Source organism: Triticum urartu, chromosome 4, assembly GCF_003073215.2.
Source record: "Triticum urartu cultivar G1812 chromosome 4, Tu2.1, whole genome shotgun sequence".
NCBI lineage: Eukaryota > Viridiplantae > Streptophyta > Magnoliopsida > Poales > Poaceae > Triticum > Triticum urartu.
This window is the reverse complement of record NC_053025.1, coordinates 15,215,546-15,286,766: the sequence shown is the minus strand read 5'-3', so window position 1 is coordinate 15,286,766 and position 71,221 is coordinate 15,215,546. Positions and strand designations below refer to the sequence as shown.

The window sequence follows — 71,221 nt, the reverse complement described above, 5'->3', positions numbered from 1 at the left end:
GTGTCTAGTTTAATGAGGTGTTTTTTTCTATTGGTGTTCTGGAGCTCATGCTACAATCTATCATCTTCTCTGTAAAGCTCAATATGTTGTCCGTTTTAGGAGATCTTTTGGGAGTCTGCAATTGCAGTTGGTGAGCGGACCATAAGTAAGACTCATTGTGAGGAGGCCGACACTCTTTATACATTAATTTTTTTTGCTTGTTTTCTGTCCTTCCTGAATCATGACATTTCCAGCAACTCTGATCAATGCGCAACAATGCACCACCTACTCTAGTCGATGACCTACCTCCCCCCCTCTCTGATCCCCATTATATAAACTTGAAAGCGTGAAAGAAAGAGGCAAGGGTAAGTGAAAGAGACTAGTAGAACCGGAGTGTCCATTGTTTCTTTGCATTTTCCCTTTCCCGGTTTCTATGTCCATGAGCATGGGAGGCATAAGGATAAAGGAATGCAAGACAACCTCTAGAAAACGTAAGCAACCATCCATGTTATCCTTTCTTCCAGAAACTTAGTATGTTGCATACTCTAGGGCAAAGAGAAAAAAATGCCAGAAAGACTTAGGACTATACGACCAATTCAGCATTCGACGCCACTTTATATATATGAGGCTCCTTAACTTACTCCTGCGCGCTTGCTTCTTTCAGGGATGTTAGACAGTCAATCACCCATATGAGAAACAACCGAACCAAACCTGCCCAACACAAACTTAACATCCGGTACAATTCCTCTTGATATGAGGCCATCCCTCCTTTGTGAGAAGCTATGGGTCTGTAGCTGCTCAAGCCACTCCTGTTGTGCTCTAAATTTGATATAGATCCTCGCAGTTACCAGGTGGCACAGGTTTTGCTTAGGCTGATGCAGCAAACTACACAGAGTTACAAAGTAGTAGGACAGCGGTACAAAGATAGCCTATGGACTTCCTACTGTTAGACTCTTGTACTGGTCAAGTTGTTGAGTTCTTCAGGCGTTCATTTCCTTTGGGATCTCCCACTGACTTCATCAAAAAAATTGCTGACCCTCTCACAAATCTAGCAGTCGGTCATCACTCATCATCGTTCTAGCTTCTCAGCTCCGCACTATTTTTATTTAATTTCCTCCTTAATATCAAAGCTTCGTGTTTCAATGATGTACCCACTATCTAGTTATCTACACTACCTAAAACACCCATACAATAATAGTTCAATTGGTGTCAATCTCAAGGATAAATTATGAAGGTGTGCTTCATCTTTGAATATTGGGAACTAATGTGCTACAAATTAGTCGAAGAAATTTCTGTCCTTACAAAGTTCACCCTAAATATACTTATTTTTTTCATTTTGCTTATTACAATTTGGTACATATACTGCAAAATGTCATGTCGGTTCACTGAATCAACATAACAGTGTTACTGTACTTGTTGTATAGAGCAGTATTCCTCCGGTTCCTTGTTGGAAAATGTCCTCTGGGTTCACTGAATCAATAAAGTACCGTTGTACTTGCAATAACTTGGATTCGATCATAAAAATATTTATGGTGACCAGATTTTGGCAAATGGGGGATGGAAGGTTTCTACTTCCAAGGACAATAGACCTAATACATGACACAATATCAGACATCATTGCAATATCTTAATACGATGTTAAACTGACATGATACAAAGATTACGTCATAATCTAAGCTGTCACACTATATAAGGAACCAGTTTCACCCAGAAGAAGACGTGGTTGGTCACAGTAGCCGATGGGTTGTCACTATCACACATTTTTACGAGTCGAATGGAACTAGCTTGCACGTGGGACGGCAATCTCTGAAGCCATTTCATAGACTGTAAAAAATGATAAGCCATCGAACAAGTTGACCCTATAATGGCCAGCAAGGTTCTTGATGGTCCCGTTTTGCACGATTCTCTCAAGCATGTCGTACTTGTAGTAGTTGGCATCAAGCACTATCTGCTGCTGAGTCGCCAGCTACTTCTCCTCCCCCACTATATTCTGAAGGAAGAAAAAAATCTCAATGAACTATGGCTCGGAATACAAGTTACAACCAAGGCTCAAAGCAACCATATTTTGTTTTAAAGAACAGTATCATCGTCAAAATCCACAAAATGTTGTGTACAATGTAGGTAGGTTCCATACAAATGGTGCAAGCGTGATAAATTGATAATGAATGCTAAAAAGATATGTTGACATATCTGGTTGCAATTGCATACGCCCTATTATGTTATATGTTCTGCATTCCAGAGCAATAGTTTGTTCCTAACTTCCTATAGTAGATAAGATCAGTCATAAATCAACTACTTCACCCTGCTTTGACAAAAAAAATTGATGAGAGCCATATTTTCTGCGAAACAAAAGAAAGTGGGTACAAAAGGCAAGGATAAGTGAATCAGACTACTAGCATTGAAGTTCCATTGTTTCTTTACATTTTCACATTCTCCATTTCATTATTCATGAGTATGGGAGTCATCAGGAGAAAGCAATGCAGTGCACTGATGACGACTTGTAGCAATCATCCATATTCCCCTTGTCTTCCAAAAACTTAGATGTTCGATATTCTTCATAGTGAGAGTGCCACACGGATACAGAGAGACAAAAATTCATCTCGGTTGATCTCATGTGGAGTGGTCTAGCAGCAAGGTCGGGCTGGCAAAATCTGGGGCCCTGTGCGAAACTAAAAATATGAGGCCCTATCTCACTAAAAAAGGGTAGAAGGATCAACAGACTGATTACCAGATAACACTTGCGGTGCTTTTTTTCTAATAAATTTGTCCATACCACCTTTATAAGATTTATTGATTAAATTATGTTCTCTTTCTTTTCTCCTGCACTTATAGGAACCAAACTGATGTTTCCCCATGATGACTCAAATATGTATTATTGAAACACAAGATAAGAAAAGAATAAAATAAAATTGAAGTTATACAATAGCATATATCAATTGAAGATCATGCGTCAATGTTTGGCAATTAGACGAACTATCTAAGTCACCTAGTTTTGGGTCCTATCCGGTTGAACTGCGACACTGTGATCTTTAACCGAGGAGGTAAGAACCGATCTCTAACTAAGTAACGATCCCTGCCAAAAGTTAATTAGGAAACTAGGAAAGAAGAACTCGATAAGCACCTGGAGGTCGGATTTGGTCACGGAGCAATCCGACGGGGCGACGAGTCTTAAATTTTTAAGAGGAAGCTAGGAAGGCAACAACGGCAGCGGCCTGAATCCGATTGATCTGATGAGGCGAATGCGGCGAGACGATCATGTTTCCTGTAGCGAAGCCGGCGCGACCAGTCTCCGGATCGGGAGACGCAATGATCCCGATGGACTTCTATAGCGATCCTTTTTTTTTTACTGACGGTAGCGTTTCCACTAGCGCTCCTGCGCTCTATGGCCTCGAGGCCCAGCTCCAGCGCCTAGGATTTTTCTCAGAAATACTGCTAGGCCTATATACATATTATAGCGGGCCACACATTTGGCACCACTATGGGCCCGACCCTGTGTAGCAGTGATGATCATGGAGGGAGGAACGAGATGCAGTCAATGCACTCAAATGCATGTGGTGGCATGTTCTGCTCTCATGCAATGATAAAGACTCATCGTTTCTATCTTCCTTGGCCACTAAGGATCTCCCAATAATTTTATCAAACTTTTTGCTGACCTTCTCACAAATCTAGTTTTCAGTTATCAGTTATCACACATCCTCCATCTAGCTTCTCTGCTCATCACTCTTTTCTTTAATTTCTAGCTTAATATGCAATGATGCAAAGCTTCATGTTTCACTGATGTACCCACTATATCTACACTATCTATGTTAGCAACCCACTACTCATATACACTCAATCACTTAGGCAGTACAGGTTTGTGGTGGTTTTGATGTACACCGAGAGAGGATTGAGAGGAGCCAGAGGTAGAAGAGAGCCAGAAGCCGCCGCCAAGCCTGATCCTACGCGGATGGTCTGCTCGTTGCTTCCTCCTAGGTATAAGTAGCTGCAGCGCTTGAGGATTCCCAGCCGGGCCAGGCCCAAGTGATGTCCAGAGGCAAGCCCACATACACGTATGGGCTAAGGAAGGGCCCTGACAATCTAAAATATCCCTACTATAATACTTTAATGGTGTCAATCTCAGGGATCTATTTGTGAAAACCAATGGTTGGAACGTCGTACCCTGTTCTGGGCAACGGCTTCGTGTTATATAGCAGGGTCGCGACTCCCTGATCGCGCACATGAGGTGGTTCATATTACAACTTGTAGTGCAAGGGATAGACTAGGAGGTTACAGAGAGATAAGATCAAATCCTAACAACCTAGCTAGCTGACGTACGCCAAGAGGTCAAGGCCTTCTTGTCACGTGCGTTTAACACCCTCCCTTAATCACAACTTTGCAAGTTGAGATTATGCCTGAATTCTTCAAAGTTCCTTGTAGGCGGCGCCTTTGTGAAGCCATCTACAACCTGGTCTCTGGAATGCACAAAACAAATCTCTAATTGTCTGTTAGCAACTCTTTCTCTAACGAAATGGAAATCTATCTCAATGTGTTTTGTTCGTGCATGAAAGACAGGGTTAGCAGACAAATATGTTCCACCCAGATTGTCACACCATAAGCATGGAGCCTGAGTGCATTTCACACCAAGTTCCTTTAACATGGACTGAACCCAAATGATCTCTGCTGTGGCATTGGCAAGTGCCTTGTATTCAGCTTCTGTACTTGATCTTGATACAGTAGCTTGTTTCTTAGCACATCAAGATATGAGATTGGGTCCAAAGAACACAGCAAACCCACCAGTAGAGCGTCTGTCATCCAAACAACCTGCCCAGTCAGAGTCAGAAAACGCACTGGCAAGAGTAGATGAAGATTTGCTAAAGGTGAGACCAACACTCATGGTGTTTTTGATATATCTCACTATACGCTTAGCAGTAGTCCAGTGAACTGTGGTGGGTGCATGAAGGAATTGGCACACTTTGTTGACAGCAAATGAGATATCAGACCTTGTTAGAGTAAGGTATTGAAGTGCTCCAACTAAACTTCTGTACCTGGTGCTGTCATCCTGACTCAATGGATCGCCTTCTACAAGGGACAATTTTTCTGTGCTAGACAAGGGAGTTGGTGAAGGTTTGCAATCTTTCAGACCAACTCTTCTTACCAAATCAGCAGCATATTTTTCCTGAGAGAGATGCAGACTGTCTCCAAGCTTCTTCACTTCAATGCCTAAGAAGAAGTGCAAATCTCCCAGATCCTTAAGAGCAAACTCAGCACTCAAATCCTTCAACAGTCCTGTCACTGCCTCATCAGATGAACTTGTGACAATAATATCATCAACATAAATGAGCACAAATATGGACGTATTGAACTTGTTGTAAATAAACAGTGACGTGTCAGACTTGGAAGAAACAAAACCAAGTGCTTGCAGTTTCTGACTGAGGCATGAATACCACGCTCTAGGAGCCTGCTTCAATCCATAAAGAGCTTTATCAAGCTTACATACGTGGAAGGGTGAGTTTTTGTTGACGAACCCAGGAGGTTGTTTCATGTACACTTCCTCCTCCAGAACATCATGAAGAAACGCGTTCTGAACATCTAGCTGTCTAAGGCTCCACCCCCTGGAAACAGCAATAGATAGGACAAGACGGATAGTAGCAGCTTTAACAACGGGACTAAAGGTGTCCTCATAGTCTATGCCATACCGTTGCTTAAAACCTTTTGCTACTAGTCTTGCTTTATAACGGTCTATGGTTCCATCAGATTTTCTCTTAATCATGTAGACCCACTTACAGTCAATTAGATTTTTACCTCGTGGTGTCGGAACCAGGTGCCAAGTTTTATTTTTCTGAAGTGCCATATATTCTTCTTCCATAGCCCTCTTCCAACGAGCATCTCCAAGTGCTTCATCTAGACAGTTTGGTTCTCCTGTAGAACACGCTAGACCAAATTTGGTTACACGTTTGTAATTAATAGGCTGGATTACCCCTTTCTAAAGGCGTGTACGTGGCGGAGGAGGAGCTGGCGCAGAAGATCCGACAGCTGACGATCCCAGCAATCCCGAGGCAGATTCCCCCGGTGCAGCAGGATTTTCTGCGGCTTCTGAAGCAGACGGAGTGGAGAGGGGCGGCACAGAAGATCCCGTGCCGCATCCCGAAGGGGCAACCGGCCCATCATGCTGCAATGATGGCGCGGGCCTGAGCAGATCGGCGTCGGATCACGCGCCTGCGTCCGTAGCAGCATCGGATCGACCGCCTGTCGGATCCGCACTGGACCATGGGCGCCTGGTGTAGTGGCACGACCCACCAACCGGCCAGCGAGCCGCAACGGGCCACGTGGGTGTGGATGATTGGTGCGGGCCAGGTGCCATGTCGGAGCCAACCGCACAAGGCCACGTGCCAGCCGCCGAGTCGACAGCACCGCGCCTGACAGAAGGCGACGCGGGCGACGCGGTTTCTGTGGCACTGGCATTCTGCAGCCGTGCCGATCCCGAGGAAGATTGGCTGCTGAGCTGCTGCAGCCCTGATCCCGAGGGAGATATGCTCCCAAACACAGGACACATGAAATCATGCCTGTTGAGGGCTGTTTCTTCACCGATTTCAGTAGTTTCTTGTCCATCTTTTTCCTGAGATGTATCTGTATCATCACAATACTCATGTACACGGTTTTGAGGATTAGTCAACAAAGGATCATCACAATTATTTTCCCCATGCTCAAGGCCGGTAAGATGGGATGGTAAGAGTAAGATTTCTTTGCGAAGTAGAGCACCGGCGTTTGGATGGAGGTCGGCAAAGGGGAATTTTGTTTCGTCGAACACGACATCACGGGAGATATAGACACGTCCGGTGGATATGTCAAGACACTTCACCCCTTTGTGTTGAGCACTATATCCGATAAACGCACACTGTTTTGAGCGAAACATGAGCTTGAGATTGTTGTATGGCCTGAGGTTAGGCCAACAGGCGCATTCAAACACACGAAGAGTTGTGTAGTCTGGTTTAACTTGAAGAAGCCATTCAGTGGGTGTTTCATTATTAATGACACGACTAGGCAGTATGTTGATAAGATGGACGGCGGTGAGGAATGCATCATCCCAAAATTTGAGGGGCATAGATGCGCCAGCTAGAAGAGCAAGACCAACCTCTACGATGTGTCTGTGTTTGCGTTCTGCGGACCCGTTTTGTTGGTGAGCATGAGGACAAGAGACATGGTGAGATATGCCAAGTTCTTGAAAGAAGCAGTTGAGTTTTTCATACTCCCCGCCCCAGTCGGACTGGACGGCTATGATTTTGCTATCGAATTTTCGTTCAACGAGAGCTTGAAAGTTTTTGAAGACTTGGAACACTTCGGATCTTTTCTTTAGAAGATAGATCCATGAGTATTTGCTATAGTCATCAATGAAGCTAACGTAGTATGTATGTCTACCAACAGAGGAGGGTGCAGGGCCCCAAACATCAGAAAAAATAAGTTACAAAGGTTTGGTAGAAATACTAGTAGACACAGGATAAGGTAGTTGATGACTCTTAGCTCGCTGACATGAATCACAAATTGTTTCGACATTGTGCTCTCGAACAAATGGGAGCTTATTTTTCCTAAGCAATTTCTCAACTAAAGAAAAAGATGCATGTCCTAAACGATCATGCCATCGTGTAGATGAAAGTTTGGTGGCACTAAAAACTTGTTTATTGAATCTTCGAATCTCCGGAATCAACGGGTAGAGTCCACGAACGCATCTACCTCGATACAACACCTTCCTCGTTGCCTGATCCTTGATCAAAAAGAAGAAGGGGTGAAACTCAAGGAATACATGGTTATCAATGGCAATGCGATGAACAGAGAGTAGGTTCTTTGAGGCACTAGGAACATGCAAAAAAATTCTAAGATGAATTTTCCTACGAGGGGTTTTAATAATTGAATGACAAATGTGACTGATCTTCATACCTTCTCCACTAGCAGTGTGGATGTGATCTTGCCCGCGGTATTTTTCCCGCATGGTCACCTTCTCGAGTTCACCGGTGATGTGGTTCGTAGCTCCACTATCCACATACCAGTTTGTGTCAACGCCATATGATCCATCTGCTGCACCCGCCATCTTCTCATCTTGATCTAAATCCTCATCTTCATCAAACCTGTACCAGCAGTCCTTGGCTGAATGGCCAGGCTTGCCGCAGATCTGACAACGGATGGCGTCAGGGCACTTGGTGGAGTTGTTGCAGCGGCCCATGTTGTTGTTGGAGGAGGGACGACCGCCGCCGTTGCTGCTGTTCCCGCGTGCATCGCTGCGAGAGTTGTTGTAGTTGGTGCCTCCTGCACTCTTGCCTTTCACGCGCGGCGGCCCGCGGTAGTGTGAGCCACCACCGCGGCCGCGCATGGCGGCGTTAGCAGATGACTTGAAGCCGCCATTGGCACCCTGGAACAAGGCCACCCTCTGATCGAAGTTACTCATCTGAGCAAATAGTTCGTCAAGGGTGACATGTGAGGTGCGGGCGTCGAGGGCGGAGACGAGGGGCTGGTACTCCATGTCCAGGCCAGCAAGGATGTAGGAGATGAGCTCGTCCTCGTCAAGGGGCTTGCCCGCCGCAGCCAGTTCGTCGGCGAGGGAGCGCATGTGCGCGAAGAATGCTGCGACGGACTGAGTGCCCTTCTGAGCGTTGGACAGCGCGACGCGGATGTTGTTGATGCGTGACAGCGACTGGGACGAAAACATGTTCGCCACCGCTGTCCACAGCTCGTGGGCATGGGCGATCGAAGTCACCTGCACGAGCACCTCCTTGGAAAGGTTTTTCAGAAGGTATCCTAGTACCTGTTGGTCTTCCCGGAACCAGATCAGGTGAAGGGGGTTGGGTTTGGTGACCTCCTTCCCGTCTTTGTCCTTGTCGACGACGACCTTGGGCGGCTCCGGTGTGCTGCCATCCACATAGCCGAAGACGCCGGCACCACGAAGCTGAGGCGTGATCTGGGTCCGCCAGAGGATGAAGTTGGTGCGGGTAAGCTTCTCGGTGATCTGGCCAGAGAGACCAGGGTTGGTGGTGGAGGACGAGGCCATGGCGGAAGCTTTCTGGTGGCTAGATGCGATGGAGGAGTTAGGCTCTGATACCATGTGAAAACCAATGGTTGGAACGTCGTACCCTGTTCTGGGCGACGGCTTCGTGTTATATAGCAGGGTCGCGACTCCCTGATCGCATACATGAGGTGGTTCAGATTACAACTTGTAGTGCAAGGGATAGACTAGGAGGTTACAGAGAGATAAGATCAAATCCTAACAACCTAGCTAGCTGTCGTACGCCAAGAGGTCAAGGCCTTCTTGTCACGTACGTTTAACACTATTATGAAAGTGTGCTTCGAATATTTGGGAACTAGCGTGTTACAAATTGCTCGGAGTAATTTTCATCCTTACAATGAGCACCCTAGTTCTTTTCCTTTTACTGATTATAATTTGATGCACATAGAGCAACACTGTCAGTTCCTTGTTGCAACATGTCATGTCAGTTCACTGAAACAACATAGTACTACTGTACTGGCAGTAATGCACATGACAGGATCATAGCAGCATTTAGTGGTGACCAGTTTTTGGCAAATGAAGGGCAGTAGGTTCCAACTTCCAAGTTCCAAGGAACGATAGACCACTTGCTTGCATTTGGCTTTCATAAAACTAATGAGGGACAGATATTGCAATCTGTAATTTCCTTGGCTTGATAGGCCAACAAATAATAGTAGTATTACTAATAATAAACGTGAGGAATAATAGTAGTATTACTAATGACAAACATGAAGAATGGAATAAGATATGCAAACATACGCTATATATGCTGCATTTAGACTTCAGCTCGACAAAGGAGCTTGGTGCCAAGGAATAGCATCTTTGAGTGTCCAGTATCACAAGGTGTTTCTTTAGAACCAAGGCAAAGTATTTGCTCCATCTATTAATGAAGGGGAAGAGAGTTGCGTGGTTAATTAGTGGAAAACCAGGTGAAAACCGTCACAAACTTGAACACGAAAGGCAACCAAGCAGCAATCCTAAAGGCGAGCATGCAAGCCACAAAGATTGTTGTTCTAGGGCTGAAGCTATAGTCCGTCATCTTCTCTGCAAAGCCTGACTTGTTGTCATTTTAGGAGATCTCTTTTGGGAAATTGCAACCGCAATCAGTGAGCACATCATAAGTAGACTTGTTTGTGAGGAGGTCGTAAGTATAAAATGGCATTCCTTATATGTAAACTTTTTGCTTGTTTCCGCCTTTCCTGAATCACGTCATCTTCAGTGACTCTGATTAATGTGCAACATTGTACCACCTACTCTTCTCAATCAACCACCTACCTCTCCTCCCTTCTTGATTATTTCCATCCATATATATAAACTAGAAGTGCGAAAGAGAAGAAGGGTAGAAAGGGCCAAATGCAGACAACTGAAAGAGACTAGTAGCATATTGGAGTTCACATTGTTTCTTTACATTTTCACTTTCTCAATTCCGTTGCCCATGAGTATGGGAGGCATCAGGAGAAAGCATTGCAGCATACCGATGTGGATATATAAGCAATCATCCATATTATCCTTTTCTTCCAGAAACTTGGATGCTTGATATTTTTCAGCTAAGACATGAACTTAGAACTATATGCGCAATTGAGCATTCGACGCCACTTTATATATATGCACAATTGAAAATTCAATAGGTGGCCGTGCCTCCCATGGAAGATTGAGAGATGGAGTAGGGCAGAACGAGGTGCCTACTCTGCAATTGACGACCTGAGACGGCCATTGGACCCCAGAGGTAGATGAACTTGGCCAGAGCAGGCTGGCCGAAGGAGATGGGCGGTGGAGATAGAGGTGCCGATGCTCAGTCAGCACATCGGCGACAAGGTGTGTCGTGTGCGTGTGAAATCCAAATGGACATGATGGTGGAAGATAAAGTACACAATTACGTATGTCTAGACCATACATTTAGGTTGTATATAACACTTCTGCTTTAATACCCCCCGCCCCCTAGTTAAATCAACGATGGGGATTAGAACATACCTATTCAACTTAGAGGGTATGATGGTCAAGTTAAAAGCTAAAGATTTTATTAATGTACACAATTTATACACGTAGACCGGCCTAAGGGTTTTTAGGTTGTCGGTACACGAAAACTTAGAACTATATGGGAAATTCAGTATTAAACGCCACTTCATATATATATGAACTATATATGAAGCTCCTTACTCCTACGCAATCACTTCTTTCAGGTATCTTAGACACACAATCACCCACATTAGAGCCATCAGAATTGAACCTGCCCAATCAGAACATAACATCCACTATAATTTCACTAGATCCGAGGACACCCTACCTTAGCGACAAGCCCCGTGTGCGTAGCTGCTCCAGTCGCTCCTGTTGTGCTGTGGATTTGATTTAGATCCTGACAGTTATCAGGTGGCGGAATGGAGAACAAACTGCACAAAGTTACTAGTATGCATGTACGAGGCAGCCTGTGAACTTTGGTCGATTGCTGACAAGCTCACATATCAGTTAACGTAATTTGCTAGTTGGCTGCAAGCTGCACATCAGCACCTGGAATAAAGCTAGCCAGCACTAGAGTTTCAGGCCTGGCCATGAATTTTGTTAGTCATTGTTGTTCTACAAGCCTGGTTATCCCATTCTATCACCATATAGTTGGTCTAGTAAAGCATATGTGAGAGTCGTGCATCAATAAAAAAATTGATGTCATGTAGAATACTAGAGAAGCTTCAGAGTTCAGATACAGATATATACTGTTCATTTGATCAGACAATTGAGTTGACAATTTGCTATACTCTATCATCAGCATGGTGTTTTGGATTAGAAGAACACTTTCGATCTTTGAGTGAGTATCAGGTGTTTTCTTTCTATTGTTGTTCTGGAGGTGATGCTATACTTTTATCATCTTCTCTGTAAAGCTTGATATGTTGTCCATTTTTGAAGATCTGTTGAGAATTTGTAATTGCAGTTAGTAAGGAGGCCATGAGTACAAAATGACACTCTTTGTAAAGCTCGATATATATATTATTATTTTTGTTTGTTTTCTGTCCTTCCTGAATCATGACATCTTCAGTGATTCTGATCAATGCACAACAATGCACCACCTACTCTACTGAATGGACCAACTACCTCTCCCCCCTTCTTGATTCTTTCGATCCCCATTATATAAACTTGAAAGTGTGAAACAAAAGAAAGGGCCAAATGCATGGGTAAGTGAAAGAGACCAGTAGCATTGGAGTGTCCATTGTTTCTTCGCATTTTCACTTTCCCGATTTCTATGTCCATGAGCATGGGAGGCATCCAGGAGAAAGCAGTGCAGGACAAGCCCTGGAAAACGTAAGAAATCAACCATGTTGTCCTTTCTTCCAGAAATTTAGTATGTTGCATATGAGGCCACTTTATATATATGAGGCTCCTTGACTTGCTCATCCGCACTCACTTCTTTCAGGGATGTTAGACAAACAATCACCCACATGAGAGACTGCAGAACCAAACCTGCCCAACAAAAACTTAATATCCGAGACAATTCCACTGGATCTGAGGCAATCCCACCTTTGGGACAAACCTTGGGTGCGTAGTTGTACAAAACCCTTTTGTTGTGCTGTGAATTTGATTTAGATCCTCATAGTTACCAGGTGGCTCAAGTTTTGTTTAGGCTGATGCAACACTTGGAGGACAAACTGCGCAGAGTTACCTAGTAGTAGTACAGTTGTGGACTTCCTACCGTTGTACTGGTCAAGTTCCTATCATGTTCTTCAGACCTACAAGTCCCTGTGATCTCCCACGTCCCACTGACTTCATCAAACTTTTTGCGGACCCTCTCACAAATCTAGCTGTCCGTTATCACACCCATCCTCATTCTAGCTTCTCTGCTCATCACTCTTTTCTTTAATTTCCTCAATATGCCAAGCTTCATGTTTCACTGATGTACCCGCTATATCTACACTACCTAAAATATCACACTGATTGCTTCCTAAAACAATGGAATGTACAAGACACACAGATAGTAATATATTGAAGTGCCATTCAGAGACGTGTCATGTAAACCGACGCAATGTGAAATCAGAATGATAATATATGAAAGATAATACTAGTATGATTGTTGCAGTTTTGTTTTTGAGTTATCATTCAAAAAAGTTGGGGGCCAGTGAGAGGAATTGATCAGTTGATCAGTATCTATTGGAGCAGAAAATGATGGTGTAGCCAGGTGAATAGGAGCAGGTGAAGAGTACCTGAGAAGAAGCAAACGAGAGCCAGAGCCAGAAGCAGAGCACCCGCTCCTCCCCATTGGGACCTTACCCATTTTCCCTTGCAAATTCGAATGCGACGACAACAATGGACAGTTGAAGTATTGTGCATGGAAATTAACCAACGCATTGGTTTATATAGGTAGGTTGATATATTGATAAGAACACAAGAAAAAATATGTGAGAAGGAGGTGAGCGCAGTCATGCTGGCCATGGAAAAAACTTGCTTCCTTCTTTGATTGCTTCTTCCAATCATTTCTTCCTCAGATTCTTCAGTCAGCAAGCCTGGCTCTTCTTCCTTGTCCTCTGCGCATCTTCTTAATTTAGATTTGACATTGTTGTAACACAATATTTCTCGGGTGGATAAGGCTATTAAGTCCACATTGGCCTCATGGAGAAGTTTAACTTCACCGAACCTTATACTTTTGTGCTGTGGATTTGATTTAGATCCGGGGAGTTATCAGGTGGCGGAATGGAGAACAAGCTGCACAGAGTTACTAGTACACATGTACGAGGCAGCCTGTGAACTTTGGTCGATTGCTGACAAGCTCACCTATCAGTTAACGTAATTTGCTAGTTGGCTGCAAGCTACACATCAGCACCTGGAATAAAGCTAGCCAGCACTAGAGTTTCAGGCCTGGCCATGAATTTTGTCAGTCATTGTTGTTCTACAAACTAGTGACAGAGATTGCAATCTATAATTGGCTTGGCTTGGTTAGGAAAATAAGTAGTGGTACTAATGACAAACATGAGGAATAGGATATGCAGACTGAGTTAGTTTAGACCGGCGGAAATGCTAGATTATGTGTGATGTTTGCACAGTAAGATTGGAACAGTCTACAGGAAAATGTTAGTATTAAAAGGTTTACTGAAAGATCCAGGCTTTTATGGACCATTTCATGCACTGGTGTTGTCTCCACTTACACCAGAACAGATGATTAAAAAGGCAGAAGGGGGAAAAAATCACTTCTGTTGTTTATATATCCAAATAAAAACAACCACATGGCCACATGGGAGTGACAGTGTAGAGATTTGATGAACGAATTACCTGTACTTCATGTTTCTCAGAAGAAGAAAACCCTACACAAATAACTATATCAGGATCAGGTTAATTTGGTCTTGGATTAACCCTTAATTACAGTTGGAGTGCAAATTGCAATGCCGGGAAGCTAGAGAGAAGCATCAGGGCAGAGGTGCTCGGCCAAGTCACTGGAGTCGAGCCAGTTGTTGTGGCACGAGCACACTGATTGCTTCCAAGAACAATAGAATGTACAAGACACACGGATAGAAATAGATTGACATGCCATTCAGAGAAGTGTCATGTAAATCAACACAATGTGAAATCAGAATGACTATATATGAAAGATAATGCTAGTATGATTGCTGCAGTTTTGTTTTTGTGTTATCATTCAAAGAAGTTGGAGGCCAGTGCAAAGAGTGTTGTTTGGAGCTGATGCTATAGTCGGTCATCTTCTCTGCAAAGCTCGATCTGTTGTCCATTTTAGGAGATCTCTTTTGGGAAATTGCAACGCAATCAGTGAACACATCATAAGTAGACTTGTTCGTGAGGAGGTCGTCAGTACAAAGTGACATTCTTTATACGTTAAACCAAGGTGAAATCAGGATGTCGTGATTGAGCTGACATTCAGAGAAATGATGGTATTAATAGATTGAGCTGACATTCAAAGAAATGTCGTGTGAACTGACACAATTTGAAATTGGGATGAGAGTGTATGGTGAGAGAATTGCTAGTATCCAAACATGTGTACAATAAGTGTATGGAAGAGAATTGCTAGTATTAATTGCTGCAGTTTTGCTGCTGTGTTGTCATTCTAAGAAGTTTGAGCCTGGTGAGGGGATGATCAGTACATGTTGGAGCAGAAAATGATGGCATAGTCAGGTGATCGGGTGAAGCTGAAGTCAGGTGATCGGGTGAAGCTGAAGTATAGTGCATGGAAATGAACCGATGAATGGTTTATATAGGTAGGTACATATACTGATAAGAACACGAAAAAAAATACTCCTACATGAGAGGGTATAGTTTCCATAGATTTGGTCAAACTTTAACAAATTTAACTTGGACAAGTCCAGAACTTTAATTATTTTGGAACGACAACAACAATGGAAAGTCAGGTGATCGGGTGAAGCTGAAGTATAGTGCATGGAAATGAACCGATGAATGGTTTATATAGGTAGGTACATATACTGATAAGAACACGAAAAAAAATACTCCTACATGAGAGGGTATAGTTTCCATAGATTTGGTCAAACTTTAACAAATTTAACTTGGACAAGTCCAGAACTTTAATTATTTTGGAACGACAACAACAATGGAAGCTGATGTACAGTGCATGGAAATGAACCAATGAATGGTTTATATAGGTAGGTAGATATACTGATAAGAACACGAGAAAATAATACGTGAGAGGGAGGTGAGCTCAGGCAGACAATGTACGATGTACCATCTACTTCTATGACTCTTGTCAATGCGCACCAATGTACCACCTACTCTACAAATCGACCACCTACCTCTCCCCCTTGTTGATTCTTTCCACAGCCCATTATATAAATTTGAAAGTGCAAAACAAAAGAAAGGGGATAGAAAGGGCCAAAGGCAAAGATAAGTGAAAGAGAGTGCTAGCATTGGAGTATCCATTGTTTCTTTCACATCTTCACATTCTTGATTTCTGTGTCCATGAGCATGTGAGGCATCAGGAGAAAGCAATGCAGGGCAACCCGAGGAAAACGTAAGCAACCATTCATGTTATCATTTTCTTCCAGAAATTTAGTATGTTGTATACTCTAGGGCAGGAGGGAAAGAAGCCAAAAAAGACTTGAAACTATACAAGCAATTCGGCATTCGGCGACACTTTATATGTATGAGGCTCCTTGACTTACTCCTGCACACTCACATCTTTCAGGGATGTTAGACAGATAATCACCCACATTAGAAACAACAGAACCAAACCTGCCCAGCAAAAACTCAACATCCGCGACAATTCCATTGGATCCGAGGCCATCCTACCTTTGAGATGTGGCACGCTTTGGTTTGGCTGATGCAACCCTTGGAGAACAAACTGAGCAGAGCTACCAAGTACGTAGTGGTACACCTGTACAAAGGCAGCATGTGGACTTCCTACTGCTATACACTTGTACTGGTCAAGTTGCTGTGTTCTTCAGGCGTGCATGTCCTTTGGGATCTACCACTGACTTCATCAAACTTTTTGCTGACCCTCTCACAAATCTAGCTGGTTATCACCCATCCTCGTTCTAGCTTCTCAGCTCATCACTCTTTTCTTTAATTTCCTCCTTAATATGCAAAGCTTCGTGTTTCACTGATGTACCGACTATATCTAGTTATCTACACTATCTAAAATATCCAGACTATAATAATAATTCAATTGGTATCAATCTCAGGGATCCATTACGAAGGTGTGCCACATCTTTGAATATTGGGAACTAATGTGCTACGAATTAATCGAAGAAATTTTCGTCCTTACAAAGATCACCCTTTTTTTTCAATTTGCCTATTACAATTTGGTACAGATAGTGCAAAATGTTATGTCGGTTCAGAGAATCAACATAGTAGTACTACTGTGCTTGCTATATAGAATAGTATTCAAACAGTTCCTTGTTGCAAAATGACCTCTGGGTTCACTGAATCAACATAGAAATGCTATACTTGCAATAACATGGATAGGATCATAACAACATTTAGTGGTGGCCAACTTTTCACAAATGGAGGATGGTAGTCTCCAACTTCCAAGGACAAAAGACCACTAAATGCATTTGGCCTCCATGAAATTAATGATACAGAGATTGCAATCTATAATTGGCTTGGCTTGGTTAGGCCAACAAATTGTAGTAGCAGTACTAGTGACAAACATGAGGAATAGGACATGCAGACTTACTCAGTTAGTTTAGACCGGCAGAAATGCTAGATTATGTGTTATGTTTGCAAAGCAACATTGGAGCCTACAGGTAAATGTTATTAAAAGGTGTACTGAAAGATCCAGGCTTTTAGGGATCATTTCATGCACTGATACTGTCCCCACTTAGATCATAATAGATGATTAGAAAGGCAGATGGGAAAAAATCACTTCTGTTGTTTATATATCCAAATAAAGACAACCACATGGGAGTGACAGTGTAGAGATTTGATGAACTAATTACCTGCACTTTCTGTTTGGATTGCTCTTGAATTAACTATACCAGGGTCAGGTTGGAAACATGGCACTTGTAATGCTGTCTTGCCGATATTCCATAAAATCGCCGTGATAATGAGTCCATTACTGGGATCAAAACCTCTCTCCTGCTTGAATATAATCAGGACCGACGTATATCTCAAGCTAGCCACAAAATTGCAGACAGGACTAAACCATGGCACGAACACGCCTGATATGCGAGTTTCACATAATACACAAGACAATATCAGACATCATTGCATTATCTTGATGCGATGTTAAACTGACATCATACGAAGATTACGTGATAATCTAAGCCGTCACACTACATAAGAACCCACTTTTACACAGAAGAAGACGCAGCTGACCACAAGTAGAGCGCGGCTGCATCACACTAGTCGATGGGTTGTCACTACCACGCATTTTTACGAGTGGAATGGAACTAGCTTGCACCAGGGACTGCAATCTCTGAAGCCATTTCATAGACTGTAAAAAATGATCAGCTGTCGAACAAGTTGACCCTATAATGGCCAGCGAGGTTCTTGATGGTCCCGTTTTGCACGATACTCTCGAGCAGGTCGTACTTGTAGTAGTTGGCGTCAAGCATTATCTGCTGCTGAGCCGCCAGTTCCTTCTCCTCCTCCAGTATACTCTGAAGGAAGAAAAAAAAGCTCAATGAACTACGGCTCCTCAAAATACAAGTTGCAACCAAGAAGGATCAAAGCAACTGCATTGTGTTTTAAAGAACAGCAAGATCATGGTCAAAATCCACAAAATGCTGTGTATAATGTAGGTAAGTTCCATCCAAAGGGTGCGAGCATGACAATGAAATGCTAAAAGTATATGTTGACATCTGTGGTCGCGATTGCATATGCCCTATTAATTAGGTCCTATATTCTACATTCCAGAGCAATGGTTTGTTCCTATAATAAGTACATAATAGAGACCAGTCATAAATCAACTAGTACTTCACCTTGATGAGCGCCATGTTCTCTGCTTCCTGCCTCTTAGCAAGGCTCTTCAGCTTGCTCATCCCATCATACTCCGGATCTCCTTGTTTCAGCCAAAGGAACTCCATCTTCGAGCCAGGCAGGCTAGGACGATCAGCAAACATTTCGGGCCTTGCCAAGCTAGCCCGGACAGGCCTGGGCATTCCACCGATTATGAAGGGGAAATCTCGCATCAAGTCCACAGCAGACTTGGCCTGCGACTCGTCGTCCAATTCCACCAGCGCGGCGGCAGGGATGTCGTACGGGATTGTGTAGTTCTCAATGAACTCCACGCTGACAACGTTCGCACACTGGGAAAGAGCTGCTCGGATAACTTGGCGACTAACCACAGGGGAGAGGTGGTCGATGTATATCGTCCTCTTGACCCTCGCCTTGAAATCGGCATGCTCCTTCTCAGCATGTTCTCCCATCAGACCCTCGGCATCGGCATGCTCGTCGGGTGTTGCCATGGGAGCGCCGGGTCCTGCAAGGCAGTGAATTGCAGCAATGGCTTAAAATGGCTGAGATTTCACTGTGGGAGCGCAGCGGACATTGTGCAGGAGCATCTGCAAGGTTTTCCATTTATAATGAACAGCGCTGAAACTGAAAAACATAACAGCTAACAACAGTGGAGGGTTGCTTATCGCCTGAATTGGGCCCTGGGGTAGGAAGATCGGGGTTCAGTTTAGGAACTAGGGTTTAAGGCACCTCATCGCAAGGTAAGCTGCGGCTGCGCCAGGGGCGGCAGGGGAGCGAAATCGGGGGCGGGTCTAGATCGGAGATGGTGAAGATCCGTCGGATTTAGCTGAGGGCATGGCCATGGCTGGACGAGAACAACATCGTACCTCGAAATCGAGAGACTGCGGGCGGACGGCCGGGCGGGCGGAGACGGCAGGGGCGCGGCGGGGAGGAACGGGGACGGCGACGGCGGCGACGGCGGCGACGCGGGTCGGGGGGAGAGTAGGAGACTGAAGCGTCGGCGGAACGGAACGGAGAGGCTCGCGGCTCAGGCGAGGAAGAGGAAATGGTGGTACGGGAACGGGACGGTTGGGCGTGCGAACGTTAGGTGGGAATTTGTATGATCATCAACAAGTATCAAAGAACTAAGTAACAGCATCTCATAAAAAACCTAGTATAACAGACCATTCATATTCTTCAAAATAGCAACAAGTTAGATGATTTGTACCGAGTAATTTTGAAACTATAATGTAGTACGGCGGCTTCGTGCGTCCATAATTTTTAAAAAAAATGCAGACTATGAATTTCTTTTATATATATAATCAATGATTTCATAATTTTTCGTAAAAGAATGAGAAATTTTCATAATTTGATTACGCCTCATCCTTCATCTTTCTCCTCTCACTTGCCGGTGCTTTGCGTCTCCTTCTATGGCCCATGCGACGTAGCACCTTATCTCCAACTCTGATGACATCTCTTGCGCGAGGTTGTCAATACGTATAACCACGACGAACTGCGTTTTCTCGGACGTTATACGGGACAGCCAAAAAATGGCCCACGTAGATCCTGCAATTGAGGAGCGGCCCTTAGACCGACCAGCTTTCCGATATATATGCTGGCGCGTGGTCATTTAGGGTTCCTATCCATCATTCCCCGCATCCATCTTCGCCGCAAAATTGACCCCTCCGGCAGCGATTTACGGCGCCTCCGGCCATCGGATCTTGGCGGTGATGGCGTCGCGGGTGCAAGGCGTGGCGGCGACGATGGGTTCGGCGGGCGCGGTGGGTTCTGGTGCTGCGGGGGGTTCGGCGGCCGCGGTGGGTTCGTCGGCCGCAAGCGGCGCAACGATGACAAGGCCTCCAGTCCCTCCCTCGGCCCTCCCATGTCGAAGAAGCGCAGGGAGCAGGCGCGCACCCGTGGTGCGAAGTCCCGTAGCGCCGGCTCACGAACGTGGGCGAGTTTTCGACGCCTCATGAAGCTGTTCGACCTAGCCATCGAGCGCCTCCGGCCGGCCGAGCGCGTGTGCTGGGAGGCGAAGGCCGCCGCTGCTGCCGGAGATGCGGTTGCGACCGCGCAGTTGCCGGCCCTCCGGGATGAGTATCAACTCCAATAAACCCTCTCCGGCACGCTGATCTACCACAGCTACACGGCAACAAGCCCCCGCCCCGTGAGGCCATCTCCGGCGACGAGGGAGATGACGACGAATCAGGCGAGTAGTAGATGTTGGTAGTTTTAGGTTTAGGTTTAAGTTTATCTACTATGTTTTTAAGTTTGTGTGTAGTGTGTGAGATGAACTCCGGTGAACTATGGTGGCGCAAAGTTTAAGTTTAAATTATGCAGTATCATATACCAGATCTGTTCTGCCGTGCGTTCCGCGGTACCGCAAATTCATTTTAGAGGATCTCTTAACTCTTTTTTGACAAATGGTGGATTTTATTAACTCAAAATGAAGCATCAAGCGGATACAAATACGACGAGCACACACCTGACCTCTGCATAACAAAGATACACAAAGCCAACACCAACTCACACACTAATGAACACGCTGGCAAAAGGCAAAGTCATATAAGAGCAAAGATATGCCCAAGCGACGAAAAAGAAAATAACTCGAAGCGATCAACAAACTACAACAACGACTGTATCTGCACCAACCATATTTTGACACCACAAGGACAACGGTGTTCTTCAACAGCAATGCCTTCAGGAAGGGAACAATGCCCAAGCGCCGCCATCACCGACTCAAACCACTATAGCCAGATTTTAGGTTTTCACCCTGAAGAAACAGATCCAAGCAATTCCGAGCAATACCTTCAACAAGGTAACGACACAAATACATCGTCATTGCCAGGTATAACCAATTTGTGTCATACCTAGGGTTTTCACCCCGGAGCTCGAGACCGGGTACTCAAGAAGCACCACCAAATCGAAGTCAAACCTATGTTGTAGCCATCACTTTTCCACTGCCCGACTGGCTACATGTCATGGGCAAATTCCCATCGTCTGTGCTGCACAATCATATCTTTTGCGTCAAGTCATCATCCATAGATTGGATCTCATCACTGTCCAAAGCAAACTGATTGAAGTAGGAACCGTCAAACCCAAACAGGCATTCCGACTCATCCCACAATCAAACCAGTATGAGTTGCTGGCAACGGCCATCATATCTGGAGAGAAACCCTCATGAAGACAGTTCGGTGGTCACCGCAAACTGCAGCTCAAGAGGCCATTGATGCCGCCACGATAAGGTCTGAAGGATCCGACGTTGAATCGAAGCACAGGAACCCCAGAACTGCCCCAGATCCCGTTGCACCCCTGAAATGCCATCGCAGGCACAAATCAGGGTCAAAGCTCCAGCTACCTTCCCAAATCCCATCGTGAGATGTTATCCCATGAGAAGGAGCTGCCAGATCTCTTAAGTGAAATTTATGGTACGGCGTTTTACAGGATCTGCTAGAGATACTCTAATGATGGTGATTGGCCAAAATAGGTAGAAAGAACATAGTAATATTTAGCAAACTACAATATTCGTGTTGTGGTAATAATGTGTTTTGCCTACAGTTGTGTCCTTAACATCAGCATAAAAAAAGTAACGAATGTGAGATACATGCCCCACCTTTAGAGTTATAATGTCCTCGCGGTTTGTGGTAAATCTGTTCATGGGAAGCCTGACCTGACAATCTGGCCAGAGCCCGGTCGTCTTGTCTCTCAGGGTGGGCTCGGGCTTCATTTTACAACTCAAAACAATGTTTGTGCCGGGCTTGGGCTTCCATTTCTCACCCTTTTAGGACAGACTTTTGGGCTTCGGGCCGGGCATACACGTGCGTAAACTGAAAAACTGCATTCAAGCCAAGCTTTCATGCTTCGGGCTTGCATTTGGGCCGGGCTTGGGCTTGAGAGAGCACATATTTTCGGGCTTCTGGGTCAGGCTCGAGCTTGGGATTTTCACTTCGGGCTTTGTCAAGCCCGTCCCGAAACACAGCCCGACCGGGGTATGATCAGGTTTAGTTTGCGCTAAGCATGGGCCTTTCCGCTCCGTCTTGGTTTAAACATTTTTGGTCAACTTCCAACGTTTCTGTGTGTGCTCCCTATGACATCCTCACTACTATCACTTTTATCCGCCTCCAGCAACATCCCACGCCAACCACTAAGGTGGATGAATATAACATACAACTGTTGAGTTCAAGTGATCACACAATATCATTCATAAATGATTCACTAATTAAGTCTTTGTTATTGCTCGTCATTGAAAATTACACCATACAATGGGGTTGACCCTAATGGCCTTATCCTCTTGTTTCGCTCTTTGCCACTAGCGACCTCCTTCTGCTGATGACTAGTGTTATATGATATAGTTAAGCTATATTGCCACTAACACAAATATGCATAGTCTAGCAGAGAACCATAAATAGGCAAAGTAAAAGAAAAATGCATTCACTAATAAATAGCATATCAGTAAGTGGTATATCAATGGCTTTAGTTGAGGCTAAATCAGATGATATCTTTGATTTAGGAGAGTTACAATTAGCATTGGTCAGTTAAAAAATCAATATGCTACTAAACTGCTACTTGGATTAATCATATTGATTAATCTTTAGAAGTGTGATATGTATAGTCTCAAGTCACCACCTTTGTCCTGACCATTTTCACCATTGTAGTCTGCCTATATCCATCAGTTCAATGTTGATTAGGCAAAAAACTATGCTTAATACTGGTCTCAAACAACACGAGTGTTACCTTTCCAATAAGAAGAAGAAATTATAATTTGTACAAAGTGGTCATAGTTTGATAGAGGACATGTCGAAAATACTTAGACGGGAAAGGGTGCAGATTACTCCTAAATTTGGATGCCATTATCTTTAGTTAATGATTATGCCCCTCTGGATGATGACCTCAAAGGCGGGGAGGGGCGGAGGGCTACCTCGATATATATAATTCTCGTGACATTGAAGATGCATCGGTTCCTTTAGTTCCACACATTGCGCATGATGTAGTTGATGTGACTGCTATGTCTTCATTCTTGGTTCGTGTCAAATATCTCAAGACTATATCCCATTTAGGCATCAATTAGTGAAAAATGATTGTAGATCCTGTTGGAAATTGATCATATTGCCAAGATTATCACCCTTAGCATTTTGTTCTTCCATTTATCTCATGTCGGTATGCTCGACTATATACGTAGTTCTCACATATGTATGTCTCCCAGTTATATGGGTAGAGACTACGGTGGCACACATCTAGTTGTGTGTTCACTATTTTTTAGCAATTGCAAGTTTTTGATGCACAATATGTGTTGGTTTTGCTTCATCTTTCTCATTTATCTTATCCTTGTCCACAATGATTGACCTTGGGAGTTCTAGGAGGGTTGTCTTACATGCTTCCTCACGCGGTGTTGGATGGCGTGTGGACATGATCGAAATAGGATTGTAGCAAGGGATAATGCATTGGGGCTAGGAGGTTGCGGCGTTGATGCTTGATATGAGAGAGGTGTTTGCTGAAGATTGGTAGGAAATACTGGCTAGACTGAGTGGGATTTGTTTTCATCAATTGATTAGAAAGGATTTCGGTTCTGGAAAGGTAGAAATGTGTAAAGCACAATGGGTGGGAGTTGAATCTTGAAATATTCAATGGTGCTTATGAGTGTCTGACACTATAGACTAGCAGGGGCCAACTTTAATACAACACCTACCACTTGTCCCCTTCTTGATTATGCCCATTACATATAGACTTCGAAATGTGAAACAAACAAAAGCACACACAGCCAAAAATCAAGGATGTGTTAAAGTGAAAGAGAACAATATAGCACTGGAGAGTATACTATCTCTTGCCATTTTCACTATCTTAATTCTACGCCTTTGGGAATGGGAGGTATTAGTAGAAAGAGATTTTGGGAAGATTGTCAGATCCGTAAGTAATCATCTATATTACCATCTTCTCTCATAAATTTAGTACACTAAGTATCCTTCTTGAGAAGAAAAAACCTTTTAATCATATTATAGCATACAACACACTCCACATCAAGTTCCTTGACATCCATGTGCCTGTTTCAGGAATATTAAGAAAATCGTAGGACAAATCACATATATGACTATCAAAGCTGGCGGGCGGAAACCAAAGAACTTATATCGCATGATCAACAAAACTGTCTGCCTCCTCAGCTGTAGAGTGGCAACTTTCATCATCAATAGAACAAAGGAGTAAAAATGCCAATCTCCATACAGCGAAGCTCAGACCTTGAGCAAGGCGGATGCTTAAAAAAGGTGCAACACTAGATTTATGTTGGGATTGCATTGGCTCCTCTTGGAGCCTTGTTTAGTTGTTTGTACCAATCTTCTTGCTAGAAGTGTGAGCGTTCCTATTGAATAATATGAAAGAGGAAGGTAGCTAGAGTGGCAACTCTTGACTTGATACATATTATGCCTAATTTAATCTACTAGCATTATCACCTCGTTATAATAGTTGTCTGAGAACACCGTGAAGAAACGCGTTCTGTACATCAAGTTGTCTAAGACTCCAGCCTCTGGAAACTGCAATAGACAACACAAGACGAATGGTAGCAGCTTTTACAACAGTACTAAAGGTGTCCTCGTAGTCTATGACATACCGTTGTTTAAAACCCTTTGCTACAAGTCTTGCTTTGTAGCGATCAATGGTTCCATCAGATTTTCTCTTGATCCTGAATACCCACTTACAATCAATAAGATTTTTACCTTTCTGTGGGGGAACCAAGTGCCAGGTTTTATTTCTTTTCAGAGCCATGTATTCTTCATTCATGGCTTTTCTCCAATGTTCATCACCAAGTGCTTCTTCAAGTGTGTAAGGTTCACCTGGTTCACCTGTTGAACAAATCATACCGTATTTTGTTACATGTTTGTAATCAACAGGTTGAATTACCCCTTTTTGCAGCCATGTACGCCGTGGTGACTTCATAGAGGATCTCGTGTTGCGTATAGGAGTTTCTGCATGCGCCGATCCCAAGGAGGATTCGAGGACAGCAGCGGTGTCCAGCGGCGGCAGATCTTCTGTGGCAGGGGACGAAGCAGCGGCGCGAATAGGCGAAGCAGCAGCACGCGGATGAGCCGCAGAAGATCCGGGCTCATCATTGCCCGTGGCCCCCCTGGCGCCAGCAGCGGAGTCCGCGCCATCAGTGGTTGGGCCCGCGCCGGTCGGGCGACGCAGGTCGCGCCGCTTGTAGCAGACCGGTTGGACAGGGAAGCGGGCGCGTCTCGAGCCAGTCGGAGACGGCCACGCAGTCGAGCGGGGTTGGTGCGGGGCGAGGGGCGCGGCGTCAGGTGCAGGAGCGGCCTGGTCGGGCGTAGCCGAGACGCGGGCGGGCGCTGACTCCAAGGCAGATCCGCGCAGCCTGTCGACGGATGCGGATCCCTGGGCGGATTCTTTCGGCCCTGCGCGCGCCGATCCCGAGGGGGGTTTGTTCCCCGAGCTGGGGCACATGAAATATGGTGCTGTAGCACCGTTTTCTTCAGGATTTTCACCGATTTCTTCAAGGTTTCTGTCGTGGTTTTGTCACGGCAGATGTCCTAGAGAAAGGACTTAGTCGTGGAGCCATCGCGACGGGTTAGCTTGAAGGGGTTAAAGCGGACACAAGGACGCAAGAGAGTTTATACTAGTTCGGCCCCTTCGATTAAGATAAAAGTCTATGTCTAGTTGTTATGGAATTGATGGGGTTTCGATGACTAGGGAGCAAACAAGCTTCGCCTATGTCTCGAGTTGTTGTCTGTTGTCCTTGAACCGCCGCTGGGTCGTCCCCTTATATACACGGGTGACTCCCGTCGGCTTACGGAGTCCCAATACCGACTCATAGATGTGTCCGGTTTAGTCTCTACTTATTCCTAACTTACAATATAGGTTAACTACTAACGCCGGTTTACGGCTACAGGCCTTGAACCGACCATGGGCCTTGAGCCCTCCTCTGTCTTCTTGGGCTTTAACATACTTAACTACTGACGAAGTTAACCCGGCCCAGATAGGCCGGTTTACGCCCAGTAGTAATATCCCCAACATTAGGCCCCAGATTGATTTGAACGGGTTCATGTCAATCCTTTAATAAAAGCTTCACCTTCAACATCTTCTTATAAATTGGTAAACCGCCATGATGTCATCTTCTCTGATTGCTGTAAGCCGGCATGACGTCACCTGTCATAATGAAGCTATCCATTATGTTTCTTTGTTTAATAGATCGGCGGAAATCAAGGTGACAGCTCCGTTTTGTGGCCCCTTGATTGTCGCGCCTGACTCATGTTCTTTCGCCTTATAAATAGGACCGAAGGGTCATTTCTTTTCTCCTTCCGTGCCTTCTTCGTCTTCCTCGCGTCGCCAGCCTCGGAGCTCCGCCGCCGCCGTCGACCTCTGCCTCATCCTTGGCCGCTGCATCAACCTGAGCGCACCAGAACACCGCGGCAACCTTCCGCATCTTCCTCAGCTCCGGTAAATCTTCTATCCTTTCCCCCGCAGATCTGGCCTAGGGTTTCGTAGTTCTTTAGTGTTCATCGTCTGCCTCTTGCTCATACGATAGATCTTTGGATGAATCCGCAAGTCTTTACTCTGTGCAATGATAGTTGTTTGGCCTTCGCCTTCACTTATGCATCTCAAACCATAGATCTATATGAACGTTTTGCTCATTGGTTCGGTACTGCTCCTTTGAACCTCTAAGTATTTATCCTTTTTTCTGAACTTGCTTCAGATCCAATGCTGTACAGAAATCTTGTGAAACCTGTTTCTGCGTACCTGTCCATCCGCAATCTCAGCTTTTTAATGCTTAGATCAGGCGGTTTAACCTTATAGAAAATTTTCCAAACCGGTATATGCCATTAGTCCCCTTGTTGAACCGCCAGATGTTGGTTGCTTCATGAAACTCCGGTTCAGATAGTTCTGTCTCCGGTTTACCAGTGCATATACCAACGTACCTTGATCAAATGCATTTTTGAACCGGGATCTTCTACCTTGTAGATTCCATCATGGCCAAGCAAGTATATGAGTGCAATTGGGTTCCTTCTCGCGTCACAGAGGATCAACTGGACGATTTAGTCCTGATTGGCGCTTTAGGCAGCAAAGATACCATCCATTGGAGGGCTCCTGGCAAAGAATGCCCTCCCACACCTCGAGAAGGAGAGGTTGTTGTTTTCGTAGATCACTTAGCCCGGGGCTTTAAACCGCCCGGTTCTAAATTTTACCGGGATGTCTTAGGCGATTTCCAACTCCATCCGTAAGACACTGGCCCCAACTCTGTTACAAATATGTGTCACTTCCAAGTGCTCTGTGAGGTGTTCTTTCAAGAGGAGCCCATAGTGGAATTGTTCAGAGACCTTTTCCATCTAAACCGCCGTACCGAGTTTACTGATGGCTCTAATACGGAGTTGGGTGGCGTGGCGATTCAGAAAAGGAAAGAGGTCACATACCCTCACGCCAAGCTGCACAGTCACCCCAAGGAGTGGAATCAGACATGGTTCTACTGCAAAGACACCTCCCCTGCTGGTGAGAATCCCTTGCTTGGCTTTCGTCCGGAGCGGCTCAGCAATACACACCCTTTTCCTCAGAGATTGACTGCCCAGGAGAGAAGCAAATATGCTCCCCAACTGTCAAAGCTCAGAGCCTTTATGGCCAACGGTTTAACAGGGGTTGATCTCGCTCGCTGTTGGATATCATGGAGCATACTGCCCCTTAGTCGGCGCTCCGGTTTGATGTGCGAGTATACTGACAGTGTGGATGACCCACTGGCCACTGCGACATTCAAAAATCCAGCTCTCCGATGAAGAAATCACAGAGGCCGTGAATAAGATGCTCAATGAACCGGAACACATCTGCGCTAGAACCGGCCTGCTTCCCTTCTGCGCCACCAACAAACCGCCAGCTGTAAGACTTTAATTTTTCTCTTTGCTGAATCTGTTATTGATATGTCTGGTCATTGTTTAATATCAGTGCATGCGTAATCAGGGCAATGATCCGTTTTGGAGCAAAAAACTGCCGCAGGAGAAACCAGAAAAAATAGACAAACTGGAAAGAGCAACTCGACAAAAGACTAAAGCTGTGAAGAAGACTGCCCACAGGAAAAGAACCACTGCATCTTCTAATCCGGCCCCTGATGATGATGTGGATAATCCGGACTTTGAGGTAGAGCTTGACTCACTTGGTTTATTTTTCATGCGTCTTATTAATGATGATATTTGTCAGGATGATGCCGAAGCCAGCCACGCGGATGTTGCAGAGGTAATTATTCTCTCTTCCGATTCAGAAACTTTGCCTTCACAAAAAATCCGCCACGCAAACCGAAAAGTTAAATTTTCTCATCCTCTTGCTTATTTGGATCCTAAATTTCTTATGAAGACCCAACAACAGGAAGCTCGTCGCACAACCCGGCACAGCGGCCAGGTAGTTAGCTCCGCCGGTTTACCGAATAGTCCGGTTCGGAAACGCCATTCAGAGGTCTCTAATTTGCTTGTCAGTGCTTGTCCTAAAGCAGGCTGCTTTCATCAACCTCTTAATCCGTATGACTCCGATTACCAGGTTACTTCCCACTCATCTTCTGGCGAGTCATCGGCTACTCAGCTCCCACCGCTTAAAACGGTGCTTGGGTAAGCTATACTTCTTGTGATGTTTGCAGTACATCGCCTTAGAACATATGCTGTATTTGATTTTATTATTCTTCTCAGGGCCAAACCTAGGCCAAGCAAGAAGGCCCGTCTGGACAAAGCGGCCGAAGAAGATGTCGTTCTTGAAGCAGGCAAGCACCCAATGTTGAAGCGGCTATTCCTGAGGATATTCCCAACGATCCACCGCAGCAAGATGATGATCCTATTGCTGAAGAGAGACCTACTGATACCTCAGGTCCTGTCAATCAGCCCACAGGTTCCATCCGGATTGAAAGCTCCACCGGTCCAGCAAAGCCTACTGACAAGCCAACAGCTCCAGTGCAACCCGACGGTACCAAGGATGATGAGGTTGTCATTACTGGCACTGGCCATACTGAGCCAAGCAATCCTGTCGCTTTATCCAAACATTCTGCCAAGGAGGAAGTTGCTGCCTTTGGCAAAGGCAAGTGGAACGCTGATCTGACGACTTACGCTGCTCTGAACGCCCAAGATATCCATTCCGGCTATCTGAACCGGCTGTATACCAGTCGCGACTATGAAGCCGGTCTGGTTAATATGATGAAAGATAAATATGAGGTAACTTCCATATGCTCCTTCCTGCTTGTATGCTTCCATTCTTGCTGACTCTCCTAGCCCCCAAGGGCCGGTTTGCAATATTCTTTCAAACCGGGACTTTATAAATCTTGATGCTTTGAAATTCGCTGATGTAGCCCCCAAGGGCCGGTTCAACTTAGCGTAGTTAAACCGGTACTTTAAGTAATTGAAATTGCCGCATCAGAATATATATGAGCAAATAGTCATTAGCCCCCAAGTGCCAAGTTGAATACTTGTATTGATCTTGGGACTTTGTAAACAATTGAAAGATGAAGATCGAATATGCATTAGCCCCCAAGTGCTAAGTGCATAACTTGTTATGTGGTTGGTACTTGAATCCTTATACCGATTTGTTGAAGCATATATCTGTATGCATGCAGGCGGAGCTGAAGACGAAAGAAAACCAAGTCACCGATCTCCAAGAAAACCTGAAACCCAACAGGCTGAAACCTCCAAAGCAAAAGAGGAATTGGCGAGCGCTTTAAGCGCCATGGAACAACTTAAGGAGAACTTCAAAAAGAAACGGGCGGATTGGATCACTGAAAAGTCCGCTTTGATTAAACGAGCAGAGGATGCCGAGGCTGCACTAAAACCAGTGGCGGATGAACTGACCAGCATAAAGCGGCACGTGCATGCCATGACCACTGCTATCTTTGGTAAGCCAGCTTGCCTTCTGAATTGGCTCTGCCTTCTTACAGAGTCGCCGGTTTATTAACCCTTTATGGTATTTCAGGGACACGCATTGGTCACTTGGGGTCAGATGTGCGGAAGAAATTGAAAGCCGCCTATACATTGGTTGAACAATTGTATACTGGTGCCCAGCGGATCATCTGTACCGCATCTCATAACAAACCGGCGCCCACTTTGATTCAAGATACGCTGATGAAACTGTCAGTGCTTCCTGCCCGGGTTGAAGAGCTGAAGAAATCTGCTGCTCGAACCGGTGCAATCAATGCCTTAATCCGGGCAAAAGCCTGGGTGCCGGATTTTGATCCTATTGAGGCGGCTCAGGGCTATCCCAGCTTGAAGGAAGATGGGTCAGAATTTGGTGAAGCGGATCTGCGAGCAATAAACCGAGAGGTACGTCCGCTAGCTTGTCAGTTGGCTGAGGAAGCAGACTTGTCTCATTATCAAGCGCAATATGACAGTCAAAACAAGCGAATAGCTGCACCTATCCATGAATCGGAAAATCTGATCCCTCCATTCCGTAAGCATACTTACGCTCCCGATATTGACCCGTCATTGATGATCCATGATGAAACTGTTTTTCAAGCATTAATGGGAATCGACTGGACAACTGTGGATTTCCAGCCACTGAGTAGAGAAACGGAGGCTGAAGCGGCGCAGGATGACCCACAACCATCAGGCCAGGCTGGTGACCAAGCTTGAACCGGAAGCCGGTTTTAAAACTGCCTCTCCTTTGCGAAAAACAATTATATTATTATGGGCACCATGTTGCCTTGTAACAGGCTAGCTGATACCTTTGATGTTGATATGCCTTCGTGCATAATTTGTTCTTCCTGTGGTAATGACCTTTCCAAAACACTTTCTGAAATGAGAAATTCGTCAAGTGCCACCGCGGTTGTACCGTCAGGCGGAATATGATGTCTGTATATATGAAATCAAAACATCCAAAACAAAATTTTAAGTATATGATCAAATTTTTGAGATACATAATACCTGCCTTCGTTGAGTGTGAAGTTGGCTTGGCCAATCTTGAAGCGGAGTTTTGCAAACCCACACTGTTGGAGGAGATAACAGCTCCTGTATATATATATGATGTTGGTTTACCATGTAAACCGTGCCGGGTTATAATAAACACCGTGTTACTCCATAAGAGGATGTTAACAACAAGGATCAAACCGGGCAAATTGTCTCCGGATTGACGTGAACTGTGTTCCGTCAATTGATTGGTTAAAAAACTTTGTCGGTAAAAAACGGAATAAAAAGCAAAAAAAACCCTTCAAAGAAAAGTGTGAAACAAAAGCAATGACAAAAACCGTTTTCCAAAAAAGGTTTATTTAAGTTGATCAAATGGCGTTACCATGGCCAAACACGACCAAGCTCCCGTTAGGTGTAACTATGGTTCTAGTCAGCCAGGTCCCCAAATGAAACCGTGGCATTTATGCCGACCAAATGGCATGGTCATGGTTCGGGTTCGACCAAGCCCCCAAGTGATTATGTGGCCTTAGGCCGATCAAGAGGCATGACTGGTTCAGACATGACCAAGTCCCCAAGTGATCTGGTGGCTCTCGCCTATCAAGAGGCATGGTATTGGTTCGGACACGACCAATCCTCCAAGTGATATAATACGATGCTTTTAGCAAAGCGAACTCAAGGGGCAAACCGGAAGCCGCTTTAGAACAACTCCGTGTAACCACACATGATGCAAAAGAACAGATACCCCGCTTTAGCTGAGGTTCCGGTTTATTATAGTTAACATATACATCGTTGTAATATGTACATAAGTAGAACCAATGGCTCAGGTATAATAAGGCCGAAGATGAGCTATGTTCCACGGCCTGTTGGTATCCTCCTCTGATGTACGTGAGTCCTTATGTTCTTGAATATCGATTAGATAGTATGACCCGTTGTGCAGATTCTTGCTGACCACGGAAGGCCCCTCCCAAGGTGGGGATAACTTATGCATATCAGTCTGATCTTGGATGAGCCGAAGCACCAAATCTCCCTCCTGAAAAGTTCTAGTTTTGACCCGGCGACTGTGATAACGACGAAGATCCTTCTGGTAAATCGCCGATCGGGCGGCTGCAATGTCACACTCTTCATCCAACCGGTCCAAAGCATCTTGCTGTGTTGTCTCGTTGTCCGCTTCAACATAAGCCGCTACACGAGGTGAATCATGACGGATATCACTGGGGAGAACCGCCTCCGCTCCATAAACCATGAAGAACAGTGTGTATCCTGTTGATCTGTTGGGTGTTGTATTGATGCTCCATAACACAGATGGTAATTCTTCTACCCAACAACCCGGCGTTCTCTGCAGAGGAACCATGAGCCGGGGCTTGATGCCTCTCAAGATCTCTTGATTAGCTCTTTCTGCTTGACCATTGGACTGTGGATGTGCCACTGATGAAACGTCAAGCCGGATGTGCTCCCGTTCGCAGAACTCCTTCATAGCACCTTTGGACAAATTGGTACCATTATCTGTGATAATACTGTGCGGAAAACCAAACCGGAAAATCACCTTTTTGATGAACTGAACCACCGTGGCCGCATCACACTTGCTAACAGGTTCTGCCTCCACCCACTTTGTAAACTTATCAACCGCCACCAGGAGGTGGGTCTTCTTATCTTTGGACCTTTTGAAAGGCCCAACCATATCCAGCCCCCAAGTCACAAACGGCCAAGTAATTGGAATCATTCTCAATTCTTGAGCCGGTACATGAGCACGTCTTGAAAACCTTTGGCAACCATCACATCGTCTGACCAGATCCTCCGCATCAGCATGAGCAGTCAACCAATAGAAGCCATGGCGAAATGCTTTAGCCACCAGAGACTTTGAACCGGCATGGTGACCACAATCTCCTTCGTGGATCTCACGCAAAATTTCACGGCCTTCTTCAAGAGACACGCAGCGTTGAAAAGCTCCTGATAAACTGCAATGATGCAACTCGTCGTTGATGACAGCCATGGACTTGGGTCGCCGGATTATCTGTCGGGCCAGAATCTCATCCTCTGGCAACTCGCCCCGGTTCTTGTACGCCAGGTAAGGAAGCGTCCAATCCGGAATAACATGAAGAGCTGCCACCAACTGAGCCTCCGGATCAGGAATAGCCAAATCCTCTTCACTAGGGATCTTGACCGATGGGTTGTGCAACACATCCAGAAAAACATTGGGCAGGACCATTTTGCGCTGAGAGCCCAGCCGGCTTAAAGCGTCCACCGCTTCATTTTTCCGCCGGTCCACGTGGTCCACCTGATAGCCTCTGAAATAACCTGCAACAATATCCACCTCACGACGATATGCTGCCATGAGTGGGTCCTTGGAGTCCCAAGTGCCAGACACCTGCTGAGCCACAAGGTCCGAGTCACCGAAGCACTTAACTCAACTTAGATTCATCTCCTTAGCCATCCGGAGACCATGGAGCAAGGCTTCATACTCAGCTGCATTGTTAGTACAAGGGAACATTAAGCGGAGAACATAACAAAACTTATCACCTCGTGGGGAAGTTAATACGACTCCAGCCCCCGAGCCTTCCAATTGCCTGGATCCGTCAAAATGGATGGTCCAATACGTATGATCCGGCCTTTCTTCAGGTGCTTGCATTTCCATCCAATCATTGATGAAATCAACAAGTGCTTGAGACTTAACCGCTGTCCGAGGCACATACTTCAAACCATACGGCCCCAGCTCTATGGCCCATTTTGCAATCCGGCCAGTTGCTTCCCGGTTCTGGATGATATCTCCCAAAGGAGCAGAACTGACCACTGTAATTGGATGCCCTTGGAAGTATTATTTAAGCTTCCGGCTTGCCATAAAAACTCCATACACCAGCTTCTGCCAATGCGGATACCTTTGCTTGGACTCAATGAGCACCTCGCTGATATAATAGACCGGACGTTGAACCGGATGCTCCTTACCTGCCTCCTTTCGCTCTACCACAATAGCCACGCTGACCGCCCGAGCATTAGCAGCAACATATAGCAGCAACGGCTCCTTGTCAATGGGAGCGGCGAGCACAGGCGGATTGGCCAATTGTCGTTTTAAGTCCTCAAATGCTTCATCAGCAGCAGAACTCCAGACAAACTGATCCTTCTTCTTCAACATCTGATACAAAGGGATTGCCTTCTCACCGAGGCGACTGATAAACCGGCTTAACGCAGCAATCCGGCCTGCCAGGCGCTGAACATCATTGATACACTTCGGTTTAGCGAGGGAGGTGATGGCTGTGATCTTCTCTGGATTAGCCTCAATTCCCCTATTGGACACCAAGAAGCCTAATAACTTGCCCGCCGGTACACCAAAGACACACTTGTCCGGATTAAGCATCATCTTGTATGTTCTCAGGTTATCAAAGGTTTCCTTCAAATCATCAATCAGAGACTCCTTCTCCCTGGACTTAACCACGATATCATCCACGTAAGCATGTACATTACGGCCAATCTGCTTGTGAAGACAGTTTTGTACACACCGTTGGTAAGTTGCTTGAGCACTCTTGAGCCCGAAGGGCATAGACACATAGCAGAAGGCTCCAAAGGGAGTTATACATGCCGTCTTCTCCTGGTCCTTAACTGCCATTTTGATCTGATGATAGCCAGAATACGCATCCAAAAAATTTAAACGCTCACAACCCGTCGTAGCATCAATAATTTGATCAATAAGGGGGAGGGCAAAAGGATCTGCTGGACAAGCCTTATTAAGATCTGTGTAATCCACACACATGCGCTAGGTGCCGTTTTTCTTGAGGACCAGCACCGGATTGGCAAGCCACTCAGGGTGAAAAACTTCAACAATAAAGCCAGCTGCCAAGAGCCTGGCTACCTCTTCTCCAATTGCCTTGCGTCTTTCTTCGTTAAACCGGCGGAGGAACTATTTCACCGGTTTATATTTAGGATCCACATTAAGTGTGTGCTCAGCGAGTTGCCTCGGTACACCTGGCATGTCAGAGGGCTTCCATGCAAAAATGTCCCGATTCTCATGGATGAACTCGATGAGCGCGCTTTCCTATTTCGGATCCAAGTTGGCACTGATGCTAAACTGCTTGGACGAATCACCAGGTACGAAGTCAACAAGCTTAGTTTCTACTGCCGATTTGAATTTCAGGGCCGGATCATGCTCCGTAGTTGGCTTCTTCAACGGAGTCATGTCCGCCGGATCAACATTGTCTTTATAGTACTTCAACTCCTCGGTGGCACAAACCGACTCTGCATAAGCCGCATCTCCTTCCTCGTATTCCAAAGCGATTTTGCGGCTTCCGTGAACTGTTATTGTCCCCTTGTGACCCGGCATCTTGAGCTGCAAATACACATAACAGGGCCGAGCCATAAACTTGGCGTAGGCCGGTCGCCCAAACAGGGCATGATATGGACTTTGGATTTTCACCACTTCAAACATCAATGTCTCCGACCTGAAATCATGATCATCCCCAAAGGCCACTTCCAGAGCTATCTTACCAACGGGATATGCTGATCTGCCAGGCACTACACCGTGGAATACTGTATTAGACGGTTTGAGATTCTTATCTGCTAGTCCCATACGACGGAAGGTCTCATAGTACAGGATGTTAATGCTGCTCCCTCCATCCATGAGCACCTTGGTGAACTTGTAACCTCCCACCTGAGGCGCCACCACCAGAGCCAACTGACCCGGATTATCGACCTGGGGAGGGTGATCTTCTCTGCTCCATATGATTGGTTGTTCAGACCAACGTAGATAACGGGGTATGGCCGGTTCAACAGAGTTGACCGCCCGCCTCTGAACTTTCCGGTCTCGCTTGTCCAAGCTAGTGGTGAAGACATGGTACTGCCCATTACTCAACTGCTTTGGGTTGCTCTGGTAACCTGACTGTTGCTGCTGTTGGTTGTAACCACCCTGGTTGTTCTGACTATTTTGACCATTATGTCCGCCCGGATTACCATTGAATCCTGAACCGGAACTTCCTCCACCGTAACCCGGCCCAGATCCCGAGCCACCGCCAGATTCGTGATCATACCGAAAATTATTAGAATTTTTGAACTCCTGCATAATAAAGCAATCTTTCCAAAGGTGGTTTGCCAGCGCCTCCTTCGTCCCATGTCTTGGACAGGGCTGGCTTAGCAGGTAGTTTAGGCAGTTTGGGTTAGGGTTGGGCGCTCCATTACGATTTTTCGGCCTACCCTTGCGTCGCTGGCCATTGTCCTGTGTGTTGGTATTAGCCACAAAGTCCATGTTACCATCCGCTTTACGCTTGCCTCCTCCACCATTGCCTGCCCAGTGATACTGCTGACCTTTGGAGCTGTTGTTCTTCTTCCCTTTCCCTGTCTTGTCATCATCGGATTCGGGATCCTTGATACTATCAGAATCAGCATATTTCACCAAAGCGGCCATGAGGGTCCCCATGTCGGTGCAATGACGCTTCATCTGTCCCAACTTCAGCTTCAGGGGTCCAAACCGGCAGTTGCCTTCTAGGGTTAACACTGCGGTGTCAGCGTTGATGCGGTCTGAGGAGTGCAACACTTGTGAAACCCGGCGCACCCAATGAGTCGTTGATTCTCCTTCCTCCTAGACGCATGCAGCTAAGTCCACTATCGACATAGGCTGTTTACAGGTGTCTTTGAAATTGCTGATAAACCGGGCTCGTAATTGGGCCCATGAGCTGATAGAATTAGCCGGCAAACTTTTTAACCAAGTACGGGCCGTTCCTTCGAGCATCATGGTGAAGTATTTCGCACACGCCGCATCATCCACATCAAGCATCTCCATGGCCATCTCATAGCTCTCCACCCATGTCTCTGGAGGTTGATCCGCCGTGTAATTTGGTACCTTGCGTGGGCCTTTGAAATCCTTGGGCAGACGCACGTTGCGTAAAGCGGGGATAAGGCAAGGCAGCCCCAAAGAACTAGAAGTAACACCAGGTTCAGTCAGGGTGGTTGGACGAACCGGCGTGAGCTGCCGAGCCTGATGCGGTGTGGCTAACTCGGCCTCCCTGCGCGCGCGGGCCCGGTCCACCACTCCCTGAGCGTCATCAGCACCACCCGCCGGATTGTTGCCACAGGGTGCCCCACGTCGTTCATTACTCGACACTGCCGGTTCATCCATATGTCTGCTATAGCTCCGGCTTGGATGAGGGGTCGAGTGGATCCGGTCGCGGCTGTACGAGTACACTTCCTGTTGGGCCAAAACTGTCCTCAGAAGTTCCTTGACCCGTCGCATCTCTATTGCCTGCGGCGAGTCACCCTCAATTGCAATGCCTCCAGCCGTGCAACAGCGGCAACAAGATTGTCCATTGGGTTGGAGTAGTGACCCGGGGGTGTTAAAGCAGCCTGAGGTACCACGGTGTTTTGACGAGGCGGGTCCATCTGACGAGGCTGAACCGGTGCACTGGTCCCAGGGGCTTCTGCCCGGTTTCCCTCCAGCGGATTGCCGGCTCTTGGTCCTGGAGTGTTGAAAAGGTCTCTGGCCTCGAAAGCCGGAGGTAAGCGGGATCGGTGCTTCCTCCTCATGACTTCATGCGACGCGCTCTGGTCCAACATAAGCTTGTAGGCATGGGCGTCTAAAGCGGCCCGCTCTGCGGCCATCCTGGTGTCCTCAGCCGACAGATCCGCCTTGGCCTGGGTGATCTGTTCCTTTACCTTTGCAATCTCCGCGTTGTGAACATCCTGATCCGGCAGATTAACTTCCGCCATAAGCACAGCCAACACATCAAATAGTTCTGATAGAACCTGAGCCGGCGGGCGCACAGGGCCTCCTGCCCCGGCAGCCGTCGCCGCTGCTGAACCGGAGATCGTTGCCGCAGCTGTCGAAGAATGAAGCGCTGCTTGCATTCCGGCCATGAATATTCCAACCCGGTTGGGCAGATCAGAGGGGTACGGAATACTATCGCCATCGGAACAACTCCCAATCCGGCCATCTTGTAGCTGATAAAGAGATTCGGTTTCTCCGGTCGAAGATTCGTCACTAGAACAAACGACGGTCGCGCCGCAAAATTCTGATCCGTCCTCATAACTTCCTCCATGGATGACTCCCATGAAGGCACGCTTCATGGCCGGTTTAACCCGGACGGATCGTGCATGCTGAGCCGTCTCGACGAGGTCGGTGCAGATGTCCGGCTCAGGGCCCGGTTCACCGATCTTGCCAATGAAAACGTGAATGCTACCAAAGGGGACCCGGTACCCGTACTCAATTGAGCCAGCCTTGGGGCCCCAGCCCGCGTCGTCGATGTAGAGCTTGCCGCGACGACTCTTAGTCATCCGGCCTACAGCGTAGCCCTCGAGTCCTTCAAAGTGGCCCTCCAAGAACCGAAAACCATTGTGCGATAGCCCCACGGTGGGCGCCAACTGTCGTGGTTTTGTCACGGCAGATGTCCTAGAGAAAGGACTTAGTCGTGGAGCCATCGCGACGGGTTAGCTTGAAGGGGTTAAAGCGGACACAAGGATGCAAGAGAGTTTATACTAGTTCGGCCCCTTCGATGAAGGTAAAAGCCTACGTCTAGTTGTTATGGAATTGATGGGGTTTCGATGACTAGGGAGCAAACAAGCTTCGCCTATGTCTCGAGTTGTTGTCTGTTGTCCTTGAACCGCCGCCGGGTCGTCCCCTTATATACACGGGTGACTCCCGTCGGCTTACGGAGTCCCAATACCGGCTCATAGATGTGTCCGGTTTGGTCTCTACTTATTCCTAACTTACAATATAGGTTAACTACTAACGCCGGTTTACGGCTACAGGCCTTGAACCGACCATGGGCCTTGAGCCCTCCTCTCTCTTCTTGGGCTTTAACATACTTAACTACTGACGAAGTTAACCCGGCCCAGATAGGCCGGTTTACGCCCAGTAGTAATATCCCCAACAGTTTCCGTTCCAGATGCATCTGCACTATCTCTTGTATCATCACACAACTCATGCAATGTGGTGAGCGGGTTAGTCATCATAGAGTCAACACAGTTATCATCCCTTGGATCAAGGCCAGTGAGAGTGGATGGTAGAAGGAGAATTTCTTTGCGAAGCAAGGCACTGGCATTTGGGTGTAGATCGGAAAACGGAAACTTGGTTCTCATCAAAGACTACATCGCGAGAAATGTAGACACGACCGGAGGAGACATCAAGACACTTGACCCCCTTCTGTTGAGCACTATACCCAAGGAACACGCACTGTTTGGAGCGAAACATGAGTTTTCTGGTGTTGTAAGGACGGAGATTAGGCTAGCATGCACAGCTGAAAACACGTAGAGAAGTGTAGTCTGGTTTGACATGAAGAAGTCGTTCGATAGGAGTTTCATTATTTATAACACGGCTAGGAAGCATATTAATGATATGAATAGCCGTGAGAAAAGCTTCATCCCAGAATTTAAGGGGCATGGAAGCACCAGCTAGGAGGGCTAGACCAACCTCAACGATGTGTCTATGCTTACGTTCGGCTGACCCATTTTGCTGGTGAGCATGAGGGCATGACACGTGATGTGATATGCCAAGTGTTTGGAAGAAAGAATTGAGTTTCTCATACTCCCCCCCCCCCGGTCGGATTGGACGGCAATAATCTTGCGGTCAAACTTGCGTTCAACAAGTGCTTGGAAGTTTTGAAAAACTTGAAAGACTTCGGACCTCTTCTTGAGAAGATAAATCCACGAGAATTTGCTATAGTCATCAATGAAGCTAACGTAATATGTGTATCTACCAACCGAGCTAGGAGCAGGGCCCCAAAGATCAGAAAATATTAATTGCAAAGGTTGAGTAGAAACACTAGTTGAGATGGGATACGGTAATTGATGACATTTTGCTCTTTGGCAAGAATCACAAACAGTCTCAATGTTGCACTCACCAACAAATGGGAGCTTTTTTTTCTTAAGCAAACTTTCAACTAAGGAAAAAGAAGCATGTCCTAAACGATCGTGCCATCGTGTGGACGAGAGCTTGATAGCACCACAAGCTTGTTTATTTGATCATCGAAACTCCGGAATCAACGGGTAAAGCCCTCGAACACATCTACCTCGATAGAGGATTCTCCTCGTGGCTTGATCCTTAATCAAGAAGAAAAAGGGGTGAAACTCAATGAAAACATGATTATCAATGGTGATGTGATGAACGGAGAGAAGATTCTTATTGGCACTAGGAACATGCAAGATTTTCCGAAGATGAATTTTGCGGGAAGGGGTATGAATAACTGAGTGACCTATGTGACGTATGCTCATACCTGCACCGCTTGCTGTATGGATCTGGTCCTTCCCATGATATTTCTCGCGGAGAGTCACCTTCTCCAGCTCGCCCGTGAGATGGTTGGTGGCGCCACTATCGAGATACCAGTTGGTATCCACGCCATAGGAGCCATCGGCAGCCGCCACCACCTTGTCATCTTCTTCAGATGTCGCCTCATCCTCATCAAACCGGTACCAACAGTCTTTAGCTGTGTGGCCAGGTTTCTGACAGATTTGATAGCGAACGGCGTCGGGACGAGACCGGCCAGATCCACTGCGCCGCCCCCTGTTGCTGGTGGAGTTGGGATGGCCAGAGTGTGAACCGAAGCCGGTGGCGTTGCTGGGGCCGCCTTGCTTGCCCTTGGGACGAGGAGGACCACGGTGGCGAGCTGAGTAGCCACCACGCCCGCGGGTGGTCGCGTTTGCAGATGACTTGAAGCCGCCGCCGGAGTTCTAGAAGTGGGCCATGCGCTGATCGAAGTTGCTGAGCATGGCGAAGAGCTCGTCGAGGGTGACGGGCGTGACGCGGGCGTCGAGAGCTGAGGCCAGGGGCTGGTAGTCCATGTCCAGCCCGTGCAAGATGTAGGAGATGAGCTCGTCGTCCTGGATGGGTTTGCCCGCCGCAGCGAGTTCATCGGCAAGCCCGCGCATGAAGGTGAAGTAGGCAGCGACGGACTGGTTGCCCTTTTGAGCGTTGATGAGGGCGATGCGGATGTTGTTGACGCGGCTCAAGGACTGCGACGAGAACATGCCCGCCAGCGCCGACCAGAGGCCGTGCGCGGTGGTGATCGCGGTCACCGTGATCAGCACCTCCTTGGAGAGGTTGCTGAGGAGGTAGCCGAGCACCTGCTAGTCCTCCCTGGCCCATATGGGGTGGAGAGGGTTGGGCTCGGAAGTTTCCTTCCCATCCTTGTCCTTGGTGACAAGAAGGGGCGCTGATTCGGGCATGGTGCCATCGGCATAGCAGAAGAGACCTGCCCCTCTCAGCTGGGGCGTGATCTGAGTACGCCAAAGCACATAGTTCGTGCGAGAGAGTTTCTTCGGAACCTGGCCATTGAGGCTTGCATGGGAGGTGGCGGAGGAAGACATGGAGACTAGCGCTACTGGATTTTTGGAACCCTAGATGAGATTGGAAGAGGAGGCTCTGATTACCATGTGCGACTAGGCGGAAGCGTCTTATCTCGATGTGAGGGACGCGTTACGTGTTATATGGAGTAGGGGCGCCGCACCTCCCTGATAGCGCATACATGCGGTAGTTTAGATCTTCTAGGAAGATTACATCTTGGGAGGAAGAGATAAGAGAGAGGTTATAATATGAGATATGAGATAAACATCCAAACAACTTACTCTATCTATCTCTACCATGCGCCGGTGTAGGGCTCAATGAACGTGACATGTTTACATGTTTGACACACGCTTGCCTTCTGCTTTCAACAACAAAGAATATCACAAAAGTTTCATCTGTTTCATTGAAGTGATATGAAGGCCCATGTGTGCATGAGAACCACTCTAAAATTTCTGAAATACCAAAACGATTCCCAACATAAGGTTCAGTCACACATTGCTAAAGCAAGGAGGTAGAGATCAACTTATAAGCTAGGTGGCCAGGTGGGTCTCATATCATGTTGTAAAATACTAAAAACACATGTTTAAAAAAAACAATAGTATAAACCCACATAGCATTGAACCACGTACACATAGTGTGTGTGTGCTTGCCTGAATTGCAACATGTATAATCATTATGTTTTTGGCGTGCATGCACGTGTCCTACCCAATAACATTGAGAAAGTCATCAGTAACGTCTCCAATCTTTAGTTCCAGCTTGCCTTGAATCCATCCTATCGTCCTTCAAGATTTGTGACGGTCAGCTCAACGTTGCCGGATGTGTCCTCCTGCACGTTGAGAAGGTCCGCAAGAGTGCTCACATGCATGCAGACCACCGGTCGAAGTGGCCGTTCCAATGCCTTTTGGTGCGACATCATGGGTATTATGGCAGCCATTTGCGGTCGTTGGCTCGGGCTCTCCTGAACGCACAGTAGACCTACTTGGATGCACGTCGCCGCCTGCTCTAGCTCCGCCAGGCTGCAGCCATCACGCACGGCTGGGTCAAGGAGCTCGAGGCTCTTGTTTTCCTCAAATAGCATCCATGCCTGCAAAAGGATTATTGTGCTTGTGCTTGTCAATGCGATTTGTGGGGTTCAATGTGATTCTATCATGGTGTATTTCTTGGTTCAAACAAATTGGTTGGGAGTTTGGCCGTCTAGGCACGCTATTTCGAGTTTGTGTTAAATTTATAAAATCACACAAAACTCATTTTGACTGTTTGAATTCAGTTGCAGGAGGTAATTCACTTACGTGAGCTATGAGGTTGAAACTTCGTTGGTTCCTCCTCCCACTGATGATCTCCAGCAACAACACACCGAAGCTGTACACGTCTTGCATGAATGAAACCATTCCGTCCATGGCGTACTCTGGTGACATGTAACCGCTGCGCCACACATGGGCGTCATGCAAAATCAGTCAAGAAATCGGGAGAGGATACACTTGAAAAGAAAAGGAAAAAGTCAAGGTAACTATATAGTACTTCTCCACCGTTTGTGTTATGCAAGGTTTGCAGTTCTTACTATGTCCCAACAATCCTTTCTGTGACCTGATCGTCGCCGTTGCTGCTGAACAACTTGGCGATCCCAAAATCCGATATCTTGGCCACCATCTCCCGATCGAGGAGAACGTTAGCTGCCTTGAGATCTCGGTGGATCATCGTGTGCCTTGAGTCTTGGTGAAGGTAGAGAAGCCCTCTTGCAACACCGAAGATGATGTCCATCCTAGTTCTCCAGCTCAAGTCAGCGCGCCTCCTTGGATCTGTTGGCAAATTTACACAATTGAATTTCTCATCATAAATGGTAGTAACTGGTATACAGCAGTTAGCCAGACACGTCATACATACCAAAAATGAAAGTGTCCAAGCTCTTGTTGCTCATGTACTCATAGACGAGTATCCTCTCGGAGCAGTGGATGCAGCAACCGAGCAGGCGTACGAGGTTACGGTGTTGCAGCTTGGCGATCAGGTCCACCTCATTCTTGAACTCCTTCAGACCTTGCACACTGTTTCCTGCTGATAGCTTCTTCACCGCGACTTCCTGGCCATCTACCATTTGACCCTGACAAAGAAAATTCAGGTAATCAATGAGACATTTGTCATACAAGTACAACATGGCGAGCACTATCCGCGTGTTGTCCATACGAGCATAGGAAATTTTCAGTCTGATTTCACATGAATTTTACAAGCATTATCACCTTGTAAACAATGCCGAAGCCGCCGCGCCCTATTTCATTTTTGGGGCAGAATCCATCGGTGGCGTCTCTAAGGGTTTCGAGATGGTACGTCGGACACTCACCTCTCACCATGTCATCAAACTTGATAACTAAAAGATGGAGAAGGAAGCAACAAATACATGAGCAGCTGATAGAGCAAGTAGTAGTTTCAGGTTATCCTCCTGAAACAAACTCACCAAGGAAGGCGACTCACCTTGCTTACTGCGTTGCCGAATCTTTATCCAGATCACGAGGCCAAGCGATAGCAGAAGCAATGCAAATGCTGTTACCACCGCGGCGATGATCACGACGAGCTTGCTGGTCTTGGTTGTCTCTAATATTAAGATGCATGTGCAGTGTAAATGCACAAAAAATGTGTATTCCTTAAGCCATTATACTAGTATAAGGTGCATCGTAATGTGTGAGCTTGGCATGTTTGCCATGGCATAGGATTGACAAGGTCCTTACCTCCAGGAACTAAAAAAATCATTCTGTTAATGAACAAAAAGTCTGATCTCTTGACTTCAACCAAAAGTTACAACATGAATTGTTTTTGTGTAACTGGTAACTCCAAAAGTCTGATTTCATGACTTCAATCGAAAGTTACAACATGAATTATTTTTGTCTAACTGGTAACTCAAAAAGTCTGATTTCATGACTCAGTTGAAAGTTACAACATAAATTATTTTTGTCTAATTGGTAACTGAAGTCAAGCTAAAGGAGTCATAATATCCTATTAGTTGGTGATGATGGTATGTCTGGCATCCATCTTTTTTGTCTTTCTGGCCATCATATCTACATCTAGCGTATGTGGAATAAGTTGTGCCATTTTTGTAACTCGATATTTGAAAAAAAATAAACCTTAGTCTATCCAGACGTGCCCATCCTTCCCCTACCTCATCCAAACAGATAAGATGAATTCATCATGTAAAAAAAAGGGATTTTGTGAATACAAATTGGGTGAAATATAACATAAGCAATAGTGATATGTACGGAAATTAAGGTGATCTTGTTTCAAGTTTGTGATTATCCATACGAATCTCTGCGTAAGATCAATGACTTAGAACTTAGATGTGCAATATTTATAACACATCTAAATGTGCTTTATCAAAACTGTCGGTTTATTTTGGATTTTGGATCCGAAGCAAAGAGAGTGTAATGTGTTTATAATTAGTACCTAGGTGAAGGTCAGACATTGCCAGCCTGATGAATAGATCCTGGCCGTCGTCGACGAAGCGCGTGTCCATGAGCTCGCCGAACCACTGTATGCACCCAGTCCCGCCACCACGGACGTCCGACGCGGCGAACGCCGGGCAGGAGCAGTTGGACGAGCACCTCCGGCCGCACTCCGCGAGCGATGCGCCGGCGTCCACGCTGCTGCCGTGCGTCTCCGGCAGTTTCACGCCGCGCAGGGTATAGAACCCGTCGCCGCCACTGCACTGCAGCACCGTGCTGCGGGCGCACCCGCCGGACGCGTTCCGCATGCGCCACTCCGCCGGCGAACTCGGGATGAACCCCCTGATGCAGCCGCACATGACGGCGCCGACCGCGTTGCACACGCCGAACGGGCCGCACGCGCCGTAGACGTCGCACTGGTCCCTCGGCCCCGACCAGAAGACCCTCCACACGAGCGCCGCGCGGTCCCAGACCATGCGCTGCATCGCGCCGGACTCGTTCAGGACCAGCCGGGACACCGGCGAGCCGACGCGGTCGCGGTACACGAAGGAGACCTCGTCGGCGGTGTGGGTGAACCGGAACTCCACCAGGTCCTCGAAGGTGGTCATGTCCGGGCAGCCGCTGAACCGCAGCCCGTTCCACGGGCCCGTCCGGTACCTCTTGCGTCCGTTCCTCCAGACGTGCAGCTCCGGCGAGCCCCGCGTGTCCATCACGTACCGGAAGTCACCGGATGACGGGTCGTCGGCGCTGCGCCACGATGAGGCGGACCACACGGCGCCCGTCCGGAGGTCCTGCCCGGCCCGCGACCCGGAGAGGAACGTGTTGGTCGGGTGGTCGAAGCTTTGCCACAGCACGACGCCGGCCGCGTCCGCGAGCACCAGATTGCCGTCGTCGTGGAGCCGCGCCACCACCGCCGCCGACGAGGAGTTGGACGACCAGATGGTTTCATTATCGTTGGTGGCGTCGAGGAGCACGAGGTCCCCTCGGCTGCTGAGCGCGACTACGCCGGAGGATGAGGCGTTGAGCGGGCGGTCGCGGTTGGCGAGCCAGACGACGGCGCTCGGGGAGGCGGTGAGCCATATGCCGAGAAACCACTTGGTGTTGTTGGCGACGGAGAAGAGACCGAGCTGGAAGACGCCGCCCGGCGAGGCCAGCCTCTGGTCGCGGCCGATGGCCGTCCGCTGCGTCAAGGTGCCGTCGGCGACGGCCGAGGATGTGAGAAGCAGCGCAGACAGAAAAGCGAGCAGGAGCCGGTGGCGGCTCTGGCTCGGCCTCATGGTTTTGCGCGCGCGCAGCTTCACCGAGAGTAGAGGGATGTAGCAATCAAGAAGTCGCTCAGCAATGAAGCTTGGTGATATCGTGATTTGACCATTTCACGCTGGAACTGGTCCTGCTGCCAGCTGTACGCTGAACCTTAGAGCATCTCCAAACATGCGCGTTTCGTCTCGGCGCGGTATAATTCTTTTACAGCGTTAAAATAGTTTTTTTTTGCGGCAAGAGCGACGAAGAAGTTTTTCACATGTACAAAAACACTGCGCCCAATCCGGCGCCCTACTTGCACGAGCCCGGATTTTACAGCGTGCACAATCCAGCGCCCAAAGTTTGAAGCCTGGGATACCGCTTTTAGCGTGTGCGCTAAAGTTTTTTATGCGAGCTCTATTTTACAGTTTCTGCTGAAGCGCTGTTTTTTGTCTCCGGCACACAAAAATGATGGTTTTTAGCGTGTCAGGTATTTTTTGGGTGCCTGTTGAAGATGCTCTTAGGCCAACTCCAACTCCCAACGGTAAATGGACATCCGTTTTGTCCGGATTATATTCGTTTGCGTCGGTAAAAAGGACATGAGTGTCCGTTTGCGGTCGTCCTCCGGTCATCACGCCCAACGACCCGACACATTTGGCAAAATCATCTGGATTTAAACTTAAATTCAAATCTAAAAAAGACATAATAAAGAAACTAAATTTAAAGTGATAACTATATATTACGTAAAATTCGTGGCCGAACTGTCCACGTGCTTTAAACTTAAAACATTAAAAAATAAACTTAAGCTCCAAAAGAAACCCTAGAACGGACGTCGCCGTCTCCTCCGTCCGCACTACAGTCGATGAAGGGAGGCGGATGCCACGGGTGGGCTGGTGGCGCCTGCAATCATCCGGTGCTCAAACTTTCTATGAACTTGCACGCCGGCTGTGTTACGGTCTATCCAGCATCAGTCCAAATGTCTGAGTAAGATAGTCAATTTTAGGTACCTTCATTTTCGTTTCCATGTTCAAACTAATGCAATATGTATTCAAAGTTCCCGAAATAAAGAAACACGATTTAGATTGTTGCACACCTTCACTCTATGGAAGAATGAAAATCCTTTTCCTGATACCTCTCATCCTTATGCCGACAGAAATGAAGTGAAATGGGAAGACCATGAAATACAATTTCCACACCTGATATCTTTGTCGTGCTCTACTGTTTTCTTCCTTTCATATGTTTCACACTGAACAATATATATAGCCAAGATGGGAAGAAAGGCGTATGTATATCTGGACAACTAGACCCGGCATTGACGCAACAGTCGTACACCATTTAAAAATGCCAACAGAGCTGCATATACCAGTAATAAAAGGAATAAATCCAAAAGGTATATATGATTACTATTTCCCTTTTCCTTATACTTTCGTGTTACTGCAAAATTCGGCTGCTTAATTTCAGCAATGGTTTTAACATTCTGAAAGGACACATAATTTATTCTATGTTATTTCATAGTGATAAGCGCCTAAAGAAAGTAGTTTTAACAGCTCCATCGGTGCTGATGAGCTCATGGATAAATTTTCGGGTGTTTCATCTCGAGAGAATTTTTTTATTTTGCATTACTCTCTTAAGCGAACAGAACTTGCAGTTTATTTATGTCATGTCTGTTACTCTGCTACTTATCTTACAGTCACTAAGAAGAGATATCTAAGAGTATTTCCAACAGTCAAACCTGATATCTAAGCGTATATGTGAACATTGTATTGCCAATTTCTTGCGTAGTATTTTAAGATCAAACTATTGAAATTCTGATTTTGTGAAGCACAGAAAAGCTGTACAGATTTTTGAGCACATTTACTGTTTGGCACATTGCATATCCTTTTCCTGATACCTCCCATCTTTATGCGGACAGATTCAAGGAAATGAAAATACCATGAAACTTGACATATGTCTGCAATGCACCTGATATCTTTTCTTCATGTTTGTTGATGTCTTATGTACCTTTACCAGACTTTATAACCAAGACTGTGAAGACACGGAAGACAAGATTGAAAATCTCGGTGCAGCGCATGTAAATCCATTACATGATGGCGGGATCATCCTTGACCCATTGTGGGTCGTGAGGCTGCGGAACGGAGCAGGCGCCGACGTGGGAACGGAGATTGCATCACCCAAGGTGGACGTCGAAGAGGTGGCACCCGCTCGACCTCCACCGCGCGGAAGAGCTCCGGCCAGCGTCGGTCGTCTGCTCACCCACCGGCACAAGCGGCGTCGCGAGCGGGGACGGTGGGAGCACGCCCGCCACCAGGGCCGCGAGCCTCGACGCCCGGGGCGGCTGGTGAGCAGCCACCACCAGGGTCCGCGCACTGGGCCATCGAGCGCCGCGCGAGCTTGCCATCATCGCAACGGCCAGGAATTCACCAAAAGACGGCGGCGCGAGGGAGACCGGCACCTCAACAAGGCCATCGGCCTCTAGCTCGTCGTCGGCAATGTCTGCCCAGCGGAACGGCACGGGCTGGGGGATCCAAGTCGGCCTCGGCGTGGAGGGCGTCACCATCGCGCGCGCGCGCCATGCCGACCGAACACATCAGCACCGCCGGCCATAGTGCATGCAAAGATGGGAATAGGTAGACATAGAAAAGTGGGAAATTAGGTGCAAAGCAATCAATATTGTGTTGGCATTCATTCTCAAAAAATAAAAATATTGTGTTGGCATTAGTCGTACATAGTACTACCTTCGTCTAGGTGAAATAAGTCATTCGCATAGTTCTAGGTTATCGATTTGAGGAATTAAATATGCGTTACATGTCATGAAAAGTATATCATTAGATTTCTACACGGATGTAGTTTCTAAATATATATTTTTTATCACATATAATACATATTTAGATAGTTAAATCGTCGATCTAAAACTACGCGAATAACTTATTCACTGAGACGGAGGTAGTAGGTGGGATTATTGCTTAGAGATGGCATATGAGTTACTGCAAATACATAGAAATAAAAGCATGAACTATACACGACTTCAAAAATATTTATTGACTTGTGCATTTATGGTGTTAGAACCTGTCTGGGTCACATGTTTGAGAAACGCGGGATTGTAAAATCACACGAATCTGACAAGTATGCAAGTGCAAAATAAAGAATTGTGAAAAGGAAAAAAAACATGCAATATCTATCATCTGGATAGATCACCTAGAAAAAGAAACTCATAAAAACTGTCTCCCTCCTACATGGACGAGTTTGAAAATGAGGTTTGAGTTGATGTTTAAATTTCTATGCAATTGAGGCATACACAGCCAATCCATAGATTTTAGTAGAGAGGCAACTAATATTTATGAACATTGACAGGCCAAATATTACTAGTTTTGATAGCATTCACATGAAAAAAATTATATGAGACCAGGTCTCACGGTTAGCAGATGAGACCCGTCCTGATGGATGACACATGGCATTCACAAATCACAAAGCATCTAATCTCTCTCTCCCCTTGATTTTAAGTGGGGGTAGGGGATGCTTTGAGATTTGTGAATGCCACATGTCATCCATCCAGGATGGGTCTCGCGTGAGACCTGGTCTCATAGAATTCTTTTCCGCATTCACGGTGCTTAGAGGCTTGCTTGCCCTTATGCCGAGCCCCACAACCAGCATCTAAGGATGTCCTTTTCCTGATACTTCCCACACTACAGGAAAACAATTGTAAGCCATGTACCTAATACACTCGGCTTATGCCGATTTGAACTCGGTTTATCAGTAAGCAAGTAAAACTTCCGGCTTATAATACACAACTTACAGTGGACCGTCTTATCAGGTATAAGCCGGGTGCCGAGGCAAAAAAATTTGGTTTATATATAAGCCGAGTGTTTGTATATAAAGTAACATGATGGCAGACGACTGTTAACGGCCACATGTCATCGTCTGTATAAGCCAAGTGTCGGTATATGTTGCATGGTTTATATCTGAGTGCTCTGTACATTACACAGTTTATATATAAGCCAGGTGCCGCCGCAGGCCGCACGATTTCTATATAAGCCATGTGCATCTATGTTATTCATGGGTTATACATAAGCCAGGTGCCGCTCCGATGCTTTCATTGTGCACACGGCTTATATACCCTGTAAGCCGAGTGCTGTCTTAGGGCACACGGCTTATAGGCTGCTCCGTGAGCCACCTTCGCTGTAGACATATGGCAGATGTTGGCAGATGTCTTTGCCGACTGGGAGTTGTAAGCCAACTGCTTTTTCCTGTAGATATTGTGTGCTCCCTATAAGCCGAGAGCTTTTTTGCAACAAGCGGCTTAGGGCATTTTCAATGCAAGACGCTTGTGCAGGCGCTTAGAGGAATAAAAATAATACCATAAAATCAAAAGATCTTCGGATCGCTATTTGCCCCAACGCTGGACGCTAACAGACGGGCGCTAATTAATCGCTAAACCAGGTAGAAGGCCTATCGCTACATGCATCGCTCAAGTCCTGACGGAAAAAAAAAAGACGAAGCGCCCGCCTCCACCCTTTGCGCCGATGCTAGGTAAGGCGTTGGGATTTGTTGGTCTAACTGCCAACTGACCAGGTTATTAATCCTGGCGCCTGGCACTAGCGCCGGGCGTTGTAGATGCCCTTATAGATGGCTATAAGCCGAGTCCTTTGGATTCGCCGGGTGTTTTTTTTTTAGACTCGGCTTATAGGATAACACACGGGAAAACATGATTTTTCTGTAGTGGGCCAGCATTCGGATTACGCTGACAGATTTCAAAGAAAATGAAAATAGCATGAAACTTGATATATGTCTGCACCTGCACCTGATATTTTCTCTTCCTGAGTGTTGATCTTTTATGCTCCTTTACGAAACTTTATAACCAAGACTGGGAAGGCAGGGATTGGGGCCGGGGATGTGGTATTCGTATAGTAGCCCCCTTTAATATTTGCTCACAGATCAGAGTTACTGCATATATATAGTGTAATAATGAATGAATACAAAATGGAAGCACATTCCAAATCAGTAGTTGCTGGTGCTGGATAGTGAGATGCATCAACTACACACACGAAGCTTGTTCTTTCGAGTTGATCCATCTGTATTTGCACAAGAAATGTTTTTTTACAGAATCACGTATCAGTGGAGTTTCACAGTTTAGAGTATTTTCTAAGCGATTCTCCCGCACTTTTCATCTCATCCGGCACCGGTAGATTACAAAGGAGCGTGACCCTTGCCTTGGCGATTTGAGGCCCTTCCCCCTGTGTGGGTGCATCCATCTTCCATAGCTTCACCTCCCATACCTTCAAACCCATTTTAGCATCAACTATTAATTTCGATTAATTTCTAGCATCCTTCCATCATTCAGATTTGATAGCGACACGCATCTATGGAAGATAGCTTTAACAATTCCTTCAATGTCAGTGTGATCAGGACATGTCGCATTATTCTCCTCTTAAGCACGGAACAAGTTGCGGGTTGTTTATGCCAGCCACGTTAATTACTCTACCAAACTACCAGACTTGATACTAACATTTTTTTTTTTAGAAATGGAGGAGGACCTTCGACCTTTGCATCTGGACTTGATACTAACATGAAGTGGAACTCAAGCAGTTGTTTCAGAGTATCGATGAAATGTAATATCTGTACTTCTGTAGCAATACAGCATGCTTCAGTAAAAAAAAAAAGCCATCTCTGGTTTGTGGTTTGTTTAAGCTCTGCACTATCGACTACTGCTAGAGAAGAGGTTGACAATTCAGGTAAAAAAGCGAAATAGCAGGGGAAAATTAATATAACCTGGGTGAAGCGGCCGATGTGGACGGGGACGGCGCGCACGAGGACGGTGTCGCCGGTGGCGGCGCTCCGGAAGTGGTTGATGCTGGGCTGCATGCCGGCGACGCGGCGGTATCCCGAGGCCATGTGCGCGCCCATGCTCGCCAGGCCCTCCGCGATCAGCGCCGACACGCCGCCGTGCAGCACCTTGAACGGCTGCCGGCCGGCCACGAGCGCAAACACACGCGGCTTCTTTCAGTACACACGCAAAACGAAAGGTCGCGAGGCGACAGGTTTGCGACTCGCTGATCGATGGCCGGGGTCAGGTAGGTGGCTGAAGGGAGAAGGACGGACCTGGCAGCAGGTGTCCGTGACGAGGAGGCGACCGGTGAGCCGCGACGGCGAGACCTCCTCCATCTCGAAGCCTAGGGCGCTGAGCGGCACGTCCAGCTCCGCCGGCTTGGTGCTCGCCGGGCCCGTGGCGTCGCCCATGACGCGGCCGAGGTTCGTTGGGTTGACTGGCCGAGCCGAGGCGTGGTGGGGGGAAGGGAGGGTGCGGGTGCGGTGCACGTATGCGTGCGTGTCCTCCTCGTACTTCTCTTCCATCATCGAGCCTCTGCCCTGAAAGGGGAGGGCGTCACCGTGCCGCTGATCCAGAACGTCGGGAAGGTGAAGCCGCGGAGGGGAACACGATTAAAACTTGAAGGAAGATAAACGGAGAAGTAATCATCTCCGCTACCACAACACATGAAGGGAGGCGAAAGAGGGAGAAACGGTCGAACCAGGAGCTCCGTCGCTATCAGTTCGCCGCCGCCGGCGGCGGCGGCGGCATGGAGCGAGACACTTCGGCTACGTACGGAAGGCCCGCTAAATGAGTCATCCCCTCGTGACTGCGTAGCCCAAGGCGTCTCGGCCTGATTAATCACAGTGCTCACAGGTCGGTCCGAGGAGCAGCAGCCCGGTTACATTGGCCTCGGTCGTAAACAGGCCGGTCCGAGGAGCAGCAGACTGCGTAGCTCTGTTTTACTTTTTTGTAACAAAAATGCTACACCTACGTACACTTACATTCCCACCTTACGTAAAACTTCCTAAGGCTTTATTCGGTTGAAGTGGGGCGATTCCACGAGTGGTTTCTAACCTCCTAGGGATTGGGTGATCCCCGAATTGTCACCCAAACCCCTCTATTCTCCGTCCACATGAATCCCTGTATACATAACCTGTTCGGTTATTCCCTTTCTAATCCACATCTATGAATCGTTGCCGCTGGTCAACCTCAGGTCAAACTCAAGAACCCTAGAAGCTGTGGGAGAAGTAGAGGGGAAGGAAGAGGAGGAGAAGCTCACCGGATGGGAGAGGAGGAAGGAGTGGGGAAGTATGCCACCATCGTCGCCTCCGGATGGCCGCCGCCGCCGCTGAATCGCAGGAGAGAGAGAGAGAGCTTGGGGACTCGATTGTTTTCTGGCGTACCATTTCGTCGCTCGGGAGGGATTGGTTCCACGGGTAGAGTGGAGAGGATTTTATCCCGGGTAGTTCCACGGGGTTTGAGGGGGATTGGACGGGGGTGTAGCCCCAGCCGGGTTTAACCGAACACGTTCATAAAGTATGTTGGGGTCGAATCCCGGTCGGGGCGAAACCACGGGGTTCGGCGGGGATTGGACGCCAATCCCGGCGGGGAGGGGCTAACCGAACAAAGCCTAACTAATCTCTCCACCCCCCTGACTTCAACTGGGTGGGCCTCCCTCCTCTAGCTAATTTCGCCCAACAAAAAGATGCCACCTGACCTATTACGTTAATTACGTAAGACTAATTACGTAGATGTAGCATTGCTGTTTTTGTAACTAGGTGATGCCCCGCGCGTTGCTGCGGGACATTAGTGAGACAGATAGCTTAAAAGAAATGATGGGCACTCTAGACTGACAGCTATCTATAAGATATGAAAAATGAAACGAACAAATTGCAACACCTTGAATATGTACAACAATTATACACCAACATTTTCATGATCTTCTTGCGCTGCTTCAAGTCTGCATTTTCAGCACACTAAATTGCGAACAGAATATTAAGTAGGAGACGTTTAACACCAGAGTCTACAAATCATTGAACATTTGAAGATAAAAATTCATCATTGCAAGAATCTGAAAAGTACATATTGTTAGGCTATCGAGTTTGACATTTCTGAATGTAAAGAAGTATCATAAGCAAGAAATGTCTTAGTACTGCACTTGAAGATCTATGAATGCACAATGAAACTTAAAGACAAACATGAAAACTAATTTTCCTGTTGGCAACAAATGTGAAATGTGTTGATCTAGGGTACAGGCTGAAATAAAGTACCTAGTAGATAACTTTTCACATAAATAACTTATCCAAACACATTGTCGTTTCCCATTGATCTCTTACTGAAACAACTATAAGAAACACCACAAATGAAAAATGATGAGGTAGCATTTGAAGACATATCACCTCTGGAGCCCCTCAAATCCACTACACTAAATTGGAGCACATCATGCTGAGAAAAAATAAGGAAGGGATTGGCTGCAATTACACTATGCGATGTTCTCATTCTAGCCGAAGACACTCATGCTGAATCGCAGATGCAGCAGAGAGAGTAGGCGTCGTATGGTCGCTCGGTAGCCAATTCATCGCCTCCCTGGATGGCATGCATCCCTGCAGCCCAACCAAGGTGCAATAATTTCTCAAATTGAGGTAATTGGTGACAGCTAAAACTTCAGAAAATAATTAAATATCACAAACAAATATAATTCGAACGTTGTGATTTATACCAACAACTGCAGTCTGATGCATGCGTAAGCGAAATACCTATGGTTGGCAGCAGATGAGAAATAGTACCTAGGCATAACAAATGTGAAGCAAAAGTATACCTTATGATTTCATTATAGAAGCCGAACCGTATTCATTAATCAAGAAGTTAACCTTGCAAGCCATAATAACTATTTGCCTACATCATAAATTTTAAGATGTTGAAATCCCCATCGGTATTAAGAAGCACATAATACTTACATGGAAGATACATCACACAACACATGTTCAGTATTAACAAATCCATTTGGTAAAAGCTATACTGGATGGGAAAGAAAGCAAAGCAAACCCATGGCCTCCTCTTACCCCAAAAGTTAGCCAAAGATGTTGGAATGTGAGGAGTAACAGATAAGCTTGATGAAGGGTTGCCTGAGATTCACCATGAAACAAATCCAGCATCACCACATCCATACATTCTAGAACTTGTACGTGACCCCGATCCATATACCAATAGCTAGAAAAAATGAAACAGTAACGTCATGTAAGTAATACACATATTCATCTCTTACACTACAAAACACATACGCCTTCAGGCGAACAACTCAGGCGTAGGCATGGAGATCTGGACAAATAAATAACAGGACCAACCTCATCTTCCTGCTCATACGTACTTTGTGATAGAGGCACTATTTCGATTGGGATCAGGCAGCCTTGTCAGTACTTGGCATCGGTATGGCTCCATCAGGGCTGCAAAACTACACCTGAGGACCACAGGCAACGACAAATTTCAGATGGGATTTTGTGGAGGGGAACAGCCAGAAGGAGAACAGGGCGGTCCTCACCAGATTTCTTCTAGTGGACGCTTTAGTTCCTGCGACTTTGCGAGGCCGCGACGCGAGCGGGAATCGAGAGCACCGAAACCAACCCAAATCGATGGTGGTCGAGCAGCGGCAGCCGCCCGCGGTGGCTGGACGCAGCTACATGTGGTTGCGGCGGCCTATTTGGCGTCGACTGGCGAGCACTGGAGGAGGCGTCTCGCAGTGGAGGCAGATTTGTTAAGCAAGCCAAGAAGACGGAGCGGGGTGGCCGGACTCGATGGGAATTAAAGGAGCAGTGGAAGTGGAACGGGAAGGCGCATCAGGCTGTGTTGGTGCGCGTTTTTTGGGATGTGAGGAGCCGAGGAGGGTAGAGAAAGGTGGATGGATTGCGGGAGGAGGGTCAACTCGTGAGCTGCAGATCTAGCCAGCCATAGTCAATCAAACGGATGAACACATTTGTAGTGACGTGGAGGATTGTGAGGCCAGGAAAATCAGCTAGTGGGGGGCTCCTATTTAGATATAGAAGATATATGGCCTTCGGAAAGTTTGGCTGAGAGTGACTTGCACGATCAAGACCAGGAGAAAAAAAAATTCAGAGCTTTTTTTGCGGGGAATTTTTTTAGAGCCGACTTCACCAGATAGAACACCCAATCATCTACGACTTCTTTTAGAAACACCGAATACAAGTACACACGCACGCACACAATAACACCATCATGTGAATGCACTCACACAGCGCCTATTGAAGACCTAGTGATACTCTGTTGGTCTGACGAACCCAGAAACAACTCCATCACCTACACCGCATTGCTAGGGAATTCGACGAGAAAACCACAATTTAGTCCATCTTAGGATGATGGTGGAGAAACCCGTTCCCCGATGCCTCCCATCCTTAAGCTACCATCAGCAAATGAAGACGATGGAAACATTAGGTGATGTGACCCTCGTCTCTCTTACTGCGATCATTGATTTTTTTCTCTAATTGTGTTTCTCTTCTGTTCTCCTTTTCTTATTGTTCTGGTGCTGCATGTTTGGACGCGTTATATAGCAAAGATGGGATATATAGACATAGGAAAGTGGAAAATTAGGTGCCAAGCAATCAATATTGTATTGACATTAGTCATACATAGTAGGTGGTATTATGTCACACCCTCGATGCGACTATAGCTCCCACATGTCGAGGCACGACTTAGAGACATAATCGCATTGAAGGCATATATCGCAAGTTAGGCAATCTTCACAAACATCCCATGTAATATAATAAAATGGGAGATAACATAGTTGGCTTACACTCGCCACGTCAATCAAGTACATAAATAACATTACATCATCCAAACACTCATGGCCCGACTACGGCGTCAAAATAAAAGAGAACCCAACATGCGACAACGGTCCCGTTCACCCCCAACTGGGCACCACTACTGATCATCGGGAAAGGAAACATAGTAACGTTGAGAGTCTTCGTCGAACTCCCACTTGAGCTCATACGCGTCTCCTGGAGCGGAATCATCAGGCACTGCATCTGGTGTAATAGTAATCTGTGAGCCACAGGGTCTCAGCAATCTCGCACCCTCGCGATCAAGACTATTTAAGCTTATAGGTAAGGCAAGGTAAAATATGAGTGGAGCTGCAGCAAACGACTAGCAAGTATGGTGGCTAACTTATTCGCAAAAGAGAGCGGGAAGAGGAGGCAAAGCGCGAGCGAGAAACTAGCGAGCAACCTGCGCAAACATTACTCCTACACCGTGTCCACTTCCCGGACTCCGCCGAGAAGAGTCCATCACGGTAACACACTCAGTTGATTCATTTTAATTAATTAAGGTTCAAGTTATCTACAACCGGACATTAACAAATTCCCATCTGCCCATAACCGCGGGCACGGCTTTCGAAAATTCAAATCCCTGCAGGGGAGTCCCAACTTAGCCCATGACAAGCTCTCACGGTCAATGAAGGAATAGACCTCCTCCCAAGACGTTCCGATCAGACTCGGTATCTCGGTAATTCAAGACACTTCGATAGGTTAAAACAAGAGCAGCAACACCGCCCGAATGTGCCGACAAAACCCGATAGGAGCTGCACATATCTCTTTCTCAGGGCACACTCAGATTGTCCTAGGTACGGGTAGGCCAGCCCAGAGTTGCCCCTGGTGGCCACCGGTAGCTGACAGGTGGACCAACACTCAGAGGAGCACTGGCCCGGGGGGGGGGGTTAAAATAAAGATGACCCTTGAGTCTGCAGAACCCAAGGGAAAGAAAAGGCTAGGTGGCAAATGGTAAAACCAAGGTTGGGCATTGCTGGAAAAGCTTTAATCAAGGCGAACTATCAAGGGGTTCCCATTATAACCCAACCGCGTAAGGAACGCAAAATCCAGGAACATAACACCGATATGACGGAAACTAGGGCGGCATGAGTGGAACAAAACACTAGGCGAGATGCTGAGCCTTCCACCCTTTACCAAGTATATAGATGCATTAAGATAACATAGCAATATAATGATATCCCAACAAGTAAATAAATGTTCCAACAAGGAACGACCTCCAATCTTCACCTGCAAGTAGCAACGCTATAAGAGGGGCTGAGCAAAGCGGTAACATAGCCAATCAACGATTTGCTAGGACAATGGTGGGTTAGAGGTTTGACATGGCAATTTGGGAGGCTTGCAAGCAAGTGGTAGGCATTGTAGCAATGGCATAGCAAAAGAGCGAGCAGACTAGCATAGCAAAGATAGTAGTGATTTCGAGAGTATGATCATCTTGCCTGCACAGTTGTCAGAGTTGACTGGATCCTCAAAAGCAAACTCAACGGGCTCCTCGTTAGCGAACTCGTCTCCCGGCTCTACCCAAACAAGACAAACAAGCAACAAGGATACAATCAACCACGTGCAAACTCAAACAACACGATGCAAAGATGATATGCTATGCGGGATGCGATGCGGGATGCAAAATGCAAGATATGACAGGAAATGCATGAACCTGGTTTCAACTTGGAAAACCAAGTGTGCCACTGGAAAGATGAGATGAAATCGCTTGAAAACGATATAAAGAACGCCGGAATCGGAGTTACGGTTTGAAATGGCAAGCGATTCAAATATGACACCGGTTTGCGATTTACAGCAAGTAGGCATCTAAATGCAATGAGATGAACATGCTACAACACCCAAACATGACAACAAAATACATGGCAGGAATGCACACAAGATGCTTAACAAAAGTCTAGCACTGAGCTACGGCCAATTCATCCATTAACAGGTTCAAACAAGCATGGCAAAAATGCAAATGACAAACAGATTTCAGACTTAGTGAAATTAACACTTGTCTGGAATTCCAGATCAAGTAGCCCTCTTCGAAGCAACAAAACTACATGCTACAGGACCTGAACATGGCAAAGTAAAACATGTCATGGAGCTACTCAAGGAGATTTAACAAAAGTCCCTTAGTGACCTTGAGCCAAAATGGATCAGAAAATACAATTGCAAGCATGTGAACATAGCAAAAACATAATCAGTTTTCAGACAGTGAAAACTGACACATGCTGAAATATAACTCAAGTAGGCATGTTTACGAGCTCGATGCACTCACTACGGTGCAAGTCATGGCAAGACAAGCATACACCCATTAAGAAGGCACAAAATGCAATCTAGACATGGCAAGAACAATAGCATAGCATGCACAGATCAACTACAACATCATCGGCAAAATTGCAAACAAGTTGACAATCTGCCCAAATTCACAAAGTAACAAAAGTAGAGCTCGATTGAGTCAAGCTAGGGTGCTCCATAATTGCAAACAAAGACATGGATGGATAGAGCACTACAATATTAACAAAACTCCCTTACTGATCATCTTCAAAAGAGGCACGGATCACTAGGAAACAACAAGAACATATGGCATCATGAGATAAACAGCTCCAGGACTTAGTGAAATTACTAAGTCCCTGAAAACAGACTTATCAAGTGCACCACTTTGCAAGCTTGCACAAGTCACCACACACATCCTAAAAATACATGGGTTGCACCTCTGGAAATATGACAAAACCCTTAACAAAACACATGTAGAACTCACGGGCATATCATGCACACATTAATCATGGCAAAAATGACAGAAGTGCTAAACGGAGTAACAGATCTGGCAATTAACTCAAGTAGCCCTCTTCTAACAGCATTTCGGGCATCAAGATGAACTCAAATGAAAATGATGCAATGGAATGAAATGATGTACTCTCTGAGATGAACATTCTGATATACTATATGCATGAATCAGAGCTACGGATGCAAAGTTACGGAGCCGTGAACAGGAGCACTTGGATCGGAATTTCTGGGACTTAGACGAAATTTTACCCCTAGGGTTTACTGTTCACGGATCTCAGATCTGGCGCGAACACTGTAGCACGGCGGCGCGGATAACGAGGATGACCGGCCGATGTTGGTGGGGCTTGCCGGAGGTCGGGGGCCGGCCGGAGGGGACGAGGCGGCGGCGGCTTGGCGGCGGCGTGGCCGGGAGGCGCGGGGCGGCACGGCCGCGGTCGTCGCCGGCGAGGGCCGAGGCGGCCGCCGGCGAGGGCGCGCGCGGGCGGCGCGGTGGCGGGGAGCGGCGGCTGGGCGTGGGGAAGACGAGGCGGGCGGCGGCGCGGCGCTCTGGCCCGAGCGGTCGGCGGGGAGGGCCAGACTCGGGCCCTCGCGGGCCGGCGCGGCGGGGAGACGCGACGATGTGGGCGCCCGGGCGGACGAATCCCGGGGCGCCACGTGGCGGCGGACGGCGGTCCGGACACGTCCGTCGGTGCACTTTTGTCCGGCGCGCGTGAAGACGAATGGATCTAGGGTTTGATCCGGAATTTCGGAGGAGGGGCTAGTTTTATAGGTAGAGGGAGCTAGGAGAGTCCAAATGAGGTGCGGTTTTCGGCCACGCGATCGTGATCGAACGCTCTAGATGATGGAGCAGAGTTAGGTGGGTTTTGGGCCAAATTGGAGGGGTGTTGGGCTGCAACCCACACGAGGCCTTTTCGGTCCCTCGGTTAACCGTTGGAGCATCAAACGAAGTCCAAATGATACGAAACTTGACAGGCGGTCTACCGGTAGTAAACCAAGGCCGCTTGGCAAGTCTCGGTCCAATCCAGAAATGTTTAATCCTCACACACGAAATAAAGCTAGAAATGACCACCGGAGGAGAACGAAGCGCCGGAATGCAAAACGGACAACGGGGAAATGCTCGAATGCATGAGACGAACACGTATGCAAATGCAATGCACATGATGACATGATATGAGATGCATGACAACGACAACAACACACGGAGACAAAACCCGAACCCGAGAAAATAAATATAACTTAACGCCGGAAACGGCAAGAGTTGGAGTACAAATTGGGAAAGTTACATCCGGGGTGTTACATATTATTGCTTAGAGATGGCACTAGTTGGAAGAATTAAGAACCTAGCAGCAGGTGTCCATGACGATGAGGCGGCCGGTGACCCGCGATAGCGAGACCTACGGTAGAATTAAGAACCTAGCAACACAGGAGTTCTAACAAAAAAATAAGGGACTTCAAGAAGAAGAACAGAGTGAACGGTTTCAGCACAACTCTACGGTTTTACTACACACTTCTTGCACCGACTGTTGATCAAAATATCTATCACTTGAGGAGCGGTCCCTTGATCCCACAGAAAGGTGTACTGCTCCCCTTTTATGATGTGATTATAGATATGTGCGTACGGATATTGGACTGTGAATACATGAAATACACAAACGACTTTCCAAATCTTGACGTAGATCGGCGGCCCACAATCTGTGTGCCCGCCCATGCGTGCTAGAAATTCTCTCCAAAAAATCCTCCATGGGTGGGTGGATTTAAGTCCAGACCTTGACCCAATCTGTGATCCCGGGGCAGGGAAGTTTCTGATCTTGGAAGTTTGGGCTCCGGGATGTTGCCCTGCGGGTTCGGTATGCGGCCTGATTCTGGATTTAGTGTTAGGGCAGCGTCCTCCCGTGAGCGAGTATCCTGTTCGGAGATCTCGGGAACCCGGACGTAGTTCGTCCTCAGGATAGAGGGAGAATCGCTGCATTGCTCCTCCACCACCGCTATCTGATGGGTGACCGGCGGAGAGTTAATCTCTCTTTGGTTGGGTTTAAGCCCGATCCGATCGTAGTCCGTAGTGACTCCTAGAGCGGCAATGCGATCCAAGAGCTCGTTCAAAGACAAGAGCTCCATTGGATCCATCTGCTCGGCAAATTTTGAGCTGATGTGGAGGCTATTTTCTATGACCCGAGAGGTCATTGTCGGCGCAGCGCCCGAGCGAGCGGTCATGATGAAGCCGCCTAGTCAGAGAGTTTGGCCTATAGCCAGGGCTCCCCCAGAGGTGATGTTGTCCTTGACAACGAGGCGAGCCATTTTCCTTATGATGACGACATAGTGGAACTCTCAATGAAAGCACCAATGTCGGTACGCTGACCGTACGTGTGTTGAACGCGGAGGTGCCGTCCGTTCGGCGCTAGGATTTCCAGTGATTTGGATCACGTCGAGTACGACTTCCTCATCCCCGTTCTTTGAACGCTTCCTCGCGTGATCTACAAAGGTATGTAGATGCAATCCAATCACTCGTTGCTAGATGAACTCCTAGATGGATCTTGGTGAAACCGTAGGAAAATTTTTGTTTTCTGCAACGTTCCCCAACAGAAGCTTCGTAGACGGCGCCGGCGCCGAGCCAAGGACCACGAGGTCCGGAATTGGCGGTGGAGCAGGAGTGGCCGGCACCGCATTAGCCGGCGCTCGTGGTGGCCGGCAGCAGATGGGGGACAGCGCTCGTGGCGCCGACGCCAGGTCATGGCCCGAGTTCTGGAGCCCGGCTAGCCAGCGCTCATGGATGCTGGCGATGCGCTCGTCGACGGGGGTCAGAGGGAGGCGCGGCGGTGGGCGTGGCAGAGCCATCGGAGGAGAGGAGAGGGAGGGCGGTGAGGGAGAGAGAGAGCGGTGGGAACAGTGCGTCTGGGCGGTGACAGCAGAGTGGGGGGCGAGTTATGAGACGTCCCCTCCGTCTCCCGCGCTGCCCGAGGCATGCAATTGCCTCGCACGCATGGCCGCTCCCAGCCAGGCTCGCGAGAAACTGCCGATTCGGTCGGCAGTTTCCGCCGGGTCAGGCTGCGGGCTGCTTTAAGCTCCGTGCAGGCCACAAACCGCATGCAGCCCAGCCAACCAAACAGGCCACGCACAACGATGAGGTTGCCGGGGACGATCCGGTGGCGGCGGCAGAAGTAGTTCCAGCCCCGGCCAAGCACCATGTGCCCCTCGAAGTTCTAGACCTGCACCCAGAACATGCACCGCTTGTTCGCCGACAGTCTGACCACGTGCGGGAGCCGCTTGATGACCAGCCAGGTGTTCATCACCTCCACGAACTTGGGAGGGACGACGAGCATGGCGAGGTCCTCATTGTCCTTGATATGCTGGTAGAAGCGCAGCGGCTCCCTGGCCCCCTCCTCGTGGCCCTACCTCGGAGATCGTCCCCTAGAACGAGGCACGCTCATGAAGGCGATCCGGCCAGGTAGGTCCACCGTCCTGAGCCACCTATTCGTGGGGATGAAATCCTCGGCGCGCTCAGCTCCAGCCACCACCTGGGCTCCTCCTCCCGGCACATCCCAATCAGTCTTCAATATCTTGTCAGGTAAGATGACAAGTATTAGTGCACAAACTCTTTGCAAAATGGCACTGATCAGAGACATTTTCCCAAGAGCAAATTCCACTGATCAGTGCACAAACTCTTTGAGAAAATGCCACTTATCAATGGCACTTGCTGTTAGGAAAATGGCACTGATCAGTGGACTTGCCCAATAGCAAGCGCCATTGATAAGTGGCATTTTGCCCAACAGCAAGCGCCGTTGATAAGTGACATTTTCCTATGGGCATTTGCCTATGGGAAAATGCTACTTATCAATGACACTTGTTGTTGGGAAAATGCCACTGATCAGTGGCACTGATGAGTTGACTTGCTGTTGGGCAAGTCCACTGATCAGTGGCATCTGCTTTGCTGCAACTGGAACTCATCACTGCACTATCCTAACCACGGAAACATCTAAAAATAGCAACAACAAGTGCAATAGCACCCCTGTGCAGCCATGCAGATTTGGCACCATCCTAAAATTGTCCTACTACATGCACGTATAACATTCAACACAAACCCTAGCTTGAACATGTATGTTAGCAACATGAAACATAAACATGGTCCTAGATTGAACATGAACATGCCATCAGTCAACATGATTCTAGCATTCATCAGTCAACATGAACATGCCATCAGTATAACATTCATCAGTCAACATGAACATGATTCTAGCATTAACACAGCTACATCATGAACACAGATCATAGGACACACTAGCAGTAGCATAAGAAAATTATCCTAGCACACACAATGTACAAAACAAGAACAGATCAGTCCGATTGGATTCGATTGGGATCGCATCCAATCAAATCTGCAAGAATCCTATCTAATCCTATCGAATCCACTAACTACTAGCACATGCCTAAGAAATATACCCCTAATCTACATCTACGAGCAAGCATTGAGGGGGTTTGACTCACCGGAGCACGCGCAGCCGTGGCGAACCGAGGCCGGGGTGAAGACCCCGGCGGGAAGGAGAGAGGTGGCGGAGCAGAGGAGGAGCCGGCCTTGGCGATGGCCTGCGGCATCGACCCCGTGCTCACAACCACGCCGGAGGTCGAGGAGGATGGCCTGCCGACAGGAGAAAACCCTTGGACGGGGGTCAAGAAAACCCCCGTGCCCAATGGGGTCCCAAGAAGGGGAAGCTGATGGAAATATGCCCTAGAGGCAATAATAAAAGCATTATTATTATATTTCCTTGTTCATGATAATTGTCTTTATTCATGCTATAATTGTGTTATCCGGAAATCGTAATACATGTGTGAATAATAGACACCAACATGTCCCTAGTAAGCCTCTAGTTGACTAGCTCGTTGATCAATAGATAGTCATGGTTTCCTGACTATGGACATTGGATGTCATTGATAACGAGATCACATCATTAGGAGAATGATGTGATGGACAAGACCCAATCCTAAACATAGCATAAGATCGTATAGTTCGTTTGCTAGAGTTTTCCAATGTCAAGTATCTTTTCCTTAGACCATGAGATCGTGTAACTCCCAGATACCGTAGGAGTGCTTTGGGTGTGCCAAACGTCACAACATAACTGGGTGACTATAAAGGTATACTACGGGTATCTCCGAAAGTGTCTGTTGGGTTGACACGGATCAAGACTGGGATTTTTCACTCCATATGACGGAGAGGTATCACTGGGCCCACTCGGTAATGCATCATCATAATGAGCTCAAAGTGACCAAGTGTCTGGTCACAGGATCATGCGTTACGGTACGAGTAAAGTGACTTGCCGGTAATGAGATTGAACGAGGTATTGGGATACCGACGATCGAATCTCGGGCAAGTAACATACCGATTGACGAAGGGAATTGTATACGGGGTTGCTTGAATCCTCGACATCGTGGTTCATCCGATGAGATCATCGAGGAGCATGTGGGAGCCAACATGGGTATCCAGATCCCGCTGTTGGTTATTGATCGGAGAGCGATCTCGGTCATGTCTACATGTCTCCCGAACCCGTAGGGTCTACACACTTAAGGTTCGGTGACGCTAGGGTTGTAGGGATATGTATATGCAGTAACCCGAATGTTGTTCGGAGTCCCGGATGATATCCCGGACGTCACGAGGAGTTCCGAAATGGTCCAGAGGTAAAGAATTATATATAGGAAGTGCTATTTCGGGCATCGGGACAAGTTTCGGGGTCACCGGTATTGTACCGGGACCACCGGAAGGGTCCCGGGGGTCCACCGGGTGGGGCCACCTGCCCCGGGGGGCCACATGGGCTTTAGGGGGTGCGCCTTGGCCTATATGGGCCAAGGGCACCAGCCCCGAGAGGCCCATGCGCCTAGGGTTCAAGGAAGGGAAGAGTCCCAAAGGGGGAAGGCACCTCCTAGGTGCCTTGGGGAGGAGGGATTCCTCCCTTGGCCGCACCCCCCTAGGAGATTGGATCTCCTAGGGCCGGCGCCCCCCCTTGGACTCCCTATATATAGTGGGGAAAGGAGGGCCTCTCAGAACACGCCTTTGGTGCCTCCCTCTCCCTCTCCAACACATCCTCCTCCTCCATAGTGCTTAGCGAAGCCCTGCCGGAGTACTGCAGCTCCATCACCACCACGCCGTCGTGGTGCTGCTGGAGCCATCTTCCTCAACCTCTCCTTTCCCCTTGCTGGATCAAGAAGAAGGAGACGTTACGCTGACCGTACGTGTGTTGAACGCGGAGGTGCCGTCCGTTCAGCGCTAGGATTTTCGGTGATTTGGATCACATCGAGTACGACTTCCTCATCCCCGTTCTTTGAACGCTTCCGCGCGTGATCTACAAAGGTATGTAGATGCAATCCAATCACTCGTTGCTAGATGAACTCCTAGATGGATCTTGGTGAAACCGTAGGAAAATTTTTGTTTTCTGCAACGTTCCCCAACAGTGGCATCATGAGCTAGGTCTATGCGTAGTTCTCTTGCACGAGTAGAACACAATTCATTGTGGGCGTTGATGTTGTCAACTTTCTTGCCGCTACTAGTCTTATCTTGCTTCAACGGTATTGTGGGATGAAGCGGCCTGGACCAACCTTACACGTACGCTTACGTGAGACCGGTTCCACCGACAAACATGCACTAGTTGCATAAGGTGGCTGGCGGGTGTCTGTCTCTCCCACTTTAGTTGGAGCGGATTCGATGAAAAGGGTCCTTATGAAGGGTAAATAGAAGTTGACAAATCACGTTGTGGCTTTCACGTAGGTAAGAAAACGTTCTTGCTAGAACCCTACTTCAGCCACGTAAAACTTGCAACAACAATTAGAGGACGTCTAACTTGTTTTTGCAGCAAGTGCTTTGTGATATGATATGGCCAAAGTTGTGATGAATGATGAATGATATATATGTGATGTATGAGATGTTCATGCTATTGTAATAGGAATCACGACTTGCATGTCGATGAGTATGACAACTGGCAGGAGCCATAGGAGTTGTCTTTATTTTTTGTATGACCTGCGTGTCATTGAGAAACGCCATGTAAATTACTTTACTTTATTGCTAAACGCGTTAGCCATAGTAGTAGAAGTAATAGTTGGCGAGCAACTTCATGGAGACACGATGATGGAGATCATGATGATGGAGATCATGGTGTCATGCCGGTGACAAGATGATCATGGAGCTCCAAGATGGAGATCAAAGGAGCTATGTGATATTGGCCATATCATGTCACTATTATTATTTGATTGCATGTGATGTTTATCATGTTTTTGCATCTTGTTTGCTTAGAACAACGGTAGTAAATAAGATGATCCCTCATAATAATTTCAAGAAAGTGTTCCCCCTAACTGTGCACCATTGCGACAGTTTGTTGTTTCGAAGCACCACGTGATGATCGGGTGTGATAGATTCCAACGTTCACATACAACGGGTGTAAGACAGATTTACACATGCAAACACTTAGGTTGACTTGACGAGCCTAGCATGTACAGACATGGCCTTGGAACACAGAAGACCGAAAGGTCGAGCATGAGTCATATAGAAGATGCGATCAACATGAAGATGTTCACCGACGTTGACTAGTCCGTATCACGTGATGATCGGACACGGCCTAGTTAACTCGGATCATGTTATACTTAGATTACAGGAGGGATGTCTATCTAAGTGGGAGTTCATTGAATAATTTGATTAGATGGACTTAATTATCATGAACTTAGTCTAAAATATTTACAATATGTCTTGTAGATCAAATGGCCAACGTAGTCCTCAACTTCAACGCGTTCCTAGAGAAAACCAAGCTGAAAGACGATGGCAGCAACTACACGGACTGGGTCCGGAACCTGAGGATCATCCTCATAGCTGCCAAGAAAGATTATGTCCTACAAGCACCGCTGGGTGACGCACCTGTTCTCCCTACAGAACAATACATTATGAACGCTTGGCAGGCACGTACCGATGACTACTCCCTCGTTCAGTGCGGCATGCTTTACAGCTTAGAGCCGGGGCTCCAAAAGCGTTTTGAGAGACACGGAGCATATGAGATGTTCGAAGAGCTAAAAATGGTTTTCCAAGCTCATGCCCGGGTCGAGAGATATGAAGTCTCTGACAAGTTCTTCAGCTGTAAGATGGAGGAAAACAGTTCTGTCAGTGAGCACATACTCACTATATCTGGGTTGCATAACCGCTTGACTCAGCTGGGAGTTAATCTCCCGGATGACGCGGTCATTGACAGAATCCTTCAGTCGCTTCCACCGAGCTACTAGAGCTTTGTGATGAACTTCAATATGCAGGGGATGGAAAAGACCATTCCTGAAGTATTTGCAATGCTGAAATCAGTAGAGGTAGAAGTCAAGAAGGAACATCAAGTGTTGATGGTGAATAAAACCACTAAGTTCAAGAAAGGCAAGGGTAAGAAAACCTTCAAGAAAGACGGCAAGGGAGTTGCCGCGCAGTCTTGATTTAAGTTAAAACGAATCGTTATTTTGTATTTTACACAAAAGTCTCTGTCTTTTCTTGAAATCAACCCGCGGATCATATTTAAGTCAACCAAATGCTTTTTAAAATCATCCATATCTTTTAAACCGTAACTCCGATTTGAACATGTTATATATGAAATTTGATTAGAAAAATATGTAGAATATGAATATGAGATTATTTTTACCTGTTCGAAATATGCATGGTTGGCCTAGAGGTGTCTCGGTCATGTCTGCATGGTTTCCGAACCCGTAGGGTCTACACACTTAAGGTTCGATAACGCTAGGGTTATAAAGGAAGTTTGTATGTGGTTACCGAATGTTGTTCGGAGTCCCGGATGAGATCTCGGACGTCACGAGGAGTTCCGGAATGGTCCGGAGGTAAAGATTTATATATGGGAAGTCCTGTTTTGGTCACCGGAAGAGTTTCGGGGTTTATCGGTAACGTACCGGGACCACCGGGAGGGTCCCGAGGGTCCACCAAGTGGGGCCACATGCCCCGGAGGCTTGCATGGGCCAAGGGTGGTGAAGGACCAGCCCCTAAGTGGGCTGGTGCGCCTCCCACAAGGCCCAAGGCGCAGCAAAGGAGGAGAGAGGGGAAACCCTAGGCTTTGATGGGCCTAAGGCCCACCCTAGGGGGCGCCCCCTCTCTCCCCCTCTTGGCCGCCTCCCCTTTCCCATCTAGGGCTGCCGCCCCCCCTAGGGGTGGGAACCCTAGAGGGGGCGCACCCTCCTCCCTCTCCCCTATATATAGTGAGGCCTGGGGCTGCCCATGACACGCGATCTGATCTCTGCCTGATGGTGCAGCCCTCCCTCTCTTTCTCCTCATATCTCGCGGTGCTTGGCGAAGCCCTGCAGGATTGCCACGCTCCTCCATCACCACCACGCCGTTGTGCTGCTGCTGGATGGAGTCTTCCTCAACCTCTCCCTCTCTCCTTGCTGGATCAAGGCATGGGAGACGTCACCGGGCTGTACGTGTGTTGAACGCGGAGGTGCCGTCCGTTCGGCACTAGGATCATCGGTGATTTGGATCACGACGAGTACGACTCCATCAACTCCGTTCTCTTGAACGCTTCCGCTTAGCGATCTACAAGGGTATGTAGATGCACTCTTCTTCCCCTCGTTGCTAGATTACTCCATAGATTGATCTTGGTGATGCGTAGAAAATTTTGAATTTCTGCTACGTTACCCAACAGTGGCATCATGAGCTAGGTCTATGCGTAGTTTCTATGCACGAGTAGAACACAAAGTAGTTGTGGGCATTGATTTTGTTCAATATGCTTGCCGTTACTAGTCCAATCTTGATTCGGCGGCATCGTGGGATGAAGCGGCCCGGACCAACCTTACACGTATGCTTACGTGAGACCGGTTCCACCGACTGACATGCACTAGTTGCATTAGGTGGCTGGCGGGTGTCTGTCTCTCCTACTTTAGTCGGATCAGATTCGATGAAAAGGGTCCTTATGAAGGGTAAATAGCAATTGGCATATCACGTTGTGGTTTTTGCGTAGGTAAGAAACGTTCTTGCTAGAAACCCATAGCAGCCACGTAAAATATGCAAACAACAATTAGAGGACATCTAACTTGTTTTTGCAGGGTATGCTATGTGATGTGATATGGCCAAAGGATGTGATGAATGATATATGTGATGTATGAGATGATCATGTTCTTGTAATAGGAATCACGACTTGCATGTCAATGAGTATGACAACCGGCAGGAGCCATAGGAGTTGTCTTAATTTATTTATGACCTGCGTGTCAACATAAACGTCATGTAATTACTTTACTTTATTGCTAACCGTTAGCTGTAGAAGTAGAAGTAATAGTTGGCGAGACAACTTCATGAAGACACGATGATGGAGATCATGATGATGGAGATCATGGTGTCATGCCGGTGACGATGATGATCATGGAGCCCCGAAGATGGAGATCAAAAGGAGCAATATGATATTGGCCATATCATGTCACTATTTGATTGCATGTGATGTTTATCATGTTTATACATCTTATTTGCTTAGAACGACGGTAGTAAATAAGATGATCCCTCATTACAATTTCAAGAATGTGTTCTCCCCTAACTGTGCACCGGTGCTAAAGTTCGTCGTTTCGAAGCACCACGTGATGATCGGGTGTGATAGATCCTTACGTTCACATACAACGGGTGTAAGACAGTTTTACACATGCAAAACACTTAGGGTTAACTTGACGAGCCTAGCATGTACAGACATGGCCTCGGAACACAAGAGACCGAAAGGTCGAGCATGAGTTGTATGGTAGATACGATCAACATGAAGATGTTCACCGATGTTGACTAGTCCGTCTCACGTGATGATCGGACACGGCCTAGTTGACTCGGATCATGTAATCACTCAGATGACTAGAGGGATGTCTATCTGAGTGGGAGTTCATAAGATGAACTTAATTATCCTGAACATAGTCAAAAGGTCTTTGCAAATTATGTCGTAGCTTGCGCTTTAGTTCTACTGTTTAGATATGTTCCTAGAAAAAATTAGTTGAAAGTTGATAGTAGCAATTATGCAGACTAGGTCCGTAAACTGAGGATTGTCCTCATTGCTTCTTAGAAGGCTTATGTCCTTAATGCACCGCTCAGTGTGCTGAACCTTGAACGTTGTCTGTGGACGTTGCGAACATCTGACATACACATTTTGATAACTACGTGATAGTTCAGTTAAACGGTTTAGAATTGAGGCACCGAAAACGTTTTAAAACGTCGCGAAACATATGAGATGTTTTGAGGACTAAAATTGGGATTTCAGGCTCGTGCCCACGTCAAGAGGTATAAGACCTCCGACGATTTTCTTAGCCTACAAACTAAGGGAGAAGAGCTCAATTGTTGGGCTTGTGCTCAGATTGTCTGAGTACAACAATCGCTTGAATCGAGTGGGAGTTGATCTTCCAGATGAAATAGTGATGGTTCTCCGAAGTCAATTACCACCAAGCTGCTAGAGCTTCATGATGAACTATGATATATCAGGGACATATATGATGATCCTTGAGATATTCGCGATGTTTGACACCGCGAAAGTAGAAATCAAGAAGGAGCATCAATTGTTGATGGTTGGTGAAACCACTAGTTTCAAGAAGGGCAAGGGAACAAAGGGATACTTCATGAAACGGCAATTCAGCTGCTGCTCTAGTGAAGAAACCCAAGGTTGAACCCAAACCCGAGACTGAGTGCTTCTGTAATAAGGGGACCAGCCACTGGAGCAGAATTACCCTAGATACTTGGTAGATGAGAAGGCTG

The 71,221-nt window shown here is 47.0% G+C and overlaps 3 protein-coding genes, 2 long non-coding RNA genes and 1 pseudogene across 7 annotated transcripts in view; 1 reads left to right on the top strand and 5 right to left on the bottom strand.

Moving 5' to 3' along the window:
* The window catches only part of LOC125553421, a 2,127-nt gene extending 843 nt beyond the window's left edge, over positions 1-1,284 (top strand). Inside the window, exons 1-2 of the long non-coding RNA XR_007304052.1 lie at positions 1-470; positions 644-1,284. The exon at positions 1-470 is cut by the window's left edge and continues 843 nt beyond it. This is a non-coding gene — a long non-coding RNA (uncharacterized LOC125553421). The remainder of the gene's footprint in view (positions 471-643) is intronic.
* Positions 1,285-8,379: 7,095 nt separating this feature from the next.
* On the bottom strand, positions 8,380-8,518 carry LOC125555123 (annotated as a pseudogene).
* A 9,084-nt stretch (positions 8,519-17,602) lies between these two features.
* Positions 17,603-19,416, bottom strand: LOC125550298. Its single transcript, XM_048713269.1, has 3 exons — positions 19,207-19,416; positions 18,346-18,845; positions 17,603-18,024 (listed from the first exon to the last, which is right to left on the bottom strand). Exons 2-3 carry the CDS (start codon positions 18,829-18,831, stop codon positions 17,872-17,874), a joined length of 639 nt encoding a protein of 212 aa, XP_048569226.1. The 5' UTR covers positions 18,832-18,845; positions 19,207-19,416; the 3' UTR covers positions 17,603-17,871.
* Positions 19,417-41,962: 22,546 nt separating this feature from the next.
* Positions 41,963-46,194, bottom strand: LOC125550296 (receptor-like serine/threonine-protein kinase SD1-8). The gene is made up of 7 exons (XM_048713266.1): positions 44,858-46,194; positions 43,895-44,014; positions 43,663-43,790; positions 43,313-43,526; positions 42,990-43,227; positions 42,721-42,853; positions 41,963-42,515 (listed from the first exon to the last, which is right to left on the bottom strand). Exons 1-7 carry the CDS (start codon positions 46,131-46,133, stop codon positions 42,204-42,206), a joined length of 2,421 nt encoding a protein of 806 aa, XP_048569223.1. The 5' UTR covers positions 46,134-46,194; the 3' UTR covers positions 41,963-42,203.
* Positions 46,195-51,015: 4,821 nt separating this feature from the next.
* LOC125550297 (1,4-dihydroxy-2-naphthoyl-CoA thioesterase 1-like) lies at positions 51,016-52,755 on the bottom strand. Of its 2 annotated transcripts, XM_048713268.1 has the most exons (4): positions 52,620-52,755; positions 52,192-52,485; positions 51,862-52,053; positions 51,016-51,368 (listed from the first exon to the last, which is right to left on the bottom strand). In XM_048713268.1, exons 2-4 carry the CDS (start codon positions 52,444-52,446, stop codon positions 51,216-51,218), a joined length of 600 nt encoding a protein of 199 aa, XP_048569225.1. In that variant the 5' UTR covers positions 52,447-52,485; positions 52,620-52,755; the 3' UTR covers positions 51,016-51,215. The 2 variants fall into 2 exon arrangements, with proteins under 2 accessions (XP_048569225.1, XP_048569224.1); XM_048713267.1 differs by lacking the exon at positions 52,620-52,755 and having other exon boundaries at positions 52,192-52,593.
* A 1,420-nt stretch (positions 52,756-54,175) lies between these two features.
* LOC125553420 lies at positions 54,176-55,778 on the bottom strand. Of its 2 annotated transcripts, none has more exons than XR_007304050.1 (4): positions 55,440-55,778; positions 55,246-55,358; positions 54,964-55,111; positions 54,176-54,504 (listed from the first exon to the last, which is right to left on the bottom strand). It is a non-coding gene; the product is annotated as an uncharacterized LOC125553420 (long non-coding RNA). The 2 variants fall into 2 exon arrangements; XR_007304051.1 differs by having other exon boundaries at positions 55,269-55,358.
* Between the last annotated feature and the right edge of the window lie 15,443 nt (positions 55,779-71,221).

Coding starts and splice junctions, on each gene's coding strand:
- LOC125550298 (XM_048713269.1), bottom strand. CDS start 18,831: ATGGCAACACCCGACGAGCATGCCGATGCCGAGGGTCTGATGGGAGAA. Junction 18,025..18,345: donor AGAACATGGCGCTCATCAAG/GTGAAGTACTAG, acceptor TTCTTCCTTCAG/AGTATACTGGAGGAGGAGAA.
- LOC125550296 (XM_048713266.1), bottom strand. CDS start 46,133: ATGAGGCCGAGCCAGAGCCGCCACCGGCTCCTGCTCGCTTTTCTGTCT. Junction 43,228..43,312: donor CTTGGACACTTTCATTTTTG/GTATGTATGACG, acceptor ATTTGCCAACAG/ATCCAAGGAGGCGCGCTGAC. Junction 42,854..42,989: donor GAAAGGATTGTTGGGACATA/GTAAGAACTGCA, acceptor TGTGTGGCGCAG/CGGTTACATGTCACCAGAGT.
- LOC125550297 (XM_048713268.1), bottom strand. CDS start 52,446: ATGATGGAAGAGAAGTACGAGGAGGACACGCACGCATACGTGCACCGC. Junction 52,054..52,191: donor TCACGGACACCTGCTGCCAG/GTCCGTCCTTCT, acceptor GCCGGCCGGCAG/CCGTTCAAGGTGCTGCACGG. Junction 51,369..51,861: donor ACATCGGCCGCTTCACCCAG/GTTATATTAATT, acceptor ATGGGTTTGAAG/GTATGGGAGGTGAAGCTATG.